We start from the raw sequence: 72,089 nt of genomic DNA on the forward strand, positions 1-72,089 counted from the left end.
AGTACTAGATAACTACTATGGGTTATTGCAACAAATATTTTAAACACAATCTTTCTGTATCCTATCTTCCCACCATAGGTGATTAAAGGAGTAAACTAGGCTGTGCAGTTAGACCTCAGCTCCCTGAAAACTGACTTTCCATCCTGAAGTGATCATTCATATTTCAAAAGAAAATAGAGGATAGCAGTTAATATACCACTAGATCCAAATTCTTGACTGAAAGAAATAAACAAATATCAATTATATGAATAAAGCTGAAGTGATGAGTGCCAACAGAACGATCCTTAATCATTTTAACTGCTCTTTACCCATTCATTTTATTTCCTGTCCATTCCTATGTCTTCTTTTCCTTGATGTAGGGACTATAGTTTTTTTCTGTTTTTTTTTTCCTCATAAATCTCATCTATTCTATCTTTAGAATTTTCTGGAAAAAATAAAAAATAATAAACAGGAATAATGCAAGAGCTACATCAATTTTGCCAGTAATATCAGGCATGCTAGAGCCCGATCCTAAATTTTTGTTTGATGATGACTCATCTGATACCACACCGACTTCCAAGTCTGACAGATTTTTTTAGACAAGTGGTGACAGATGTTGTGGATCTGAGTCAGGAAAACAGCCTTTAGTATTTAATGTGGTAATGAGGAATTAAATTGCCTGAGGCATGAAAAATAATTGTTCATTTACACTGGAAACATATTGATGCAAAATAATAACAATAATAATAATAATGATCATTACAGCAATGGATCGACAAAACAGTAGAACAGACCCAAATCCACTAAACACTGCGCTGAAACTTTAATACCTTCTCAAGTCAGTAATGTAGTTCTTGTAAGCTTGAATTCCTTGCCCACATCCAAAGCTGATAGAAGTAAAAAACACAGCACCTTAAATTCAAACTTCTGTGTGAAACTTCAGACTACAGTACCAAAATAACTGTGAAAATAATGCTGTCACTATTAACTTTCTTTGGATCTTCCAGTTCAGAATGAACTATTCTGATCCAATATATTACCAGACATTTGCATGTAGTTTTTTTTTGCAGTTTTTCATAGCAAATGTCACAGAGAAAGAACTGATGGAATTTGGGGAGTTCAATTGCTTTGAGCTTTTATATTAAGCAGGGTTTATCTGCGATTATATTTGACTTGGAGCTGAACCTATTAATTAGATACAATGAAAGCTGCTTGTTTGATTGTGGAGCAATAAAGCTTTCAGCTTCTTACCAGGGAGTCAACAGCATTATCATTTGTCACTATAATTTTCTTCCTCTTTATAGCAGGCAACAATAGATCTTGCTTGCGAAATGATGGGCAGCAGCTTTACTCCCCATCAGCGTTCCTTGCAGGGAACTGTAGGTGGTGGCACTGTTGACTATTCTCCCCAGTTCTGGATGCCTTCCATAAACAATGAAATGTCACTTCCATGATGCTGCCTGGTACAGTAAACAATAAAATAACTCCTCTACCTAATCTCGCTGGCAGAAAGCCGCTGTGGCTGAGGACACAGAGAGAATGCCTTCAGGCTTGAAATAAGGAGCTGTCAGTCTCTTGGTCAGTAACTGCAAATGGACACACATCAGCAAAAAAAAGAGTATCTAGCAGTTCACAGAGGAATTTGGAATTGTTACTCCTTCCTCTACTTCAGAGAAAATATCTTCCCAAAACAATTTTCCATGTATTTTATTTGCATTTTACTTCTTTTCTTCCTGGAAAGGAAAATAGACACCAAAAGCATAACTTTAGAACAAAAGCAAACAAACAAACAAACACACAAAAAAAAACACAAAACAGATTTTGTGCAGTTGATTTTGGCCAGCTTTGTCCACTTTTTATTTCCCCCTCCTTCTTTTCCAGTCTAATTAAAGGAAAACAGAAAGTTTTAGAAAAACAGTAGATGCTTTCAACACTCATTTTGTGAAACAGTAGTTTTTCAGGAAGTGCTGCAACTGAAATGTAGCTCCCAGATAAAAGCAGAGACACTGATTTGGAGAAAAATATATTGGTCAGGCAACCAAGGCCTGATGTCACTAGATGCTCATGGGGAGCCATCAGATTCTCGTGATTAGCGTGTGTAAGAAACAAAGCAAAGGTATGTTCAGTGAGGGGAGAAGATACGTACTCCATCTGCCTCAGAGCAATCAGATGGCAAAAGCAACTGACAATATTTTTTTCTAAGCTACGTGGTACTATAATTATAGGAAGAAAGACAGGGAACACTACTGGAGGAGAGCTGAACATGAAACATGGAGTAACGTTGAAATTAAAGGAACATACTGTACAACTAAAACATATATTAGTGCTACAAAGAGATGGTCTGAACTAGAACTGTATTTCATTCATTCGTTAAAAATAATGAGTATTTGGGGATTATGTAAAACATTTTTTTTCTCCATTAAGGAAAACACAAAATCAGCTTATACCACATGAAACAAAGCAGTCAAATAACACCTCCCTTCTCTCCTGAAATCTTCTTTCTGTTCAAATAAAATATACTGAGGAAAACATTGCAAAGAAATGTTTCAATTTTTCCACTAGAAAAGGAAATAAAACAAGCAAAATCTAGTATGAAAGTGAGTTAAATTTCTGAAGTTAACATTGGAAGTAGAAATTCTTGTCTTCTTTATTTTGCCCCTAAGATATTCTGAGTTTAAAAAAAAAAACAACAGGAAATCATTTAACTCTATAATAAAAAATTTCAGCATATAATTTCTGGACAATATTCAGACTGCTTATGTTCATAAAATCCCTTCTGGTTTAACCCTTGTATCACTGAGCTAATGCTTTATATATTCTACTTTCAAATGTGTCTGACTGGGGTTCCACTTATTTCCTAAGGAGATTATGTGGCTGTATACTTATCTTTATCAAGGAATTGTCCTATTCAATTATTCTATACCTATGGGGTTTTTTAGATGCATTTGACTGTTTCATAATTTGTTTGCATCTATGAGATACAAAAAAATCCATTTTCATCACTGAATTAAGCTACAACATTCCTCAATTTTTATCACTGTTTCAATCATTTCTCAAATGAAGAACCCAGACAACACAGACTTTCCTCAGTTATGCAATATACAGTAAGTAACAAGATCATCTTTATTTCGCTATTCACTGTCGTTCCACAATACTAATTGAATGCAACCCTTTTCTTACATAGCGTACTGTCAGCACTTCATAGCCTAAAATTTCAATAGAGATGCTCCTGGCACATAGTAGTTTTGGTACATTATCCCCTGTCTCTTCAGTAAAAGGATAAGACAGGATGTGCAACACTATGCCAAGTGACAATATTAAAGTTTTATTAGATGTAACCAACCCTTGTCCTTCCTTGTGGAAGCAAGGAATTTCTTTGCCTGGTAAGGTATTTAATAGATTGTGGCTTGATTTTAGTAGAGAACAATTCCCTCTATAGCAAACCCCAAAAATTTATAAACTCAGTAAGGTCATCAGTTACCCTTGTGCAGAGATTTCTAATGGATTCTTCATTCATGAAATAAAAAGGAGATACATTTAGGCTGCAGACACTTCTACATCTTTAAAGATGGTGCTGGTGGAGAACAGTCTTACATGCTCACATAGGGCTGGCTAGCTTAGATTACAAATAGGCACTGAAATGACTTCATGGCTCCTGTCCATCACATCAGTAGTTCTCCTGTCATGCATATTTTCCTGTCCTCTCCAGCTGCCACTCCATTCAGAGTCAAACAACATAACTTTCTGATGGGAAAAAGGAAATTAAACTACTTTAAAATACAATAAAAACTTTTAGGTGGCTTTGTTCATTTAAAAAATGAGCACCTCTCTTCTGCACTGCTTTCATTTTATACTCAGTTCTGATAAGGACTATAAAATTACTTGCCATTTTGTGATAAGTGCATCATCACTGACATAACACAACGTAACTAGACAGACAAGCACTCTATAGCTCACACATAGCTTCGAGAGCACTTTAGGAGAGCTGTTCCATCCTAAAATCAGTCTGAATGCAGTCACTGAAAAACAAGCCATAAATGGCTCTCTCAGCTAAATTTATTCAGGTTGTACATCAGATAGAGAATGTGTTGCTCTAAACTTCAAAGAAGAGGAAAAGATGAAACACAAGTCTTCAGTAAGCATTCACTGATGTAAAAGAGTATATATTTAAACAGGTACATTTTGAGATGATGCATGCACAGTTTAAAGGTGAGACTTTTCATCTTTGGATTGTCAGTGCTCCTCCATAAGTAACTACCTTTCATTTCATCATCATCTTTTTTAGAGAGATCTCTGAATGATAAATCTTACATCAGTATAATTCCTGCATGGTCGTATTAGAATATTAGCAACAGATAGCAGATGACATTTCCACTTCATGCTGATTTTTGGTGAAGAGTGAGCACTGAAGCACAGTTTCTGTTGTAGAAATTTTGATTCCTACCACATGAACTTGCATCTTTTACCTTCAGAAGGAAAAAAAAGAAGGCAAGTTGTTTCAAAAGTAAGATACACTAGCAGAGAGACTCTTATTTGTCTCAAGCAAGAGTTTGCAGGGACAGTTAAGAATTTATGAAGTTGTTTGCCATTTTAGTAAAAGAAAAACTAACAAACATATGGCCTAAGTACATGTCTCATCTCCCAGTTTTGCTTTGGAGGTTTTGAGTGTGACTTTGCCGTTAGTGTTGAGCCATGAAGAGAGAGAAACATATATACTTTCAGGGATTTCCAATAACTTACATCAAAAGCAGCTGCAATAAAAGTTGCTCTTCATTTCTTATTAATAAATAGTGAATGGTAGCTAACAAGTAAAGTAAGAAAGACAATGAAGAGGCATTCTTCTCCTCTAGCCAACTGCCAGAGATGATGTAATGGAAAAGAGAGACATTCATAATTTTTTCAGGCATTAGCCACTTTTCAATCTCATTTATCACTTGCAGGTGAATTAAACAGAAGAAAACAGTATTTATTTCTTAGAGATAACAGAACACTATTATTAGGATTAAAAAATTTTGATGAAGTCTCTTCTCCAGCAAAAACTTCGTTTACTTTTAATATGTCTAAACAGTACAAAACAAGTTACTGAAAACTCTTATTTTTTTGTGTGTTTCTAAGTGGGAAACTGAGCTTATGAAAAAAACGTGTTATCTAATTTCTCAGCCCTTCTGTTTTATGAAATTATTTTTATTGATTCAAACAATTTTATTTCTATGATGACTTCTGTAGAAAATGCTACAGCACTGAAAGCTGGTAACATGGACATTAATACATGAATAAAGATATACCTGTTTTGGTACTTGTTTTCTCTTTCTAGAAATAATGATAATTCCTGTAGTGAATAGCTGTGTATCAACTGTCCACATATGAAAGGTAGATGATTTATTCACTTTAAGTGAATTAAAAAAAAAAATATCCATGCAATATTTTCAAGAACATGTTTATAAAACCTGTACTGCTGTTGAAACATATCCCAAGGGCTTTTGGGCTGCTATTTTACCTAGGATTTAAGCAAGGTGTGGCCATCCTGCTTGACCCAACAAGTTCCATATCAAATTTGGTGTGCAGCTACAAGCTACGAGACATAGGACACAAACACTGTCACCAAACCAAGGGAAGAGTATTACTACAGAAGGGTACACTTTCTAGCTAAGGTCAAATCTTCAGGAGTCTCACCTACTCAGTGTGGAATAATCCCTCAGCAGCAATAGTGTTAGGTTCAGCTTCCCCCAGCCTTTAATTAGAAAGACAATCTATACAAGATCAAGACTATCAAGACACAGTAAGAACTGTGGATAGGTAAAACAGGTGAGAGAAGCAAGGCTGACTGTTTGTGCCGGATGCCATTCATTGTCAATATGAAATTGCTTCCATAATTCTTCAAAAGACAGGATTTTAATTACAAATAAAAACAAGTTTTTTCATTTTTATTAGTACTGAACTTATTCAGGCCATACAGGTTAGAGATGGAAAATGAGCATACAAACATAAAAAAGAGTAACCAACATGACTGTCTGAGGAAAAAGAAATCAATGGGAAATATCAACTAGGAAAATAAGAATTGCTTGAGGAGGTAGCTTGTAACATAAGTAGAAGGAAATGTACCCAGAGGAAAAAAATATGAAGCTATTGTTTTGTGTTTTTTCTTTTTTCTTTTTTGTTTTAAGCCTGACAATTTGGGTGCTATTACTTCAGCTTTTAGATTTCAAAATTAGCTAATGTATTTGCCATGCAGGTCATGGTGCCCCATGCCATACTGGAGCAGTCTTCAAAAATCTGCATTCTGCTGTGATCCAGCAGTCTTTCTTATCTGTGATAAATGCTGCCCTCCTCATGTGCTTCAAGAACTGTGAATTGCATATCTTCTAATCAGTTGAGCTTCTTTTAATCTTAAGCACAGATGAAAAGTTTTCCAGCAGTACGATTCACTATCTTTAACTCATTTTACCAAAGGCAAAATAGTACTGTCCATGGGTCCAAACATCCCCAATCTCCTTTCATAGGTCAGAGTCATGATAACTCAGTTAGATGAGAAGATTTGGTGAGGACAAGTAAAGGATTTGGAGAGTTAGCAGCTCCAAAGCTTTGGACAGAATTATAAATGAGAGGAAAAAAAAAGTATTTAAAATAAATGCTTAAAATTGGCAAGAGAAAAATCAAAAGCAAAAAGTGGCAGAAGTTTTAATATTCTACAAGGATTACTAGACAGTAAAAGTTGATTTGGGTGAGTATGTTGAATTTAATCAGATTTTCTGCCCAATACACTTCCATGCATCATTTAGGTTAAGTTCTCATATAGCTGATAAATGAATAGTACAGTAGGATCTCTGCTATGTGATAGAAATACCTGAATTGTCAGGCTGGATCAGATTAGTGGCCCATCTCATCCAGTTCCATTTCTCCAAGCAAAGTTTTAAGCATGCTGAAAAGCACGAAGAGAGATACTCTCAAGTTACTCGTGCTACAAATAACACAAGCAGAATAGCTCTATGAATACTGGTTTTTTTGTTTGCTTGTTTGTTTTGTTTTGTTTTTCATAAAAAGAAGAGTAGAGAGAAGAACTGCCCAACTTTAAATGCACTGATAAATATACACAAGCTCATGGCAGAAAATTCATTGCTTTCCACCTCATGCAGAGATATTAATTCCCTTAGCTCTCATTATTCCTGTTGCCAATAAGAATTACTGCAAAGCATCAAGCATGAATTTTTGTTTATTATTGGATGCTACTCTTTCTGACCAGACTTGTGAATGTTCTTTTAAGAAGGAAACAATAAATCAAACATTTTCATTACAGAGAGGACTTCTAGATCTCTGCTTCATTAAAATGAGTAAATGCCCTACTGTCTCTGCCTAGAAATCTACACCAGCAGTATTGGTGCCATTTAGGCTGAAACTCCTTATGCAGAGAAAGAGAACAGCCATTTTCTGCAGTTTGTTTGTATTCCTTTGTATCTAGAAGGGTCGTATGGGAGGTGTTAGAAGGCACATCCATGCCTCAGCCATTTAGAAACATTTATGAGACTTTTATCAAGGAATTTGCTTAATTCCTTTTTAACAGTGCAAATATATTCACTTCTCAGAACACCCACAAGCTCCAGAAGCGCTCTCCCAGAAATGAAATGTTTCCTCAGTTTTAAAGTCATTTCCTATTATTTTTCCATTTTCTAATGGAACAAGCCGGACTTATTGTATTTAAGGACCAGACAGTGAAAGTTACTTCCAAAATGGATTATTAGATTGCACTAGAGTGAAGTTAGACAAAGGCTTGTCTAGTGCTTCCTTTTAGGGTTGTTCTGTGTGCAGCCCAGAGCTTGAGGCTGTCTCACAGAATAAAGAAAACTGACCCATAACATGATATCATGCACAGATTCTCCACATTTCTGATTGATGCCACAAAATGAAAATGGAGACTGGGAATGAGAGATACCTTGGAAAAACATTTACAGATCTTCTTTATTTTGAGGACCTGACTTCATACAAAGTTACTCTTTTTGCAGAGTCCTCCATGTAAAACTTTACTTGATCTAAGCATCATTGCAGAAGGCAATCTGTTTTACCCTCTAAACAATATCATCAAGTTTCTCTTGCAAATGTAGGAGAAAAGGAAAATCTAGTGCTGGCAAGCAACAACCATCCTTGTCTCCCCATGTACCAACTTTCAAAATGTATTTCATGGTCCACAACACGCTACCTGACAAATTGTATTAATATCAAAATCAGGAACAAAGGTGGATAAAAAAAAGTTATGATCAGTTCAATAGACTGATGCTTTGAGGACTGTGTTACAGGCAGATCTCAGTTGTTTCTTCTTTCTGCCATTTGGTGTTTAGGTTGCTGGAGAGATGAGACAGACTAGAGTAAGTGCTGCTGTGGCATCAAAGATGGCAGATGTTTTTGTCTGAGAGAATTGCATCTTTTAATTCTTATTTTTTTTTCCCAATTCAGATCCAAGGAGATGCTGAAAAACTGAAAACTGTTTCAAATATAAGGAAGAAGACTGAATAAATTAAAGAAGTGTGAGTACTTCTCAATTGAGTTCAGAAATAAATGTTTGTGCCTCACCTTCCAACCAGAGCTGTGGAAGAGCTGGCTTCCTCATCTCATGAAACCGAGGTTCACATAAAAGTGTAATTCAGTAACAAGTTGAAACAGAGAACTTCCAGCACTGAAGAATGGAGGGAAGAAAGCCAGGAAAGCAAACAGTTGTAGTTTGGTTACTAACATACTCATACATGTCTCAATCCCCTTCAAAATGTGTAATTTAGACCAGGGATTTCACCAGGGATCCTTAATATCTCATCTGATTACTACAGATATCTAATTCTTTGTTATGACATGAGAGTGATGCTCTCAGTTCGGTTATAAATAGAAATTTTCCTTGATGTTAATCTAAACTATCCAAGTTTTCACACAAAATCTCTGTTCTTGCTTACTAGAAATAAGCTTTCTAATAAAGCTTATTTTTATTAATAAGCTTGCACCTCTTTTTAAGTATTAAATCAGTGCCAAAATTTATAAATTAAAGCTCTTCAGAAAATACAGAAAAATAAGCAGAAAAAATAAGTCTTACATCCATTTGTGTATGTCTACATTTTAAGACTGGCACATGTACAAGAAGAACTGTTCCTCAGACTAGCACAACTGTTCCAATGGAATACTTCAAAAACTGAAAATTGTGCAAGGTCCTTCCTGTAGATGGATATTATTGACATGTACATTTATGCAAAAGTATGCAACAAATCAGGGTTTTTTTGTTGTTGAGCACTGGATTGCCTTTGCTAAATTTTATCCTCGTCCTTTAGACTGGCTATGATAGTAGAGACTTTCTCTTAGGAAAACTTTTTTTAGCTGTATGCATTCTGCACCACACTCATGGTTAGACAAGTACTTAAATACCTTGCCAATTAGGTATGCAATGTTAGAGCACAAACGTTTTGTGAGGAGGCTCCTAACATTCACACATTAAACTCTGCTTTAAACACCCTCTTTGCTCTCTCTTGAAAACTTCGTTACCTGAGTTTGTAAGTGCTGGCTCCATTTTTATTGCTGGTATACCTACTTTCAAGGTAGGTTGTCCAAAGATCATCCTTATTCTTTTCAATAGGAAAAAGAAAAAAAGCAAATCAAGCATAGATAAAACTTTCCAGCCTCAATAGCAAAGCTTTTACCAGCTCAGGATAATCTATGTGCCTGAGCCACAGCCACACTTCGGGAAGAGTCAGAGCCATCTATAAAAGCTTAAGAGCAGCCCTATAGCTGGAGATTATATTCAGGAATAAATGATGCAGAAATATCCACCATTTTTAGAAAGAAAACATGAATCCATAGACAGGCACAGTTCATTTCTAGAGTCCTCATCTTTCAGAGAAGTTAATGTTAGAAACTTACCATTGTTGATCCTAGAACATGAGTGAATATACAGAATCATCAACTCAACTGAATTAAGCCTTTTGAAGGACACAGACAGTTTCAAGAGCTATAGTAGATGAGGCTGTGTCACAGGAAATGAAATTATTTATTTATAAAAATGCAAGTTAAATGATATAAGATTAAGGCAGAATAATATAACTATGTTTTATTATTAGTTCTTCGTACATTCAGGCAAAGGGAAGTTTGCTCGTTGCCAGAACCACTGAGTTGGCTGAGTTTAATATCTGAAACTGAGTACCTAAATATTCTGCAATTCCTTATCTAATCTCCAGAAGAAATGAGTTTTACCTAAAAGGGCTTAGCACTTAAGCACTTGTACAGAGCATTTGTGAACAGGCTGCCGGCCCAAAATCCCATCGTACGGATTTACAATTAGACCCTGTATGATTTTATCTCCTCGCATACTGCACTGGACTGAGCAGCTGGTTTGTCATTTCTATTTCACAATTGAAAATAACAGTCCAAAAGCCTAACATCTCAATGTCTTCAACATGGCTAAGAAATCTTGCCTCTGCTCTCCAAATTACAAAATGTAATATTCAGTCTCCAGTGAAAAAAAATGTAATTTCAAGTTTAGAACGCAAGTCTACTTCTTCACTGACAATTTATTAAGTAAGAAATTCACATAGTGTCTATGAATTATTTAGGCAGACATTCATAACTTTCTGTGCGTGCCTATCCTGAGGATGTACAGCACCTGAACACATTGTTAACATCTGTAAGAAGGAGTTTGCAAAGGAAGAAGAATGTAACTTGATTGTGGCAGCCCTTTTGTGCTTTCCTTCAGTATCAGATGAAGGAAAGTCCATCTTCAGAGCAAAGAACACAGAGAAGCAGAGCTCTTCCCTCTCTCTCTCCTCGTTTGCTGGCAAAAGATGCCTCAGACTGCCATGAAGCCCTGGTTTGGATTTGCCCTCCTGCAGCTTCCCAACCTATTCTGCTGCAGCTCAGCACAGGATCAGACTGTACCCTGAGCTGATGAGCCAGAAGAACAAACATGACAAGAAACCTGGTAGGCGCACAGGTGAACAGCAAAGCAAACAGGCGATGGTCTGGAAAAATGACATGTCAGTAGCAGAAGAAAACAAAGAACATAAGAAGGGAAAAAACATGCAAAGAAAAGAGAGCAAGAAAGAGAATAAATAAAGACTGGAGAAAAAGAGGACAGGGAGTGAGTGCATCTTTAGCACAGAAAGGGGAAAAAGAAAAAATAGGAAAAAATATTATTAAAGTAAAAGGAAAAAACAATGCAGTGCTCCAACCTTTATTAGAGTAACTGCTATCAAAGCCATTCTAATTCACAGTACAGGCTTAAAAATAGATATTGGTATGAGTATTGTAGAGGGTTGGTCAAAGTCTTTCTGTGCCAGGTACACTGGTGCCTTGTCACATCTGTGCCCTGCTCCTGACGGTGGGATATGTCGTTACCCTGCCTGCAGCCTCTGCTCTCAAATGCCAACAACAGCCCACTCGGGATTTTCTTTTTTTTTTTTTCTTTTTTTTAAGTCTGTTTAATGCAGAGGAGAGTGGCAGCTTTGTCAAAAAGGATTAAGATTAGAATTGAAAAAAAGAATTATGAATTTAAACTGACCTTGGTGATTTCAATCTGCATAATGAGGACAATCCTGATAAAGACACTACACAACTTCAGTCAGCAGAATGTGGCATCACATGCTACGTTAATGGCAGTATTATCTTGCATTTAGATCTGCTCCAAACTGCAGCAGTTTGAGGTTCAGACAGTATAAAACTTCATGTTCTTAACCAATTTAAGCCTAGTCTTGGGAATGTACATCTGCAATGTAATTAACTGGAATTAATTAATCTTGGATGGCTCAAATCACTTAAAATTAAAAGAACAGAACAGTTTCTTCTACAAGAAACATAATGTAGCCAACACAACAGGTTTTTATGGTGACAAATCTCGGCATGGAGAACACTTCACAATGCAAAAATAATTAACAGTAGGAGAAGACAGGCTCAGGTCACCTTCTGTATACAGATGAATAGAATTTTCATACTTTTCTTTGTACCTTTCTTCCCTATCCAAAGAAAATTCAAGATACTAAACAACATCCTGGATCATCACCACAGGAGAAAAATCTGAAATGTCTCTACACAGCAGGGAAAAAAATTATGAAACTGGAAAATGTAGGATACGTAGGAAATGTAAATGCAAGGTAAAAGTAAGAAGAAAGCACAAAAACTGGAATGAGTGACTGGCTCATGGCTGGGGGCATTCAGGACTGGGTCGGGACCTCCCTTCTATCTTCCCTCTGATACAGAACAGCTGCTGATGCTAAGGAAAGAATACAAGCAGGGAGGATAGATACTTATCCGTATACACTTTCTATAAAACACATATGACTTGTTTAATAGTCCTGAAAGCAGTTTGCTTAATTTCATTTGTCTGAAGCTTGCTGAACAAAAATATTTCTATGTTCATATGCTTAAAACTTGCAGATCATGTGTAAAATATAGCATGATCCTGCTCAATGTCAAGTTATATACTCTGAGCCTCTTTGCATTGCCTCCATGGGTTGCATCTCTCCCACATGAAGCCACTCAGTGCTGATTCGGCATGTTATGAATCTGCAGGATAATTTCTATCTTCTCATGGTTGATGTCTGTTTCCCGATGGAGGCATTATTTTACCAGCACTTATATTTAATCAGCAGTTTGTTTGCAAATACAAATGTAAGTGTAGTTCTGCTGCCCTGAGGAGGGAGAGCGAAAAGAAATTGTTCATGTTGGAATTGTCCAATCTTGTTTCTTCATCCCCTTACTAGTTCTGGTTTTGTATGACATTGTAACTGATAATAAATTGTGTTTCTATATATGAAACAGTAGAACAGACTGTTCTGTAATTTCTGAATGAGTTGCACACGGTTAGGCAGATGCGTGGCTTGCACTGTGGTGATTCACAAGGACAGAGTGAGCACAGAGTAAATGTGCAGCAGGGAGATTCCCAGGCAAATAATCCCTGTTTACATGCAATCACTGAAGCTAAGAGATAAACAGCTTTATTTTAATCAGGAAGCATGAAAAGTTTATATAGAGTGGATGCATTTATTAGACAGATAAATCCCTCTGATGAATCCCAGTCTAAGAGTCACATTATAAAAGAACAAATGGGTCCTTGATGCTAACAGGGCATTATGGTTTCTACTGGGACAGACTTGATTTTCTTCATATGTTTAGTATGATGCTATGTTTAGGCTTTAGGAGAAAACCAATGCTGATAACACATTTATGCTTTTGTTGTGCTGAGCAGTTCTGCACAGAGCCGAGGACTTAAATGACTTAAATGAATCATGAATCAAGGACGTTTCAGTTTTTCAGCTTCTCACAATGTCCTGCCAGCAAGGGGCTGAGGGGGCACAGAACCTAGGACAGCTAACCTAAACTGGCCAAAAGGGTATTCCACACCATATGACATCAAGTGAAAAAGCTATAAAGCTGAGGGGAGTTGGCCAGGGGGGCAGCCACTAGTCAGGGACTGTCTGGGCATCAGCTAGTGGGTGGTGAGCAATGACGTTATGCATCACTTGCTCTGTAAATGTATCTCTACATTGACATAATTGATTCAGGACACAGGGCAGCATTTACCCAAAATCTATTTCCATGCTTGCAGAGTGTTTACTACACCAGCTTCTGGTACCAAAGAGATTAAGAGAGCATCGCAAACATTTCAGTTGGCTAGAAGGCAGCTTTCTCAGCCTACAGCTGGTCAGAATTGGGCTCCAAGTGATACCAATTAACATAAACTTGCTGAATATGCTGATTATTGGAATAGCAAGTCACAGGAAACATTGAGTTTGATGCATTTTCTGTGTTTTTTTCTTTTTTAAAGATTAAAGATTGCAATATGTTATCATTTTTCAGTGAAGAGGTTCCTACATTTCTATTCCAACTGATGGAAGATTTTTTATTTATTTGAGATAAAACACTAAAAAATCACATTCTTAAGTTTTCTGCACAAGGGGTTTTCACTTCTCAGTACTTCACTTTCATGATACTTCTTTCCCACACCTCCTCCCCTTTTATTTGCTTTCTGACAATGTCAAAGACTGAGGGCAGCTCTTCCACGGCAAGAGAAAAGCATTCCTGTATTAGCTTCAGCAATCCCTCAACAGAATCAAGGATTTCCACGTCCAGTGGTACAGAATGAGCAAAGCCCACAGCTGAGCTCCCTGTCTCTGACATACTTTAAAATATTTTTCCAACAGCCTGAGGACATTCAGATAGGGACAGGTCCCAAGTCTCTTCTCACTAATAAACTGTTAAATATTAAAAATATTTTAGAGCTGTGCTCTGAAACAGGCAGCACAGGGAATCCCTAGGATCTGATGATGCTACGCAGAAGTATTTGCAACAAGGGATGAGTATTGTTAATCCTATGTCATCACTGGGAAACAAGTTCACACTGCAGCCACACAGCTGTGATTTTAACGAAAAAATAACAGCATTTTCCACATTTCTCTAGAACAAATCAGGCAGATTCAGTTGCATAAGACCCTTTATGTTATCCTGCCAAATCATCATAAGATACACATGCAGTAAGAGAATTAAGTAAAGGATTTTTCTGTTAACAATAGGAGCCAAACATTCTGTTTTCTACCATTGTATCTCCCTGCAGCTAAATGCTGACTGCAACTATGAGATCCAAAGCAGAAACAAACAAGCAAAAGGCAATCTCAAAATGAAGTTTCTATTCAGAAGAATTCTGTATGATAGAATACAGGGCATATAACTGCATACAGAAGAGAGAAAGGAAGAGTATCTTGTTTACCAAACCAAATGTCTTTTTGCCACATATGTGGCTGGCTGCCATCTATGGGATCCACTAGTGGCAGTCAGATTAATAGAGAGCCTCTTCCTGTGCTGCCAGTGTCAACTGAAGCTGGACAGGAATGTCATGATCCAGTGCATAGAGCCCAGCATGGGCCTCATCACTGCACTGCTCATCGATAGGCTCATTGACAATATCACCAGCTGGTGTGGATAAGAGGCCTGGAGGGTGCTGGGACATGAAGATAAGGGCACTGCCCAGGGGCAGGAGGACAGCCCCACAACCGCCTCCTCACAGAAGATACTCACCTCCACTGTCTCACCCTCTGGCATATCCACAAGTCCAGATGTGGAGGAGCTCCCTGCAAAATCCACTGTGGTCCTTCATGGGTGGTTCTGGTAAGCTCCCCACTGCACCCAGTCATAGCAAAGAGGGGCAGCCCTGGGACAAGCCAGGGGAGGAAGCAGCAGATCCCAGTGCCCATAGCTGCAGTTGCAGTTGCAAGTGTTCCACTCCCAGCTGGAGCAGGAAGTGATCCTCTGGAGCAGCCCACACTCTAACAAGTGGCTTTGTGGCAGTGCCCACGGTGCTCCCCTGTCCTCTGAGAGGTCACCCTCTTGGCCTCTCTAGCAAAGCTGACGCTTCTTTCTAATTAAATGAAATAAATAAAATTTTAAAATGACTGTTCTGCTGACTGTCTTCTTCTTACCCGAAACAGAGCTGGTGCTGCCATGAGCATGCTGGTTCTATGTGGAAGTAGTAAAAAATTGTGCTCATGTGGCACTTAGGGGCATGGCTTAGTTAGTCACTAACCTTTGGTGCACAGATGTCCAAACTTTCGGGTTGCTTGGGCTGCACTGAGTGTGGAAGAACTGTCTGGGCCTGTATATAAAGTATATAATATAGTTAATGCACGTAAGTAACAAAACTTCTTTTTTTATTGTATGTTTTTTTATTAAAACGAAAATGGAAGAGAATGCCAGAACATAATACAAGTGGGCTAATTGACCTTGTTTTTGTTAAATCAATGCATCAATCTGGTTCAATGGCAGTGGTTACATTTCTTAGTGAGCTCTCAAGGAGTTTGTCAGAGATACTCGATAAAATCTTACTCTTTCTTTCTTTATCCTTGAAATGAGTTGTTCACATATGTGCATAGTGCCAAAAAGTGATGACATGAATGAGGAGAGATTATGAAGCGAGGGATATTTCTATTTGGTAACACAGGTCTTCTAAAAGTCTGGTAGAGACATTATCATTTTTCTGAGCTGAATACATGATTGTTACTTCATACATTCCATTTGAAAATGTCCAGGTAATGTGTTTAGATTGGCTGAAAATGAAGTCTCAAACACAAACTGACGATCTTTTCAGCAGTCTTGAAACTTATTCTCAAACTCCTTTATCTATGTAGAAAGCACAGCTGCCTATTTTTTGCTATTTACAGGGTTTTGTTCAGCCACTGTACCAAAATGCATACAGTTATTTGCCATAACTTGAGTTAGCACTGCACTGCCCTCCCTGTGTCCTGGTTTCAGCCCAGAGAGTGCTAATCACACATCAATATTCAGTTAGTGCTGAGTGATGGGTTCATTGCTGCCATGCAGCAGCCCGCCTGGGCTGCTTGGTGAGGCAGAGCTGCTGCCATGGTGGCACGGGGTGGGAGGTGGCTGCAGGATGATCTGGGCTGGGCCACATATGGGCTGTGGGCCACAGGTTGGGCATGCTTGCCTTCAGTGGTCCCTGTCAGATCTAAGGAAACTCATTTTAACAGTTGTCTTTATTCTTAGTAGAATTTCAGGAGTGTGTTAAGCATAAAATGAAAGGAAGGCACTAATCTATTTTAATTTTTTTACAACTGATCTTCGGCATTTTCTTGTCCTGTACTTCCACACATAGTTTCAGTCTTCCATCAAATTAGTCCTAGTGAAACAAGTGTGGGGAGAAATCTTTCATTCTGTTCTATAACTATAGTCTTTTTCATTTCCTACACAAAAACTGTAATAGCTTTTTTTTAAAATGACCTATTGTCTTAGAGATCTACAATCAGTCTCTGAGGTGTTTTGTTGTTTTTTTCAGACGTGGCAGAATCACCAACATGTGATATCACAGATTACATGCTGCACACACTGTGCTTTGAATGATAAATTGTCTCTGCTCTGTAGGGATGAGTAAAATAACTGTATTATCACTCCTTGCATTAGCAGTAAGATATTGTCGTAAATGCAAACTGCTGATTATTCTTTGGAAATCTAGGTCTCTTTTGAGTCTGGCAACTATAATTGGGATTTCCTTCCCTGAAATGTTTTAACATCTTTATGTCACAATGAGATAAAAATATTTATGTCCAAAATATCAGTTCTTAAACATCTGTTAAAAAGTACCAGTCTTCTGGATTTCTCAGTTTAGAGGCAAATTCTTGGAAGATGTCTTATGTACATAAAAAGAGAAATACTCATTCCTCATACAGTCTTGGGGATTTAGGAGTTCTATCTTCGGATATTGGATAAATAAGCCCTATTTATGATGCAGATGATAGAAAATGAGAGTCTTCAGACTATATTCTGCTGCTACTGTACCTTATAGAGAAACTTAATTGTGAGATGACTTCAACAAAACAGAATTGAGAGTAAGTCTTATTACTGCTACACAGGAAATATGATCCTGGGTAATATGCTTAATCTATAGTTAATATTAATTTTGCAAATGACAGGAGAAGATATAATTTGATACTAACCAATTAAGATTTTAAATGAGACAAATGATTATAATTATCTGAAAACCTACTAAAACCTTCCCTAAACACATGGAAGTTTGTATTATATAAAAACAGAAAAATCCTTGAGTCACTGAGAAGAGTGGTAATACATTTCAACCGTGATAAAATATTTCCAGAAGTATGTATTTTGAACAAGGATTACATTTGCTGAAGTTAAGATTTCTCTTTACTGGAGCTGACTTTGGGTCAGCCTTTTGTCTGTTTTCAGAGATATGCTTACATGTCAGAAGCATTTGGCCAAGACTGATTGTCTTTTATTGCCACTTTGCATAGTACCACAGGCTATGTTGTGGTGCTGTTGCAAATAACACATTTTTCCATCATCAAAACAATTTTTTACAATGTACTGTTTAATGGTTCCACAAAACTTTTTTTCTAGCAATTGCTGCTACTTTTTGATAGCAAAATAAACTGTAACAGAGCTTAAATGTAAATTTGCAAAGGGATATCGAATTTACAACACAATTTTTTAAGCAGCACTTAATGAAATTACAACATGAAGAAAAAAAAAATCCATATTAGCTCTAATATGCTAATCAATAGCAGTAATAGGAGTTAGTTATTACCTGTGTGTGATTCTACAATATATTCAAGTTAGAGGGCCAAATTAGGTGCGTGGATTATGTCCAGGTGCTGCTACAGAGGGCTGGAGGATGAGGCTCTGCAAAGCTGCTCTTAAGAAAAGATCTCCTAATCCATTCACCCTAAGCCTTGGGACATCAATCTCTGATCTTGAGATCACCAGAGAGCTGAATTTCTTATACATTATTAGCTTTTCCTTCTTGAGGCTAGGATAGGTCTCTGAGCATAGTAGAAGTTATTTTACCTTTGTTAGGTGGAGGATAATACCCTGCTATTACTAAGGAAGAGAATGCATGAGAGGATGCTCTGCCATGCTGAAGATGTAATGTACTGCAGTTACTGAGAGTAGTACAAAGAAGAGCTTCGGAGAACGCCTTTTCCTCTTCTCAGATCAACAGTGAAAATGCTAACTTTTTGTATTTTGCAAGGGTTGCTCCAAAAGTAATGCCTCCTCTTTTATTCTGTTGGTCCACAACATCAGAGGCAGATGTTTTTAAAAAAATGCAATAGGTAGGACCAACTTCCAAGGGTTTAATTTTTTAGGAAAAAAAAAGAAAATCAAATCAACACCACTCTGTAGGTATCCCTTTTAAAGTTCTGCTCTTTTCAACTGTTGCAACTTGAGCACTCAAAATTTATGGCACCAGAGACAGTGGGATTCTGCTGTCAGGGATCTCTCCAACTTTACTAACAGATTACTAAGGCAGCTGGGGGGGCAGGGTCCTTTGGGTTTCTATTTTGACATTTTTCCAAGAGCAATAAACAAACAAAAAAGATATTCATGTTTTCATTTCATGCCTTTCAAGTTACAAAAAGCAGAAGCTACATAGATGTTTATCTGCCATTACAAGGAACAGCTTCTCTTATAGCAATGCCATCCATAGTTGTCTGCAGATTGCTCCATATTGCATATTACATGCACCAGCGTTACCTCAAGCAACAAACACATAACCTCGCAATTACCAAGAGACTGGTGAGGTGCTGGAATAGGCTGCCTGAAGAGGTTATGGATGTCCTGTCCCTGGAGATGTTCAAGGCCAGGTTGGATGGGGCCCTGGGCAGCCTGATTTAGTATTAGATATGGAGGTTGGCAGCCCTGTCCACGGCAGTGGGGTTGAAGCTCGGTGAACCTTGAGGTTCCTTCCAATCTAAGCCATTCTATGATTCTGTGAATTGTAGGAGAGAGATTAAGCCCATTTGGAAGGCCCTTAGGTGTCTGTTCCCAGCAATCTCATCTGAGCTTATAAATCTTCAACCCGTGAACACAGCAATCATCTTTACCTATTGATAAAGCGACTTAAAGTGAAATTTTCTTAGCAAGAAAGAAATATTCATTCAAATGTAATTGTTATTCCTTTGATATTTGCACCATGACTGTTTTAACAGACAGCTGTTCACCAGCTACATCCATGAAAACATCTTTCCCTAGAGGAGCAAGTACTTGTTCTCTAAGTTTCCATGTTAGGTTGCATGAATGTTTTTGGGGTTTCCTAAAATGCAGTTTTGAGACCAGATTTTCAAAATTACTTAGAAGGTCATTAGAGTTTTAACTCACAGAAGTAGGTGAAGTACCTAACTGACATAAAAAATAACTAGGCACCACCAAAAAAAATCTTCATTTCTTTCCTGACAGGAACTCAAATGACAGAAACCAATTGATTCTTCCAAGGCACACCTTGAATCAATACTGCAGCTGGGTGTGATCCTGGCCCTCAAGTGCACTTTATGCCAGAGGCAGCCAGAGTTTCCTACAACATAGTTTTATTATAAAGAGTAAATCCAATATAAAAATTTAGTTAAAATCCCAAATCATTGATGTGCAATATCCTACTTCATTACCAAGGTGGTGCAATTACAAGCAGCATTGAATGTATGTGCTGGTGGAGCATTAATTACAGTTTTACCATACTACAGTTGAGAAAAATGCATCAAGCTTAATTACAGAGAAAATGGATATCAAGAGGTTTGATTGCAGCTCATTTTTATTTATTACCCTTCCAGCTGCTTTTAAAAGGAGATTGTTTTCCTCCAAAAGGGAAGTTTCTCTGCTTTCACACTTGGTGGAGGGGTGTGTGATACTTCATATATTCTTTCTTTAAAGTTTAAAGCCACTTTTCACTGAATGCAAGTTTCCAAAAATAAAAATGATCTCGTTCCCATCATCTGTATGAAACATGACAACAAAATTCTTAATCACACCACTGGCAGAACACGAACTTTGCACTTTTTTCCTCTTGAGCAAGCTGGGCTGTATATCTGCACAGCACTGCTAATTGCTGCAGTTACATTATCTCAATAAAGTATTGTGGTAGCTGAAGATTTCTTAGAGATTAAAGTACATTACGTTTTTTCAAGGCATAAACTGATCATGCCTAAGGAAGTTGCAGCCATCCTTGTCTAGAGTTTGTTTTATTCTAGCTAAAATTCTCTAACCATCACACAGCTTTGATTCCTTTTCTGAGAAGTTCCTTGGGACTTCCAGATATTGAAAAAGAGTGTTTATTTAATAATGAAATTAAGACTATGTCATCCGTCATACAGATCCAAAATGAAGACAACTCACAAAGACCACAGTGACTTCACAGAAATGAGTTTCATTTTGAATGTTTCATTTTGGATCAGGGTTTTACATCAGAAAGGTATGTTAAAATAAAACAATTTGTATTATAAGAATTTTTTCTGTGAAATAAGCATTGAAAATTCAAGACCAAGGAAATATCAATGCCTTGTTCTATTAGTACTTTGGCACTAGGAAGTCAGCTAAAAGGTTTGTGCTGTAAACAATATTTTCATTCATTTTTAGTATGGAGATGTAAAATGTTTTCTGAATCAAACTTCAGCACAGCAGCAAACATTTAAATCAGGGTGTACTACTAGAAAAACCAGTAAGATGGGCTGTACTCTAAAACTCTATTTCTAATGTTGTACCTTTCTGATAGAAGGGATGACATTGAAGACATTACTCCTTTACAGTTAAGCAGCAAGGAAACAAAATCAGAGTTTCTGGATGTCTTCCATACATTTAAGGCATTAATTTTATGCATTGACATGTAATAGCCTCATTTGGAAATGATTTGTCATCATAAAGGATGATGCTGCAGCCTTGTTATAATACTTCTCAACTGACCTGAGTTGCATTCTCTTTGTACATCGAGAAAGATACTGAAACTTAAAGTACTTTCCTGTGCATAGGCAAGTGTACATAGAACAAGACAAAAACAAAACAAAAAAAAATGAAAAAGGTTGCTTGCAGTAAGTGCAGTGCTATTGGATTATATTGTTTGCAGCTTATTAGAGTTCTACGTGTCACCATCTATCTTACTTTCCCATCTCTCAAGGCAATTTTTTGTTTGTTTGTTTGTTTGCAGTAACATACAGAGCGACACAAAGTGAAAAGTCTAATGACTAGTTATATTTATCTACTTCAACAGAACTACAATTCTCAGAAGTTATGTAGGTCACTGAAGGTAATGCCTATGTTTATTTTGTGGAAACTAAAACATGTACAAAAAGGAAATACTCAAAAATTCCATTTTTCAGTACAGTCACTACCAGTAGTTATGCATCTTCACCAGGCATGAACAAAAGCCTGCTTGCCATGCTTGTAAAAATCTGCACACATTGTTGCTGTCACTTCTGCTGAAAACACACCACCCACCCCTCACTGTGCTCACATCCACTGCTTGGTCTCCATAGATATTCAGCAAGTGTTGAGGAACTTCAGCAGATGCCATTTTTTTCCACGTGAAGGAACTCAGTGATACCTCTTTTCTTCATACAGACTTGTCGGACATCATTATATCAGACTGCCCCTCTGCTGCCATCTGACTCACAGACACAAAATGTAATGGAATATTGTCAGAAAGGTTCAATTTCTGCTGCCATACTACCAACAACCATCTCTGACATTTTGAACCAACGTAATAAAAGAGAAGGTTTTTGGAGCCATCCCTTTTATTTCTGGGCCCTACCAGGTAGCAATTTTCTTACCCTCAGACATTCTGAAAGTTTACTTTACACTTGGTTGAAGCAGCAGCAATAGAAATTCTCACGTGGTGGAGCTTCCTCAGTGCTGATGGTTCCATTCATACTGATTTTAGAGAAGATGTACCTTAACCATATGTCCTTGCCAAAAAAAGGTGAGGACTGACAGCAGCACCAGCCTCTTTTAATGCTGTAGGAGCAACTATACAGAATGAAACATGAAAAGTAGTAGGCAGAGAGGGCACTTCTTTGCGAGATAGAACATAAAAAGATGGAAAGATTTACAGAAAAAAAAGATGCTTATAGGAAGTTAGGCTTTATGATCCAGATGTGGGATGAGCTGAAGCTGAAAGGATTGCAACAATAAAAATATTGCAGAGCATCAAAAAAAACTGACACGAAAAAAATTATTCCAGTTTTACCTGGAAGCTACTTACACTAAATTACTGAGTATTGATCAAGGTGAACATAATGGAAGATCATTCTCTGCAGCAGAGTGATCTGTTTTCTACCTTACATTACAGGAAAACTGTGATATGAAAGAAAAAAAATAAGGGGAAAGGGACAAGTAATTTTCAGCTTATGAGTCCCTGGCCAGGAAGAAGTAAATGGCATAACCACAAGGACTACAGGAAGACAGTTCAAAGTATTTTCCCCAATAGGGAAAGAGGAGACTTCAGCTAGTTGCTAAGCTATCTCTGTTTGTGGGTTTTTTTGTTTTGTTTTGTTTAAGAGGTGCACATTTCACATTTAAAAATCTTTCTTTACTACACAGAGGATTAACATTTCATTTTTAGAGAGGCATTCTGCAGGTTTGGTCTAATTAAAATACTTTTTCTCTTCAAAGGTCAAGTTAAACAAAGCTACACTAAAGCAAAACCTAAAGATCCAGATTCATTAAACACCATACTTCAAGTCCCATTACCAATAGTACATTTTTTAACAAGTAGATTCCTTTATTTCATACCTGGTCTCATCTAAATCTAAGGATTCCTGCAAGAAATATTGTTTATAAATAAGTCATCTTAATCTTTCTAATGTTTCCATATGTTTTATTTCTCAAACTGCAGTTTTGTTTGTTACCTGCAGGCAGAATATATTTTGTAACTTGGAGGATAATAAATTTAAATAAAGGTGTGTATGTAATAGATTTGTAACAGAAACTCTACCGTCATTTTTACCCTATATAGCTTATTGATAAAAACAAAATTAATTAAGAAGTTGCTGAAAGAGCTGCTATGATAAGTTTCTAATCTTATTCACAGAGAGTTAAGAAAGTAATCTTCCAGCTGTGGAGAAAGCTTTGTCCAAGGAGTGAGATTCTCAGAGAGCTCTAAACCATATGTGATCAACCCATGGCCCACAGGCTGCATGTGGCTCAGGATAACTAGTAGTATGGCCCCACAAGTTTGTAAACTTTTAAAAGTATTATGTGATGTTTCGCAATATTTTTATAAGTCAGTTGCACATAGCTGAGCAGGCAACAGTGGACGCATTACTGTAGCGAGGGCACAGTGCAGAGTTGGCTTGGCCTCTTGCACCCACAACATACATGGTCAAATCAAACTCCCTGTATATTGCAAATTCTCAGCTACAAAACTCTATTTTTCAACATAGTCAACACCATTAGCTATGTACTTTCACCAGCCATTCTCATTAAATGTGTACCTGTGAAGGTGATCCATTGCTGTTGCCATTGTTTGTTATTAGCTGAAAGGTTCAACCTCTACTGCCATGCCACCAACAGCTGCCTCTGATGTTGTGGGCCAACATAATAAAACAGGAGACTTTACTTTGGGAGTAGCTCTTGTACATTAATTATACTATTTATTCCATATGTGGCCCGAGACAATTCCTCTTCATTCAGTGTGGTCTGGGCAAGCAGAAAGGCTGGACATCCATGCTCTAAGATGAAATAGATCCCACTTGTCTGAGATGCAGTGACTTAGGCCAAATCCATCCTGCAACTCTGGGGTCCAAATCACAGAATCACAGAATGCCATGGGTTGGAAGGGACCTCAAGGATCATGAATCTCCAACACCCCTGCCACATGCAGGGCCACAAACCTCCCCATTTAATACTAAACCAGGCTGCCCAGGGCCCCATCCAGTCTGGCCTTGAACACCTCCAGGGACGGGGCATCCACAAGCTCTCTGGGCAGCCTGTTCCAGCACCTCATCACTCTCTCTGTAAAGAACTTCCCCCTGACATCCAACCTAAATCTTCCCTCCCTCAACTTAAAACCATTTCCCCTTGTCCTGCTGTTATCTACCCTTTCAAAAAGTTGATTCCCCTCCTGTTTGTATGCTCTTTAGGTACTGAAAGGCTGTAATGAGGTCACCCCGCAGCCTTCTTTTCTCCAGGCTGAACAAGCCCAGCTCCCTCAGCCTGTCTTCGTAGTGGAGGTGCTCCAGCCCTCTGATCATCTTTGTGGCCCTCCTCTGGACCCTCTCCAATAGCTCCCTGTCTTTCTTGTACTGGGGGCTCCAGACCTGGACACAGTACTCCAGCTGGGGCCTCACAAGAGCAGAGTAGAAGGGGACAATCACCTCCCTGTCCCTGCTGGCCACCCCTCTTCTGATGGAGCCCAGGATACCATTTGCTTTCCGAGCTGCAAGAGCACACTGCTGGCTCATGTTAAGTTTTTCATCTATCAAGACCCCCAGGTCCTTCCCTGAAGGGCTGCTCTCAAGGATTGCTCCTTTCAGTCTGTATGGATGCCTGGGATTCCTCTGACCCAAGTGCAAAACCTTGCACTTTGCTGTGTTGAACATCATTAGATTCACCTGGGCCCACCTTTCAAGCCGGTTGAGGTCCCTCTGAAGGTCCCTTCCTTCCACCGTGTCAACCACACCACTCAGCTTGGTGAAAGTCAGTTAGAGCCTTTGAGCCAGAAGAGATTTTTCTCACATCACAGTCAGGCAATCTTTGCTTCCTCATTTCTATAGCCTAATATAACAAATAGCTCTTAAAAGGAGTTTATCATTCTCCAGTTCTAAACTCAGAAGGGATTTGTGTTCTGCGGATCACATGTGCATTTCTTTCAATCCTATACGCAACTCTGCTGCCAGGCATAGTAGTTCAATGAAAAACTTCCCTCTCTGTTTTGCTTAGTGTCTGAGCAGCTAGAAACAACAGCATTTTCTCTTTCAGAAACTACGAGCAATATGCACAAGCTCCTAAGCACACTTCAATGTTATGAAACCTCAGGGACTGAAGAGAAATACTTTCATGGCAAAGTAGCTAGTGCACACTGTCAAGTTGGAAGGAACCCTGTCACTTGGCAGATCAACAGAAATCTTCCAGTTCTTCTCTACTTCTTCTGTCCTTCGTCAAAAGAGCAGTGGCTACTGTGGGGGTGCTCAGCTAAATACCACCTTTTGTACCAAATAACATCCACGTGGAATTTTACACTAAATCTGTAAGGCTTTTTTTCTCCTTGCAAATGTTGATAATGCAAACGCATTAAACTAATTGTGAACAACTTGTTGATGTCTTCCGTCATGTGTGTACATTAATCTGTTTGCTTCCAGGAAGTTGTCTATACTAAGGTAATAACTAGGAGTTTACATACCTTGATCATAGAGGGTTGGAATGGCATTTTACCAAAGTGTAAATAATTGAGCAACAGTACCCAATACTCTTTTTAGTGGTAGGTATATAAATCTTGGAGCTAATTCCAAGGCAATTCATACTTTATATCTCTGCAGACTAAAACCAAGACTGGAGTTTATTATACCACAGCATTCACACTATGGGTTAGTGCAATCCAGTTTGGATTCCAGCCTTGCTTAATTTTATCTGAGTTCATTTTAATCTTCTCTCCTCCTGAACAAAGACAGCACAGATCATTATGAACATTAAACTCCACGAATAATATGACTGAACCAGTCAGCCCTTGAGAGAACCAAGAGATAAATCTTGTGCAACCAGCTCAGCGACAGGGAAGACTTGTCAAGCTTTTCTTCATTGCAAATAGATGCCATTTGGTTTGTGTTCAACATCACCTGCTACTGTGTGCACATCAGCAAACAGCATAACACTCAAACCCCACTAACTGACAGCTATTTGTGACAGGCAGCACTGACGTGTCTATCTTTGGATGCCTCCGTTTGCCTGAGCACTGATATGATGTGATAAAACGATCGCAGGATGGGAAAAACTTCAATTAAAAGAAAAAGAGTATGGTAGATATCTATATCAATATGCTGGCTGCATACTTTGCCTGCAGCATTTACTTTCTTCATACTGAACTGAGAAAACTGGGTAGGAATATCACCTTCTTCTTAGATGGTCTTTGATGCATACATAAAATAAATGACAATCTTATGCTGACATCAATGAAGGACTTCTAAATAAATACACTGCAGCTGATCTAAATAGCCATGGCAAGCTGAGCACTATCCAATTCCTACTGCCAAAGTGTTATGAAGCAAATAACCAAGGGATGTAGCTGTCAACAGGTGGCTAAAATAGCAAAGCATAAATGTGTTCTGTAGAATTGGAATAATTATATTTTTGTTCTGCATACACATATGGGGTTACATGAAAAGCCAACCAGGAGCAGGCTCTTATTTCTTGATGCTCTTTTCAATAAATTCTTACAACGTCACCTAATGGGGGATAACAGCAATAGTTGCACTCTTCCACCAGAAAACTATTTTTTTCCAGTGGAGCAGATTGCAATTGACAGGTGAGAAAAGTGATCCTTGTAACCATTATACATCTGAGTAAATCAATTTTCTAGTGATTCTTATTTTAGTACTTCAGTGGTTACCAGGCCAACATAACACCTGCTAATTATATAGCTGAAATTCCGTTTACATTAAAGAAGTAAGCTTTGCCCCTTGGGTTTACAAAGGCAGCTGACACAAAGGCATCAAGTCAAGTGATTTAGAAAAATGTTAAAGCGACATCTGATTCCATAACAACTGGAACATTATACCTGCCATTAAGTACCACATCTACCCTCCCTGTTCTGAGCATCACACACACACAAAAAAAAAGAAAGAAAGAAAAGAATAGGCACAATGTACAGCTCCAGAGGCATAAGAACCACAGTTATTAAGCTGTGAAAGACAGAAATAGAAATAAACCAGTAGAGTCATTATTTATGCACTGCAAAGTCGGGGGAGGATTGTTGTTCTGTTTGGTCTTTGTCAGGTCTCTTTTCAAGTTCCATTTGAAATGTCTCTGTTGTGAGGTTTTCTTTTGAGAATGCATTCCAGAGGCTCAAAGATTCTGTTCTTAAAAACAGTCAAGTTGCCAATTCAAACTGCAACTAAGATGGATATAAACTTCGGAAATTGTTTGCTATTTGGCCTGGTATCTGATGAAAACATTTAAAATAGATACCAGTTTGGTCTCCTGGATATTAACAACTGCATGAAGGATTTAACGGGTGATTAAGACGAGCAATGTCTGATCTCATGTAAACTCCCTGAAGCTGTTCTGGTAAATATTTAATAGACATATTGCTCACTGTCTACAACTATTTTCTAATTCACTTCTGATATATCTATTGCAAAATCTCTGTGTTTATCTTCTCAGCATTCCTGGAGGGTCACTCAAACAGCAGCCCATTAGAGCAAAATAGGATTGAGCATGGGAGAGCTAAATCCAAGGTCTGAATTAGCAGACAAGATTTTTAGGGGATAAGTGTGAAATATCGGCTTTTCTTGGTTCTTTAACACCTAAGTATTTTGAAAGGGGAGCTCTGGAGACGATTCACATTCAAATTAAATAGTATCAGCCTGATATTTATTAGTAAATTATCTTCTATCCCAGTTTGGGAAAAATCATGAATATAAAAATCTGCTTTCCTTCTCCCTTTAGGTGCCACTTTCTGGAACTCAGTTTTTCTGCTCCCTTTTGCATGTGATACAGAAGGCAATGATGTATTTGTGATGAAGCCTAAAAATTGCTTCCAAGGCTAGTGAATATCTCATTCCTCTGAACCCTAATCAAATGATTTTTGAATCTTCATCAACTCTGTGTTCAACATCTGAGTTATTAGTGTTGTCTAAGACTCTGTGCATTACAGTGGAAATTATTTAGAATATTTAGAAGTATATTTTAACAATGTGGTCATCTTTTCACATTGTGAAACCTCAAGTCCATTTGAGTTGTGTGCACTACTGTCAAAAATAGATGGGCACTGACTTTAACTCAGTCATTTTAACATTTGTGCTGTCTCAGAATGGCTTATTAGCTATTATTCAGCACTGATAACGCTATTTCAGAAAGACTACATATTCCTCTTATATTGTCCCATTCCAATAATTCCTTGAAAAGCTTGTTTCAAAATAGAACAGAGTGCTACTGCATTTTTTTCATTAGAATATCTGCACTTGTGAAAATATAAGTGCTTTAGAGTATAAAATAATCAGATCATCATAGTATTCAAAAAATAAACATTACACATGTAAGTGCTGCCAGCAAAAATCAACTCCTTTCAACTGACATGGCTCTCTTTACTGATGTATTTAAAAAATAACAATAAAAGCTCATATACATGATATAGAAACAACTAACATGGCAACAGTCAAACATCTAGAAGTACAACCTGTGCTTATGGTTAATTTGAGAAACATGAGGTTTAATGCAACCTTGTTACCTACATGCATTTTCAAAGTAATTATTCTTCAAGCAAATTTGCATTGCTATTTAATCACAGGTGACAGGCATCCCATGGTAATAAGCTTCAGGCAATTTATGAAAGAAACTCAGCCTTTCTGCTTCAAAATGTACGGAAGATAAGGAGGATTAGGAGCCAGAGGAGAACATTTGCCTCTATGGTGTTATACTGGTCAGATAATTAAACCTGACAGATTTCATTGTCATTACCCACTGTCATTAAGGCTCACAGCCAAACTTTCAGGCAGCCATGCACAACACAAGGCTGCTACATGCACATTTTGAGTAGAAGTGACCTGACTGACAAAGCCTTGAGTATTTCCACCTTTTTTTTTTTTTTTTTTTTTTTTTTTGGAAGGGTGTTTCTAGCTCAAATGTTGCAGTTGTGATTTTTAAGCTTCAAGAAAGACTTTCTGGGAGAAGGCTTTACAAAGTCCTCAACAGAAAAGAAAGATGTGAATGTATGTTGTGTATTATTCTAGCTCTCCTTATACAAAAGATATAAAAGATATGAGATAAACTGTTATCTTCAACTGGAGGAAAGGCCTAGTGCATTGCAAATAATAGAAAAAAAAGTAGCAAAAATATAATTTATATAATTTATGAGGATGGATAGTGATAGGACAAGGGTGAATGATTTTAAACTGAGACAGGGGAGGTTTAGGTTAGGTATTAGAAGGAAGTTTTTCACACAGAGGGTGGTGACGCACTGGAACAGGTTGCCCAAGGAGGTTGTGGATGCCCCATCCCTGGAGGCATTCAAGGCCAGGCTGGATGTGGCTCTGGGCAGCCTGGTCTGGTGGTTGGTGACCCTGCACATAGCAGGGGGTGGAAACTAGATGATCATTGTGGTCCTTTTCAACCCAGGCCATTCTATGATTCTGTGATTCTATAAGAATAGCTGGATGTCTGTTGTCAGGCAGATGGACACACATCTGTGCCTTTCCAGTGAGCATAAAATAATCCAGAAAATAAGACAAAATATATATTTTACAGACCATACAAAAAGCTTTCAACCCAATCAGCAAGCCTTGAGAGGAAGTTATCTTTGAAATATTATTAACAGTCATAGAGAGAGGAAAAGAAGAGCTTAACATGAGTGGTCAGCTAAATTAACTGGTAGCTGTGGGACGTGCAAAACTAGGAAATAAGTTTCTATTTCAGGGCTGCAAATCAAAAGGTTGCATGATCCAACCTTGTACAAAATCAAGAAAAAAACATTCAGTAGCAAATCATCTTTGGCTGAAATTATTTACCTGAAGTAATAAGTATTACAAGAAGTTTGTTGCTCCCAGTGTTGAGACAGTATACTCAGATTCCCACTTACAAGTATTTTATATCTAAATGCAAGAATTTGCATAAAAATATGGAAGCAGCCAAATTACGTAAGCCAAATTAATTTTAAAATTGTATGCGGAGAGTACAAAAATGTAGTTAATTTCTAAATTATGACAATGTTTAGGTAACTGCATTACAGACAAGAACCATCTGCCAGAGAAAAGACAGAGACGTTTGGAATTGCCCACTTCATTTCTTAATAACTTTCACAAAACTCAATGATGTACTCACCTAATTCTCTTTAGCAAATGTTAATAATGGATATGAGAAAAACTAAGAGATGATACCACAGAACTGTGCAGCTGCAACCACCTGAAAAATCATCAGTTTTCTTCCAGGCACGGTGACATCATCAGTTCTTCTGCATCACTGGACAGATACTATTTTTTAAAACTAAAAAAAATAAAAAATAAGGCTATGATTTATTTGTACGACTTAATAGGGAAGACTACTGGCTAGTGTTGCATGTGAATGCAATGACAATCTCCATTAAATCTGTCCTGGTTCTGATGCATTGCCTTTTGCATGACGTTTGTTATTTTCTTGGTACATAGGTTTTGAACACCATCACACAGAAAGCTATGTGTCTTCAATATATGTTTGAGGTCTGAAGAGTCTTTGCTTTAATGAAAGCCATTACATTCAGATCACAGTATGACAGGATTTTGCTTTAAACTGGATCTTACATTCCACCAGAAACATGCAGCTGCACCAGTTCAATACAATCTAGTGTAATTGTTTCACTTCTCCTAGGAGCTCTGAATTCATTGATATCTTGACATAACAGATGCTGCCTAAAAGTAAACAGGAGATTAGAGAAGTGATGCAAATCTAGAGAAAGAGAGATGTCACTCTTTTGAGAGGCAAAACCTCAGCAGCTCAGAATATCCACAAGCATTGTATCTGTAAGGCAAATAACTCTGAGCTTAAATGTCTATATAAACAATGTCAGCTGGAATGGTTTTATCCAAATGATAATGTCATGTATCGCTTTGTGTAAAGACAATTAATGATTGTGAGTTGCCGCCTTTCTTTCTTGTCCCTGAACCATTTCCACTATTTGTCTGTTTTTCGCTCCCTTGCTTTTTCCCCTCAAAAAACATATTCAAGTAGACAGTGTATTGCAGAAATGAATGATTTTATAAGCAAAACATCATTTCTTTAACAACTTTAAACAGCCCACAAAGCATTACTATACAGCTAACCAAATGAATGGGATGACTAGCTTACTGAAAACAGCTAGGTATTTAATTTGTCCAAAACAGCCCCAAATTTGTCACAACCTATTAATTAATTTAAAATAAAAAATTGTCAGGTTCCACAGTAGTAGAGATGAAGCTGGCATCAGGATATCTTATGGACCATACTATTGAGCATGTTTATACGACATTAGGAAGAGAGAATGAACACTGTGGTAACAGCAACGGCCATTACTGGATTTGTTCAGGATTCTTCAAACCAAAACAGACTAGATGAAGCTACACAAAGGTATCATGACAGGAAGTGACATAGTGAAAAAATAGCAGATGGAATTAAATCAGGAATTAGTGGTGGGAAATATCACCTTAGCTATGTACCCATGGTAACAGTCTGGGGCCAAGATCTTATCCACCATGGATAGTTTTCTCCAAAGTTAACCTCAGCAGCCAGCAACTGAAAAAGCTGTTGTCAGTGATAAAATAGGAAGCTTCCTCATATCACTGTATTTGTCCACCATGCTGCCATATCTTCTTTATGTGATGAGCCCATCTCAGACACATCTGGAAATGCTGCAAAAGTGGTAAAAAATGACCAGAGAAATACTGTAGAATCTTTAGAGAAAGAAAGAGTAAATACATCTGAACCCAGAAAAGAAATGACTAAGATACTAGGCAAGGCTAATCCATAAATTATGAATAGTGAGGGCAATAGTGAACAGTTATTACTCCTTGTTTCTGACAGTGTAGGAACTTGGGGATGTCAGGTTAAATCTTCAGATTACAGTTATGCAGTTAGCGATAGCAGATACCCCAGAACATTGAAATTCCTCACAGCTGATGTTGCAGAGAGCAGGTAGTATTATGCAGATGTATTGAGAATGTTTATCAGCCTGTTAAACAGAAAGGAAAAAATTTCACAAAGTCCCTAAATTATTGACTGTTGGAAGCTGGAGAGTTGGCCTAGAGAAGAACTACTTTATTATCAAGGAAATCTCCTATTGACTGTTGTGAGAAGGTGTGTGGGCCTTTTGAACTATTCCAGTGGAACAGCCCTTAAGTCTGTGTTCAGAAACAAAATATTCTGGAGTCCTACTTTGTCTTTGGTGATTAAACAAGATTTATTGTTGAATCTATAATTATGAAATCATAATATTTAAAGTACCTTAACTATTGCCATTTTTCAATCAATGATTTTCTACCGCATGCTTTTTAAGCAACCCTTGTTAATTAAACTTGCCTGGAATGTCCATTAAGCTTCCTGGAGAGATGACAGCTTGTGTTCACCCATCTTTTTTCACCAATAGAATTAACTTACTGGATTCTTATTCAATGGGACTCTGGTAAACAGAAGACTCGCTTGGTTTAATAGCAAGAGGAGTGTATACACAGAAGGCCTTACTATATACTCAGCACAGGAATTAATATATACATTACTAATATGTTTTATTGTAAGGTATAGTATCAGTAATTTTTGAAGGACGTCTATAATACATTGTATAAACTTTCAGAAATGTAGTATAGTTGAAATCTTCAAAAGAGTGAACAGACAAAAAAGCTATTCATAGCTATTTATTGGCACTCTTAAGGAGAAACAGAAATCAGAATATGTAGCTAGGTACAGAAATATGGATAGCACTATTTTTGAAAACATCACTAAAGAGAGCACAACAGCCCTTCCATTCAAATTGAGACAATCATTCTTCAGACAACTCTGTGTATAGATAAAAGCACTAATATCAGTGTAGATAATTGTAGTTATTTTGAAAGCTCATTGTGAAAGTGGGGGGCAGGGGAATTATGAGGTTAGGTATTTGATATCTGCCTTCCCATAGCTGAGTCTAGAGAAGTATTGTTGTAATAGACAGCAGCTGACTACTGCAGATGAAGTGTTTCAGAATAAGTCTTTGTGACTGCCATTGCTCATATGACAAACGAAGACATGAGCCTCACCTGATACTTCTGAGTGCTGCTCAAGCAACAGAATTTGCAGTTAAATTACTCAGTGCCTGCAGCTAAAAAACTTGGGTGATGGCAAACAGACTTCATGGGTAAATATGATGTAATTTATGTCACCTACTATGCTAGTAGCTGAGCTACTTTTAAACCCAGGGCCTGTGGTGGGCAAGGTATTTCCATTTCTGTAAAGATATCTGGGGATCATTTGTCACTTCTTCTCTATGAATCCGCTTGCTATTCCTGCTTTAACTTTATCTAAAGCCCTTCACTGAAGGCACTTTTCACTACTGCTATCCTTTTCCAGAAACTAAAGACACCAGAAAAAAGGCCCTATCTGCAAATAAAAATCTCAGGAAAACACAACACGATACATCGTTTTCTCTTTCCAAAGGTAGCTATCTGCTTAAGAGTTGCTTTTATCCAGGCAGAAATATTCCCTATGCACATATCAGACTGCTGCCCCAAGTGATACACTCCTACATCTCCTTTGCACCAGCTTAAAGGATCTTGGTCCACCTCAGCTGCAGCAAAGGTGCTAGGCAATGGGGTCAAGGGCAAAACCAACATCATCAGAAGCTGCTGGAGCTTCCGCAGGTGCACAGCCTTGTGTCTCTCTATTCTTGTCCATACCTGACAGTAACAGGCATCCTAAAGTTTCTTTTTGGAGTTCCCAGGAACACCCTAATGATCTCAGATCTTGTTCTCAGAAGATCCAGTAGTTCTCTAAGCATGAACCAAGCACACCTGGATATTATATTCAGTCTTAGGCTTCCAGTACAACAGAGACACGGACACACTCGAGAGAATCCATCAAAGGGCAATGATGATGATCAAGGGACTGGGGCGTCACTTGTATGAGGAGAGGCTTAGATCTGGGACTGTTTAGCCTGGAGAAGGTTCAGGGTGGGAACTCATCAATGTGTATAAACACTTGAAAGGAGACAGCAAAGAAGATGAAGCCAGGCTCTTTTCAGCAGTCATCAGTGCCAGGGCCAGGGGAAATGGGCACAAACTGGAACATAGGAGCAGCACTTCTGTGCTGTGCGAGTGATGCTCTTTGGAGATCTTCAGAAGCTGCCTCGATACTGGCCTGGGCACTCTGCTCTGTGAGTCCCTGCTTAAGCAAGTGTTGGACCAGGTGGCTTCTCTGCAAACCTCAGCCAGTCTGTGATTCTATGAAAGTCAGTGGTGCAGTCCTGAGAATCTTTATTACACGTACCAGTTTGTGACATGAAACTGAATAGACTGTTTTTTTGGCAGAAACATCATTTAATTACTGCTGCTAATCACTACTGAATACAGAATTTTGTGATATGGCCAAGTCTTGAACCTCACCTAATTCAAAATTTAAGATGTGAACTACACACAGACAACTATCAGTGTGAACACCATTCACAGGCACAGTCCCTTAGGAATCCCACTTAATACCTGGGTACAGACATAAAACAACTATATTCCTTTCTAGTACTTTTGTCATCCTTTATGTGGTTTGGGAGATCTGGAATTAGTTCTAAAGCAATCAGTTGTTAAGGAATAATGTAAACTGCATTAAAAACACAGGTTACAGTGCAGGTTGGTTGTTTAACAGAAAGCTTATTGATGAACCAGTGAGAATGCAGCATATAACGTTGAAACATGTTATACTGCATCAGCAATAATGTTAGGCATACATTGAACATCTAGTTAATAAAATTCACTCATGAGGATTCTTTCACTGATGCATGTGAATATGCCATTTATGAGGATGACTCCAGAAGTAATGCCTCCTATTTTATCATATTATCCTACGACATCAGATGTGGATATTGGTGGTATGGCAGCAAAGGCTGGACCTTCCCACCAATATTCTGTTACATTTTGTTGCTGTGTGACAGATGGCAGCAGGGAGGCAGTTTGAGAAAATGCTATCTGTGTGCATATAAAGCAAAAAGGTGTCGTCAAATTCCTCCATGTGGAAAAAAATGGTACCCACTGACATTCATCATGCTTGCTGAATAAATATGGAGACCAAAGAGAGGATGTGAGCACAGTGAGATGCTGGGTGATGCATTTCAGAAGTGTCAACAGTGACATAAAAGACAAGCCACATTCTGGATGGCCATGCACAGCTGTCACACCATGCAATGAAGAGCAATTTGATCAGCTTGTCTGCATGAATCAGCTAATGGTGGTGGCTATGTTGAAAAACAGTGTTTTGTAGCCGAGAATTTGCTCTATCAAATAGTGTTATTGTGCTCTTTGTATCTGTTCTAATTTCTTCCATTATTTATTTATTTGTTAAGGTTTTTATATTTTTGACCTTGATCAGGAAAAAAAAGTTGCATTTATAGCAAGAAGCAATGGAGTACCTCTTTGAATGAGGGTTACTGTAAGTCTAGGTCAACTCTGGCAGTATAAATGCAGCTGTACTATTTTAAAAATAAAGTGGAAAACATGCTATTTCATTACAATTACAATGCATAACTACTGTTTTCCTTATTGCTGCATAACAGACCAGGCTCTCAACGTAAGACACTTGACTTTAGGTGAATCAGAAACTGTTTGCAGTAGCCTACAGTGATTTTATGAAAAAGACCTTTTAACAAAGCACTGCCTCAGACCCTGCCTCATAGCGCATCTTATATTCTTTACATTATGTCAGCGTATTTTAGGATTCCTGCAAGCCTTTGAGCAAGTCTATGTAAACACAATAAAAGGTGAGAAAGAAAAATCACTTTGTATAAAGGAAGGGTAGCAAAGAAAAATAAATCAACAGTTGAAAAAATAGAAAAAAAAATGAAACAAAGATCAAAGTTAAATTACGCTTTGATAAGTGTGACTGTTCTGACAGGAAGGCAGAATAGCCTCAGTGCAATGTCTGTTCACTTGTGATTACAGTTCTGAAGCTTCTCCCCAACCTCGGTGTGACAGCAACATTTCAAAAAAGCTCAGCAATGAAACAGGTTTTATCACCAGGACTACACACAATGCTCAGGGAGTTATCTCTCCTTGGGCAGTAAAAGAAATTTTTATCTATTTCATTTGGTTTTGGACCTAGGCTGCAATGATTGGTTTCTAGAGGAATGCTGCCAAATGCTATTCTTCTCTTGGAAACAATAGGAAAAGGCTTAAAAGTAACCGGGGAGACTCTTTTCAAGCACATATTTAGCTACAGATAACCCCTCCACACAGTGGTAATCACCTCCTGGCTTGTTGTGCCTACTCTTTTCCTTACCATTTCTTGGATCTGTGGATTAGCAAAGACATCTATCAAAGAGTCCGGTCTCATTCAATACCTGATTAGTTCATAAAACTCCATTACTAGAATGAAAACCCTCTACTCCTACTCACATACCAGCTGCCAGTAACAAAAAAGTGACTACCACTGTTTCTTGTATTTTATACTTCTAATTAATATAAAAAAAATAAAAAAGACAAAGTAGCATGATGTGGATGCAAATGAGTCCTCTTATTTCAACAGTAATTGAGTACTGTAGCTAAAAATGAACAAATTGGATTAGCCCACCTCATATACCTGAGAGATAATGTATTTTGAGGGTGCTGGATATGCGACTGATTATGGTGAAAAGCTCAAAGAGAAATGCTAGGATGAAGAGATAGGAATTAAATCAAGAGGGTAAGCTATCCAAATGTAAACACTTGAGTTTCCAAAATATCTGTATCATGGAAAAAATGATTTGTAGTGCTAAAGAAAGAGAAAAATATTCTGAGAAGAAGCAGATGAATGCATTCCAACTATCTTATTAAAGTTTCTGATTTCATTGCTTTAACAAATATTTTGACTATCCTCAGAATTTAATTTTCTGTTCTCAAATTGTAGTTTGGATTATCCATCAGTCAGTTCAGACTTTATGCATTAAATGGAAAAAATGAGATACTAGGTCTGCCTGTGGGGGCCAACTAATAAATAACATTAAATAGCCAAAACTGAATAAGACTTATTGCTAGAACCAATTCAGATAAGAGAGAACAGAGAAAGTTGGTACACTACTACATGTGTTAGTAGCCACTAGTATGTATATTATCAGATCCAAAGTATGAAATGCAACAGGAAAGGATCTTGCTGCAGAAACTACGCTTAGCAAGATGCACTGCTCAGTTCATTGTTACCATTCCAAAAGTTCATGGTACTAAGGCAGCAGGTTGTAGTCTGATGCTAATATAACGGCGTAGATATGATCCACAGTCACCTCCTTCCTTCTGCTTGCTTCTTGGGCAATCAGCAAATCCTTCTGCAAGAGGTTCCCAAAAGGAGCCAGGCAGAAAAAAGATTCACAGATATCTGTGCAAGTCTGACCCAACTACTGGCCGTTGTGGACACATTACAAAATTACAAATTACAACTCTGCTTCCCACTGGCTCTGCTTTTCAGAATAAAAGGCTACAGAAGAATATTTAAGTTTCTTGTCTTGTTACTTAATAGGACAAGTCAAAGAACTGCAAAGTTATTCAAGCAAGTAGACCTACACAGGAACCCAGCTACCAGCTCTTTTGTACTGAAAGGAGAACTTACTGCTGCTTCCTCCAGCTCCTTCCTTGCAGGAGTGGGCTCAAGCCCCATAGTTATCTGATCCAGCTTGCCATGCAGCAGAATCACATCCATTTTGTTTTTTCTGTGTTAGTTTTAGGTCTGGATAACAATTTGAATCAGCTAAAAGAGGACATGGTCTGAGCAAGATAAGGAATGGGAGCATTCAGCCAAGAGTAAGGCAAGGGGCACCAAAGGTAGGCAAAGAAGTAGGCCAGAACCAGGAGGACATCTTTCTTCAGAAGCTGTTACCTGCTGCAGGCAACACAAGAGGAATGAAACTGATCCAATAAAAGCTAGTGCTCCACTCTCCAAATGAGAATGGAAATAAGAGAGATAAGAATCAAATAAAAATTCAAGCTAATCATAATTTTTAATAGGAAAAAGCTGGCATAAGCTCACTTTTTCCTGCATCTGGAAGTACTGAATGCAAGTCCTTTAAATGAATAAACAGTAGGGAGTGTTCACCCATCAGTCAACAAGCTCTTTACCAAAACAACGCTTTTAAAATACAAGGCAAACACATAAAATGCTAGCTTGGCCAATACCTGAGAATAAAATACTATAGAGAAGATGTTGAGTGAAACTTCAATGCTTATAACTTTTAAAAATCTAATTTTAAACCACACCTTATATTTAATCTTATTTGCATACAAGGGCTGCTCTGTAAGTAATGCCTTGTATTTTGTTATGTTGGCCCACAATGTCAGAGGTGGATGACGGTGGTATGGCAGTAGAAGTTGATCCTTCCCACCAATATTCTGTTACATTTTGTTGCTGTGTGACAGATGGCAGCAGAGGGGCAGTCTGACAAAATGGCATGTGACATGGAAGTGTATATGAAGCAAAGGAATGTTGTTGAATTCCTCCGTGTGAAAAAAAATGACACCCACTGGTATTCAGTGATGCTTGCTGAATGTTTCTGGAGACTAAACAGTGGATGTGAGCACAGTGAGGCAATGGGTGATGTGTTTCAGCAACAGTGACAGAGATGTGAATGACAAGCCATGTTCTGAATGGCCATGCAGGCTTTTATGAGTGTGGCATGCAGACTCTTGTTCATTGATGGCAAAAATGCATAGCTAATGATGGCGACTATGTTTAAGAACAGTGTTTTGTAGCTGAGAACTTGGTCTACAAACTAGTGTTATTGTGCTCTATGTATATGTTGTAGTTTCCATGGAAATAAATAGGAGGCATTACTTTCAAAGCCACCTACGTAACTTCACTTTGAACAGCCAATTTTCCTGCTTTTTATCATGAGGTATACAGCACGACCTGAGGGACAAGACTTTCTAGGCTTAGTTTCTGAACTCCCTCCTTACTGGGTCATGTCCCAGGAATTCTGTTTAATTAGACTATAAATGTCTCAGAGCTAAGATTGTCAGTCACTGAATTTCCAGCCCATATGTGTCATGAGATGGGAGTTTAGATTACAGTTGAGTACAAAAAAACATTTAGTTCCCTGTTGCAAAATACAGTGTAGTTTTGTTATGAGGCACACAATACATACATCAGTGTTGTATAAAGATGACTGTAAGGTATTTCTTTATGTCTATTATACATTGCTTGCTCCTCTTGTGTATCAATTCATAAGCAAATTCTCAATTAAAAATCAAAATGCTGCAGGGTCTAATTACCAAGGCCCAGATTAATATTTATTATGCAGTTATTCATCTTTATAATTGCTAGTCCCAAGCTTCCAGGTTTTTATCCCAGAAAGAAAAGAAAAATTAAAAAATCAGACTATAATTAAACTATTTTGAATATTACTGAATTTGAACATCATGATTTGCTGCAAATTGCTCTTTTATTCAACAACACCTTTTAAATAAACTGTAATTTTTCTTCCTGCAACCAGGATCACCATACTGACATCCCTCCTCCTGCAGCAGCACCAATTACAGTCTCAAGACCACAAGAGCAGTGACTGAAACACAGGATTTTGATCTTGATTTCTGCATGATCAGCTGAAAGTATTTTGCAGCTATGGTTAATTTTACATTTGTTATTCATGATACCTTTTCAAAACACCTCAAAAGTGATCCAAATAACACTCCTATGAGGTGAGTTTCACATGGAAATCTAAGTCATAGAAAAAATAAATCATTTTCATTTAGATGGCAAAACACAGTCCTTACATCCTAGTCCACAAAATTCCTGCTGATCTTAGTTTAAAAGATTTTAAAAGTGCCAGTTCTGTGCAGCAAGTTTTATAGCTGTTCCCTTTAACACACAACATGTTGAGCATCCAAACAGTTCTGCCAGGCCAACACTACCACTGATTCTCTTTAAAAAAAAATGGACTTACCATGACAACTTTAAAAGATATGTGAAAGCAGACATGTCTGTTAGCACTGGACTTGCAATAAGTAAAGAGAAAAAATATAAAGAAAGAAGAGCCTTCAGCTGAAATTGTTTGATGATTCTGAACAGAGAGATCGAGCTGCTGTCTCTTTGCATAAGCTTGTCAACTTCTTTTTAGCATAAAGCTGAGCCCACAGACAGCATTTGAACAGCAGTATTTTGGCATCCTCATTTGTGCCCCACACAAGGTGATGTGAATTTCTATAAAATGTTATGGTGATGGCCCTTCTGTGAACTGTTCAAAACATGAAAGCTTCTCTTTGGATTAGTCTCGGTTTGCAACTGAGGAAATCTACCCACCTCTGTGTGAGCCACCTTTTCAGCAGTGCTGTAAGACACCTGACAGTGAGACATAGAGGGATTTTGCATCAAAGGGAGATGTGGTGCAGCTCCACCATCAAGTGTACTCCCTGCCCTGATGTTTTGCACTTTCAGTTTAGCTGAATCAGTGCAGTGAGCTCAGGAGAATACACAGACACAAGTCAGCACCATGAAGTGCCAGAACAGATAAAGCCTAGATTGTGGTGTTGTCAAAGAACTTGTCACAACTAACAGAAAACAAACAAACAAACAAACAAACAAAAAAACAAGCAAGTCTCATTTTCAGAAGCTGTCCCTGTGATAGCTCACACCCTGCAGCTCCTAGCTATGGTTATTTAGCGACTCTGATGTAAACAGCAAAAAGCAGATCAGAAGACAACTGGAGCAGGATACTTCACGTAAGTTTCACAGAATTGCTGGAAAGGATCTCCAGACATCACAGAGTCCAGCCCCCCTGCCAAAACAGGCTCCCTGACCAGGTTGCACAGTCCAGGCAGGTACCTGTACTTAAGAACTGACCTTTTTTTTTTTAAATGTACCACTTTAACACCTGCTTCTGTGCTAGAACAGAACACTGCTGTGAGCACAGGTATGGCATTTCTGCAGTGCTTTTTTACTGAAGAAGCAAAGGGAGAAGTCCATCTTTCCACAGCCACCAGGGGCACAGTAGCAGTGCAATTGCCAGGGCGGGACATCCTCCCAAACAACTGCTTGTTTTCACAACAAAATACTTTTAAATAAATAACTTTACCTCATGCCATGGCTTTCCCACAGCTGACTGCCTACAGCAGCTTCTCCCATGAGGTTTGTCTCCTCCTCCTTCTTCCTCTTAGGCCTGATTGTGCCCAATGCCTGACAGGGCAGCAGCCCACGAGCAGTCCTGGCTCTCAGTGCCCATGGCCACGCAGGATAGGTCTGTGGGAGCTGGTGGCCAGTAGCTCAGAATTCCCTTCTCCCCATCCGTCTCCTTATTCCCAAGATGGTGCCTACAAGCTGTCCCTTTCCTGTTTTTTTGGTTTTTTTTTTTTCTCTCTGCAGCCACAAGATTGAGCTCTCGAAGTCTCTCCCTCCATACCCCACAGGCAGCAGCACAGCAAGTGCCAGAGGCCCTCAGAGTGGTCTCCTGAGGTGCTCCCTGCTCTGTAAGAAAACAGATCAAAATTATGTTGGGAAGTAAAATGTGTGTTTATGACATGGAGGAGAGAAAATGTACTTACTAATTCTATAAGGCAAATAAAAGCAGCATAGGCTCTATAGTCCCCCATATGCGATTATCTTAAAACTTACCGCTAAATCCCTCATGATCAAGAACAAATTTGCCAGTATAAACACAGGAAATTATTGGAATAACGAAATGCTGGGACCATTCTTCGTGCTATCTCAGTTACATAATATGTCAAAATATTTTCTTTTCTCTTTCCCCTCCTTTAACGTTTAGATCTGTTATTTAACACTACAGGAATGTTAGGTAATATTTATTATTATTATTATTCAATGCAGAGTAAAACTGAGGAAAAATAAAGATTAAGTGAAAATGAAATTGACTGGCATCCTTGTCATTTCAGTCTTTTAACGGAAAACTTTATGTGAAGTGCTTCAGTTGATGACAACATAGCCAAGTATGCACAAAATTTCATCAGTTTTCCTTAAACAATTACTAATCTTCCTCTCACAATTCTGCTTCAGAACGTACAGTGTTTTCCCTTCCTGTGAAGCACTATGTGCATTGGACTAGCAATATCTGGCTCTCTGGAATATATGTCCACACAGCAAGGATGACCTTGTTTCAAGAGGATGTCATTTTCTATTATCACACTCTCAGAATTAGAAATCCATAACCTTCTATTTCGCTGACAGTTATAAAAAGTGTCATTAAAAATGAATATATTCATGTAGCATGTGCATATTCGTTCTAATACACTGCGATTTTTTATTCATACTTCATTTCCTTTTTATAGACCTAGTTCCCAATGGTGTCTTGCACTCCTCAGAAATATTATTGTATGCCATTCCAATCTTCCAGAAAAACAGTAAATGGAGATGAAAAATAACCTCAGCCAAAGTTCCTGCTTATTCTGTGCGGCTAAGGCAGTCTGCTTGTTCTAATGAACTAATTTTGACTATACTGATTTGATAGATTGGTTTCATCCTGTAAAATGAATCTTGTCTATTTTGCTTTAGAAGATATGAAACACCAGAAATCTGGAGTGTGGGCAGCAGAAGAGGGCTTCTTTTGCCTGAGGACTAGAGAGTTAATTACAATGAAGCTAGCACAATATACAGTTGATTCCCTTTACAATATGTTTTTGCTTCTGCTGCAGGATCTGTTTTTGCAGAAGAAGCTATTTATGAACCAAGTTGTCATGTTCTGTCAGGCAATCTATGACACTACTCCTTCCTCTGACGGCTGCCGTTTCTGATCGCACCAATGACATTTTGCCTCAGGATGCTCTTATCAATCTTTTTCACTGGGAAAAATTCTTGACTTTGATCTCTTTTTCATCTTTTTGCAAAAAAATCTTCCTTTCCATCTTCAGGGAAGTTCTAATTGTTACCTCTGCTATTCACCTGATTAAAAAATTACCTCTGGTTCACGCTTAGTTCTTATTTTCATAGAACTTGAACAGGACAGTGGGAACAGTTCAGTGGCAGTTATGGACTTTTTAAAAAGACAAATAATTGTTCCAGTCACCAGATAAAGCTCTTGTGCACCTTGTGAGGATTAGAAACAGGGGTGAGGAATTCCTGCTTCTGGTACTCCTTTTCAAATTTGGTGCACACAATTGTTGTTTATAATGAAGGCTTATGTTCCACTATTCCTTGAAATTTTGAACCCAGACTGCATGAGATATACAGAGCTTTATATAAACAGGTAAAACACCCTGACAGGCAACCCCTGTGGAAAAAGCATTGCATGAATGATGTACTGTGAATACCTTCTCCAAGCTTTGTGATTATTCTCACAACACTTTTCTCCCCATGAATAACTGATAACTCTTCCTGGTTACATCTCGGCATTTAACATCAATGAAGCAATTGTTTGACATGCCTTACTCTTAAAACAAACCTTTCCATATCCAACTCAGCATATAACTTCTTAACTCAAGCATGCACTTATGTTTTATTACTTTTGGATCTTTTTTCACTTTACAAATCCACAGGTGCTCTTTTGCAGCTTGTCTATCAACAGAATTGTTAATTACATGGTAGTAAGGCTGGCTGCTACCCTCAGTACATCTTTCAGAGTAAGGAAATAATAGAGTTGTGAGTTAAAAGAATTTGCATTGTCACATAGCCACCCTGGTAAGACAAGAAAAGTTACTGGCAGAGGGGAAATCCAGCTGGTTTTCACATCCCTGCCTTATTTCATAGGAGATGCAGTTAGAGAAAAAATTATGAAGGGTAAATATCTTTAGGCTTTTAAATGGTCAGCAGAATTATGAAGTTAATGAGGATCTTCAAATATCTCAGTAATGCATTAATTTTTCAGTCCCATGTCATTCAGCTAATGTTTCCAATTATAAGCTTCACAGTTTGAAATTCTGGCTCCAGCTCAACTAAAATGAGTTCTCTTATTGATTGTGATGGAATGTGTATTTCACTTTTTTTTAATGTATACATTATTTCTGTAAATATGTGTGTGCATACTGAAGTATTTTAAATGAAACTGAGATTCTGATATAATCAAGTGATTCTCACATTCTCCTCTCTGAAAGACATGTATCCCATTGTGGCCAAGACTCAATCAAACAATATATGTGATGCTTCCTCTGCTTTTCTAAATGAGTCTGCTAGTGAGGTAAACACCCAGATGTCATTTTAGAGCTAGCACAGGACAGGAACAAGCAATCAAGCTGTATTGTCAGTGGTTAAGAGAGATGCAGACCAGCAGGCTCAAAAAGTAATTTTGGTGATATTTTTCCCTGCATCGTTGAGCCTGAACCAAAAAAAACCCAGAAGTTCCCTGATGAGTGAAGAATGAGAAAGCAATGAGGCCCTCACTCATGCTGGTTATTTAATGCATACTGATAAGTTCAGTTTGATAGGATCCCTAGCTCTCCTTCTCCTCTTGCCTATTTAACATAGTTGGAAAATGGGTGCAAGGAAGTGGGTGTTGTAGGTCAGCTACCCCTGCCCTATCTTACATACAGGTTCTATAAATGTGCTACAAGTTGCCAAGGGTCTCAATTTTCTCAATTTCCTGTTATTTGTAGACATTGCTATTTTAGAGTTCTAAAGGCAATCTTGAGCCTGGAATTATGGTCTTCATATAGCCATGAAATCAACTTGTATGGGAACTGTAAATGCTGTCTATCATGTCACTCAAGCAGGTCCTCACAGAGATCAACTCCAAGAGGAGATGGTTCTTGTCAGACTGCATTTGTCTTTCTGAATGTTGTTTTTCTTTTCATAAAGTTTATGAAACTCAAATCCATTTAGCACATAGATAGAAATTGGAAAAGGAAGTGTGTTCTACAAAATCCTCAGGTTTACAGATTTGTTAGGTCACCTATATGTTTCTTTCACTTTTTTGTGGGGTGGTCACATAGAAAATTATATTTGTCTTCGTGGCAGGCCAGCACACACCCCATGTAGCAGCCATCGTGTCTTGCCTATTCAGTAGCTTGGAAAGATAAAGGCAGCCCTGGACAAGGAGCCTTATGGAGACCTACAAGTGCAGACAATCCTTCTGCTACAGACCTGCCACTATGTAAATTACAAGCTGCTCTGAAGAGCAATAGGAATATTTTTTAACAAGATCAAGGTGCTTGTATTTTTAATGAGGTTTGTGATGTTAATACGAATTCTATCAGCAGATGGGATAAGTTAACAGATTTTCCTCACTGTCTTTTTTGAAAATAACATTTAGAAAACCTGATATCAAAATTATTTTGTTTTGGAACAATTATCAGTAAAAGCATTTTGATTCACTCAAGACAGTAAAATAGCAGCAGAAAAACATCATACAGTTCTCTTCAGTAAGTATTTCCTTTTCATACTTAGTTCAGTTTAGTGCTGAAATTTATTTCTCAGGAAAGAAGCTTCACCAAAAAAAAAAAAAAAAAAAAAGGAAATGTATGATTATGCTTGGCATATCTGTTTTGTAAGTGAGTGTGGTATTCCAATAGATTAGCAGGCTACCTTCTCAAAATATTTTCTGAAGTCCACAAGAATAGAAAGGATACAGCTGATAGCTGCCAACATTTTTTTCCTTGTATGTTGCTTCTATAGTGACTATTGTGAGTACATAAAGTAATTTCACATTTTACCTGGCTTTATTATTCTTTATAGCAATAACAATTCACTTTACAGAAGATCACATGGGAGAATATTTGACTACTCAAAATATAAGTTATTACTCAGATGAAAGGATATACACATCAGCCCAACAATTTCTGTAAGTACGATTTAAACTTATTAGAGAGAGCTTTAGATGACAGGTATCAGCATCACAGTTGCAGCATATTGGAGCTGTAAGACAAAGGTCTCACTGACTAAAAGGGTAGCACAGGTCTGTGATGTGTTGTATGCCATAAAAGGTACTTACAAGGCAAAGGCAGAAATATGCACAAGTAGGTATTTTTCTTAGGTATATCTAGATATGCTCTGTATACATAAGTTTATCTTTGTAAGTAGTATTATATGTACACACATGTAAGGATGTGTAAATTAAATATACATAGCCATAAAAGTGTAGCTTTTTGTTGTTGTTCAGAAATATTATTTCTGACTAATAAGTCAGCAGTAGCCTTACTGTCCCTATTTGATGCATGTGTTCAGGAAAACCAAATGTACTAGGAGCTCCTTAAGAGTATTTATAGGCAACAGGAATGCAGGAGATAAGCAAGTGAGACTAGGATGCATATCAATAACTTGGTAAGTACACTATAGGGAGAAACATAGCGCTGGATTTATACTGAGAACAAAGATTACATAGCGTAATTTAAATATTAAATGAGGAAAGGTTATTCTTTGTAATGTTAAATTGAAGGTAAGGGTGAGTAGATGTCAACGATGCATTTCTTCTATCTGCTCTACTGGGAGTATTCAGAACTCATGAGGAATATTTAAAGTCCCAATAAATATTTGACTCGTCATCTCTGCATTCTGGTTTGGTGAATGTTTTCAAGGAGAAGGTAAAAAATCTAAAAACTTTCCCAAGCTCTGTAACAAATTTGTGTATAAAACACATTGCCAGGCATCCACACCTTCCTTCTTGAAATAAGATATTTGGGTTTTTCCTGTGGAGTAGTGCTTGACAGCAGAGGAATGCTCTCACCTGACCCCTTGTGCTGCTCTTGTAGTCAAAGGGGCGCACAAAGGGTTTAGCACAAAATATGAATAATCAACCAGTCTATTCTCTGGTGGATTAACCAAAACACAGCTTAAGGATTGGAATTGGAGAGTAAAACATCTCTTACTGTAAAAGCAAAATGTCTATTTGCTTTTCTTTCTGTTAACTTATTTTTTTAATGTCAGCCATCATAACTCTCCTTATACTGTATTGACACATTGTAGATATGAATACAGTGCCATGGCATAATCTGATGAGTTCCTGTAGTACACCAGCTCCTCAGACCGTGGGTATGTACAATCACTCCCCTTCTTAACAGTTGGCAGAACCTTTATGCTGAGATTCATGGCGTGTAAGAGGAGGACTGATGACCAGAGGGCTGGAGCACCTTTCCTATGAAGAAAGGTTGAGGGAACTGGGCTTCTTTAACCTGAAAAGAGAAGGCTCTGGGAAGTCCTCATTGTGGCCTTCCAGTACTTGAAGGGAGCATATAAACAGAAGCTGTTTATATGCTCCCTTGGCTGTTTACGAGCGTAGATAGTGATAGGACAAGGGGGAATGATCTTAAACTGAGACAGGGCAGGTTTAGGTTAGATATTAGGAAGAAGTTTTTCACAATGAGGATGGTGACACACTGGAACAGGTTGCCCAGAGGAGGTTGTAGATGCCCCATCTCTGGAGGCATTCAAGGCCAGGCTGGATGTGGCTCTGGGCAGCCTGGTCTGGCGGCTGGCAACCCTGCACATAGCAGGGGGTTGAAACTAGGTGATCATTGTGATCCTTTTCAACCCAGGCCATTCTATGATTCTATGACTGTTTTGGCTCACTGCATATAGCAGGTCACTTTAAAGCTAAAGATTAACAAAACATTCATTCTATTACATTTTTGAAAAATAAATGAGAATCGACAAAAACATGTTTTCTTTCTTTAAAAAGAAAAATGCCATCATTTTAGAGGAGTAAAGAGATGTGAGACAACAAAGAATGAGTGATGCAAAGGAAATGTTTGGACTTTCTTCAAAAAGAAAGACACTTTTATTCTGTTGTGTTTTAATTCCTGCTATTTTAGAGCTGAAAAAGAGCATCCCCCACTGAGCATCATCTGTGGAACTAATGATGCACCTTGTTGACTGCTATACTACATTGCTTTTTAAATAGAATTCATGATGGGATTCAGTTTTAAAATCCTAGAGCTGACGTGCCAAACTCTCCAGCTCCAAATGGAGCATCAAGGACTAGAGTTTCCTGCATTAAATCAGTGTGAATTCAGTCATGGATCAGATCATTCCATGAAGTGAACATCTCATCCTGCAGATAACACTCATGGTATTGTTTATGCTAACCTGAGCTTTCAACACAATGTTTGTTCCACAAGTGGAGACACACTTTGCACAGCCCTGAAAGCCAGACAGTGCTGCATTTCATGCTTGACAGAGTAGAGGGATGCTGACAGAAGACTTGCAAGGTATGTTTTCTCTAGCTACTTTCCCTGTGGTACAATATCCCCAGTGTGCATGTGTAGTTTAGGTACATTTTTGCTATCATGGTCCTAAGTTTTCAGCAGTCTGAATTGGAAAGCAAACTTAAAAGAATAGAAACAACACCATTTCCGTGAAATGTCTTTCAATCAGATGGTGAAACATGTAAGTAAAATACAGTGACAATAAAATCATTTGAAGGTCAGGAATACATCAAATTCTATCCAGTTTGCTTTTATTTTAACAGATCCTCTGCCACACTGGAAATGAGTTCGTTTTGGACAGTAATAACAATGCAAAGTAAACTATGCTTCAAACACTTTCCCATTCCTGAAATTCAATTTCAGTGATACGCAGAAAAGGGAGTGCAACTACGTGCAGGATTTCTCCAGCCCTTCCTTCCAAGTCTAGTGTTACCTAATGGTCTTCTGGGGGTACTCCCTTGAAGTTTTATAGGGTATCACTTTCAGGAAAAGCAGTCAGTTTTGGAGATCAGCTGCTGATCTGACTCTGAACATTCAGCTGCTTTCTCCTGTAGCCTCACATAGTGCAGGGCATGACTCCCAACTCTAGCTAAATGAAATCCTCCCTTCTATTTTTTTTCAATATTGTATTTGCTTACTAAATTTTCACCCTGTTGTACTTGTTCGTATATATATTTTCCAGAAACATGATGTAAACAGATGTATCTAATATTACTGTCCTCCTTCCAAACAGTATATATTGAAAGAGCAATAGATACTGACCTCTGCCTTGAAAGGGATCACGCATCAGCATAATCTATGGAGCTAAAATATTCCAAGACTGAAGCAAGCATGTCAGACTCTGACCTTGATCTAAGTTCCTGCTACTTCACATAACCAGTGTTACTGCAGCCTTGTACTAACATGTAACCTAGCTCCTATAGTGAGCTATTCAAAGCAGAACATTTTTTCCACCTTTAAATAATTTTATGGACAACTTGAATCAAATTTTTCATTTAGCACTTTGTGGAAGTTTAAATTTCAGGAAACAGTATCTATATAACCAGTCTCTGAAGAGGAATTAAGGCTAATTTGTTATACATAATTAAGTTAGCCAATTTCTTCTCCCCAGGAGGCAGGGTCAGGTGCAGGCAGAGCAAGTAGTCAGATGAAGCATTTTAAATTGCTCTATACTTCTGAATATTATCCACTGTCCCTCTCTCACCACAATTAACTAACCCCAGCACACCTGGGCAGGTGGTTATGACCCTACCATATTTGATGATTCCTATGTGTCTCTTCCAACTCAGTACATTCTATGATTCTATGTTTTTCCCATCAATCAGCTACACCACAAGGCACTGAAGTGAAGGCAATGAGCTTGAAGGACTGCTTGAGGTGTTAGTGAGAAACCTCTGCTGTTTCCTGCACAAAGCCTACGCATGTTTTACATGAGGTCAGGTGGATCGACAGCTTAATGGGAACATTAATGGGAACATCTCTTCACAAAATAAACAGAGGAGAAAATAATGAGGTTACACTGTCATTAAGCTGTGAATTTTCCACTCTGTAAACTGGCCTCTTCAGCCTTACTTCTGCTTGCTCAGAGAGCTTGTTTCCTGAAAATTGAAACCTCCTAAAATCAGTATGAAAAGTACCTCTTGGTTTCTGTGCATATTCAAGCAGTTTGCAAATGGTATACACACTACATGGAAGTGATAGAGCACCCAATTGCCAATATAAAACAATGTTGGTATCTCATTTGTTTTAACTTTACAAGCATGATTGAAGCTAGATAATTTTTGAATAAAACTTTTTAAAAGCAACATTTCTAGAAGATTTATGTTTCCACTGGACATCTAAGAGTGTTGATTGTTTTTTTGTTTGGTTGGTTTTTTTTAAAAGGGAAGAGCAGTTCAGCCCCATTTTGCTTCAGTTTCCTTTTCAAAAATAGCTCATTATTGTCTGTTCTCTATTTGGAATGTTCTACTTTTAGGAACTTTGCTGGAGTGAGTGTCTTTATTATAAGCAGTAGTCACATACTTAGAAATATAGGCTGCATTGTGAATGAAGAAGTTTCACAAGAACAACAACATCAACAACAACAAAAAAAAACAATAAAAAATAGTAGCACAAAATCGATTGGCTTCTCATCTATTGCAGCAGAATAGTTGGGTTTTACACAAATATTTTCCTCTTAGAAGTTTACTATCTTGCTGCTTTCTAGGTCCACAAGCAATGTACTCATCACCTTATTTGAAGAGCCGGTGATTCAAAGACTGCTAGACTGAGAGCAGTTTTCTGAGCCATCATCTCTCCTACTGGAAGCAGCCATATTTTATGTTCTTATTCGTAGGGGATCCATTTTTCCCATCTACTGTTTGCCTCTGACCAGTGTTTCAGAAAATCACTCCTTGTATAGATTGGAACCTTTTTTGATGAGCTTATGAGTGAATTAGATATATAAAAATAGTCTTATTTATTAATGTTTTAAGTTCCACAAAATGTAGTGAGTGCTGCTTCAGAGGAGGTAGGATTAATATCTGTCTCAGTGAAGGGCTGAAGTTCATGTACTTAGAAAGGAGTTTAGGTACAGATGCTATTCAAATATATAAATGTAGATTTTGCAATGTTTTTTTAAGGACAGCATTTTGACATATCTCTGTGAGTGGACAATGGAAGTCAGCTTTTATGGTAACTTTATGCAGATAGCCAAAGGTTTAAGCAAACAGTTAATCTTTTGAATATATGAAGTCTGGTAGAAAAGCTGCTTTACTGATTTTCACAGTCATTCTTTTTAAATGTACCTCTATCAGATTTCTTTATCTGTCAATTAATGAAAAATGCCCAGCGAGAAAACTGAAGAACATCAGACACACGTTGATGCTTGAAAAAGTCTACTCCTGCAGTGCGCATGCAACACTGCTGCTTTTGAAGCTTTTGGCCACCTAGTGGTCATTTTACATCTTACTAGTGCAATACTACTTTCTAACCTAATTGGTTATTACAGGACAATTTGGACTTGATCTTCAAAGACATTTATCCTCCTGCTTTTAGTCCCTGAGACTATTTTATTTAACCCTACCTAGAAATGAAATACAAGTAGAACTTGCTGAGAGGAACACTAGTCACTCCATGAGCCTCCTGTGTGAATGCCAGTACTAGTAGAACCTATTTGTACAATAATTTCGATGGCAATTGTCAATTCAGTATAAAGCATAATTTTTGAGTCATTTACATCATCCATGTGTTGTGCTTGCTGCACAACCTTCTCATAGGTCTCTTTCAAGAGAAACAGAAATGCACATCCTGTACACATATGTGGTAAGTGCATAGAAACTCATGAAGCTGATGTGTGTACATGTAGGTAAATGGAAGAAGCAGCATTTTTAGTAGCAAGGATCAAAAAAAAAAAAACAAAAAAAAAAACAAAAAAAAAAAACCACTGGGCCTCTGAAATTCAGGGCATTTCTAGGTTGTCAAAAGTTGCAAAAAGAACAAATTCAGGTATCTTTGCACTAGCTCTGAGCTGGATTGAAATGCCATATACCCATGCTGGCTCAATGTTGTGCTCAAGTGGATTTATATTTTCAGTGTTCAACCTACACATTGTCCTGGATGTTATTACAGCTCAATGGTTCTCAGATTGGACCTGCTTCTTGACTAACCAGCTCATACCTAGTTTATCTGCACCTGAATTATAGAAGTTTCTGTGAGCCATCTTCAATGTGGGTCAGTCTAGCTATCCAGCTTCATTAATCATATTTTAAATCTTGCTCCTGTGGCCAAAATCTGTCAAACCACAAAGGGACTATTTGTCAGTGACTGTATAAATTCATACTGCTCAATGTTTAATGCATTCTACAGGATAAGTGAATTAGCACTTAGTTAGAAAAAAGCCCCAAGTCCTGAAGTTGAGTTCCTGGGAATTCTGGTCATTGTTAACACTATGAGAGAGGTTGGGTAGCTAAATCACAGAGCAACTTAAAAGATCATGCTAAAAAGTATGGCCAGCCACACAGACAAAATGAGCTGCTTCAAAAATGCCAGAATTGCCTCTTATTTTCCAGCAGATAACAGCAAGCCTGTGCAAGAAATGAAGGACACACAATCCAGAATACAATGTCAAATGGAGGCTGCACAACAGTTTGGCTATTTTGGTTGATAACACACACACACAAAGAAAGAAAACAAACCAAGAAAGATATAAAAGACACAAGAAAATAAACCAATAGGGAATTTGAAAGATGAACTTCTCAGATGCAGTTTAGTTTTGTTTCTTGTGTTTTCCCAAGGATAGTAAGTTTTTGTGGTTTTGGCCTTAGAATTACCATTTGAGCTGACTCTTTCTTTCTTTCTCATTCCATTTTCATCTTCTACGTTGCTAAGAGGTTTCTATGGCAATTCTAATACTGGATTAAGGAAGATGTATTACTGAGGCTAGCACATCATCTCTGGTGTTGCCTAAACAGCCTATGTGGCTCTGATATGTGTGAATGGCCCAGACATGTTAAAGACTGTTATCAGCTGATGTTGGTAATGAAAGATAGCAGACTAAAGAGATATAATATCAGCAGACTGTAGAGGAATAAACAAAATGCTATTGCTCAGGTCCTCTAACACAAATTCATTGGTTTTGATGGAACAACACTAATTTCTTCCACATGAGAACTCAGCCCCAACAAATTGTACTTGCCACATTAATTCCATGAGAAGCAATATAATTAGAATTGCCCGCACTCAAAACTGTTCACTAATGTCAGAACATGTTAATTCAGTTTATCTTTACCATGGAACTGGAGGCATTCTGAATGGCATTCGTTATGTTTATAATACCTCACTACACATTTCCCTGCACTGCCTCTGACTTTGTCTTTTAAGCAATTTCAAACAGCCCAATAATTGCAGTTCCGCTGCAGAATTATTATACCCTCGGTAGGACTGATATTTTTCAAAAGGAATAAACAAATTACAATCAAGCTATCAATTAAATCTCAAGAGGGAGGGAGAAGGGTAGAAAAATGCAAATAGTTGTCTATTTGTGTTTAGAAGTCAATTTATTACCCAGCGATATTTTGTTGATTCAGCCTCCAGAGTTGTCACTCAGGCAGTATGTACGTGCATACAGGTCTCTTTAAATGGCACCCAGACCCTCATTTGCCTGGCACTACATCTGAGCTGCAGAGATGATATTTTGCAAGTCAGTCTTAACCTTAAATACATGCTCTCTTGAGGGATATCTCTTGCTGGTGCAGGTAGCTGTTCTCCAGAAACTGAAATAAGATCAGAGATCTAATTTTCTCCAGCCAGTAAGCATCTGTAAATGTCAGTGCAGACCTGGTTCACATTGAGAAAAGCTTCTGTCTTTTACTAATCCAAAAACTTTTAACGTTTGTGGCTTATGAACTATCCGTGCTAATCTATAAATGGAAAGAATACTTTAGTGTGGTGAGGCTTTATCTGATCCAGTTCTGGCTGACTTTAGAAGCTGATGGACAATCTGGGGGGGGGGAAGGGGATGGAGGGGAGAAGGTTTAAATACTCCTTAAACAATCATTTCCAAAATTGCAAGTTTAGCAGATTATATTTCCTTTATTCCATAAAGTCTTTTTTTTTAAAAAAAAATGCTTTTAAAAGCATTAAGTGCGGAGGTTGAAGAGTTTTGAAGAGTTGCCATATTGAAGAGTTGCCTTTCTGTTCCTCTGCGGGGAAGACCGAACCAAAACAGGCTTTTTTTGTTTGTTTGTTCAACTGATGCTTAGTTTTTTGTTTGGTTGATGTTGGTGGTGATGCTTTGAGAGATCAAAGCAGAGGATGTTTCAGCTGTTTCTGACAATCATCTGTATCACCTCACAATGCCTCACAGTGTACCTTTCATCCCATGTAACTATTTGTGGGCAGCCTTATGGTTGTCACACTGAGATTAAGGCTTGTCTAGCTGATGGAAATCCAGTTTTAGCTTCCTTCCAATTATGGCAATGCAAACAGAATGCTTGTGCTGTGCCTTGGATTTGTTTTTCAGAGTTCTAATGTAATATACAAAGTCACGCAGCTGGGGAGAGTGCTCAACCAGCAGCTTTTCTGGAAAATATTTGAAGTCATAGCTCTACCTGCTGGATCAAAGCGAGATTGCACCACACCAGGGGACAGAAACATTGAGAAAACTGTGATTCCACATACACTTAAACAGCAAAATTTCTTCTTTAGCATAATGCCCATGCCTGCAGGATTCACAATTTAGTTTCTGTTTGCAAAGGCAAGGATTTTCACAAGTTTTGGAAAGCTACGTGGCATAGCACCAAAGATCTTCAGAGACCTTCCTCACAAGACCTGCCAGAAATAAGCATGAGGAGGAAGAACAAAGCAGCCTTCCTCTGTCAGGAGAACTGAGTAGGGGCACAGGTGGGCTATAGCCCTACTCTTTGTTAGTCCCCTTTCAAGTTTCTGGTTCTGTTTGTTACAAGGTATGGATGGGGTTAGACACTGCCCTATATTCTAGCAAACAGTAAACAAGCATGGCAACGTAGGTTCTTGGACAACATTTTCAGAAGTACCAAATTGAATCAGGCGTTTCTAAGTATTTCAGACACTAGTGCTGTTTCTGTGAAGACAGCAACAGGTATGAGTCAAACTGACCCCTGTTCAGGTCATACAGTAAAGTATTTTATGGTAGTTATTAAGTATTTTCTTGCTTTGATTCTATTTGCTCCTTTTTTTCTTTTCTTTTCTTTTAAAGCTTCATATTTCATATCAGCACAGTTAAACTTTCACACTCTTGCAGAAAAATATCTCTGTAGGATTTATGTTTGTTTTGCAGAATTACAGAACTGTGGTTCACAGAATCAGAGTATTGTAGGAGTTGGAACCTGCTAAGAGAGGAGGTTACACAGGAAAGTATCCTAGTGGGTTTTGATTATCTCCAGAGAAAGAAGCTCCACAACTTCTTAAGGTAGTCTGTTCCAGAGCTCTGTCACTCTCAAAGTAAAGTTGTTCCTCGTGTTCAGATGGAACTTCCTATGTTCCAGTTTGTGCTCATTGTCTGTTGTTCATTACTGGCATTGCTGAAAAGAGCCAAGCCTCATCCACTTGATACTCGCTCTTTAGATATTTATAAGCATTGACAAGATCCCCTCTCAATCTTCTCCAAGCTGAACAGTCCTAGGTCTCTCATCCTTTACCCATAAGAGAGGTGCTCCAAGCCCATCATCATCTTTGTGGCTCTCTGCTGCAGTTTCTGCAGAAGTTATCTCTTTCTTGAACTGAGGAGCATAGAATTCGAAACAGTACTCTAGATAAGGACTTACCAGTGCAGAGCAGAGGGGCAGTACACTTTCCTCTCTCTGGTGGCCATGCTTCTTATGATGCAACCCAGGATATGGTTGGCATATTGCTGGCTCATGTCCAGTTTGCCATCCACCAGTACACCCAAATCTTTTTTGGCAGGGCTGTGCTCAATCCTTCCATCCCTCAGCTTGTATTGGTAGTGAGGGTTGCCATGACCCAGATGCAAGACCTTGCACTTATTTGTTGAACCTAATGAGGTTCTCCTGAGTCAACTGCTTAAACCTGTCTGGGTCCCTCTGGATGGCATCCCATCCCTCAGGAATGTCCACTATACTACACAGCTAGGTGTCATCTGCAAACTTGCTGAAGGTGTACTCAGTCTCACTTTCGATGTCATCAATGAAGATATTAATGAGTATTGGTGACAGCACTGAACCCTGGGGGGCACCATTGATCCCTGATTCCCATGCAAACATTGAGCTGTTGACAACCCCTCTCTGGGTTTGATCCTGAAGCCAGTTCCTTGTTCATTGAAAAGTCCACCCATCAAATCCATATATTTCCAATTTGAAAAGAAGGATATTGTAGGGTACCATGTCAAAGGCCTTACTGAAGATGACATGCAGATAGATGACATCAGTGGCTCTTCCCTTGCCCATTGGTGAAGTTGCACCATCATAGAAGACCACTAGGCAGGTTAAGAAGGACTTGTGCTTGGTGAAGCCATGCTGGTTCTTCCATATCACCTCCCTGTCTTCCATATGCTTTAGCATAGCTTCCAGGAGGATCTGCTCCATGACCTTTTCTGGCACAGAGGTGAGACTGACAGGTCAGTAGTTCCCTGGTACAGGTTGGTAGAGTCTGGGTTTCACCATAATTTCTCTTATCTCTAAGGGGCTAGGATTCCCAAGAGGCAGTCTTAGCAGTAAAGACTGAAGCAAAGAAGGTATTCAGTAACACCTTCTCAGTGTCCTTCCTTCCTCAGTTCTGCTTTGCAAACATTCATGGATATAAGCCTTAATATCTAGGTGATTGTCTATATTATTCTTGTTCTAATGCACAAATCATGATGACATCTTCCAAAGCTAGACAAAGAATTTTCAGTTAGTTAACAGAGAAATGATAAAAAAAAATTTGAAAATATACTCATTAAAATATTTTTTAATCTGCTAAGTTGATTTTCTATTTCAAATTTTGATATCTGTTTGATAACTGTTGGAATGAAAAGAATCTCAGTTAAGAAGGGATTTTTTTTTTTTTTATGTTTTCTGCAAGGAAGGGGAACAGGCTTGTTGCTTTTCTTCCTATGATTTTAGTTTTGACCTTTATAAAAAATTCTGGAGTGTTAAAACTAGAATGCTAGGATTTGAAAAGAAAATGGAGGTGAGTAGCTGTGAAAAAACATTTCAAAATCCTCATTTTTCCGTGAAATCTATTTTTCTACTGGGGAAAAAAAAGAAAAAAAAAAAACAAAAAAACAAGGACAACAAAAAACAGGAGCAGAAGGGATAGAGTCTGGTCAATGCAGCCGTGGGCTGCTGTGAACAAGGAGCTGTGCATGTGTTGGGATGCCTGCACAGCTCAGCATATTGAGAAATGGCAGCTCTGTGCTTTTGGATCTCCAGCTGTGTTAATGCAGTGTTTTTCATGATGGATTTTTAGTAGGAATGCAGTGAGGACATGGGTGTGCTGGTCCAAGAATTCACCTGACAGGCCCTGGCTGAGCCTCTCCAGGTGTCATACATCCACTGCCAGCAGACACTGATTGCAAAAGCCACCTCCACAAAACAGCTAGTTCAAAAAGTCAGCTAGAGTTGTTTTTCCCTCCAACATGACATGTGCATGTATGCATACTTCTATACCCATACATAGAAAACATAGCAATTAAATGCTACATTCTTCAAGGCTGAATATGGAACAAGTACCCTCCCAGTCTACAGTGATATTCAGTCTGAAAAAGCCCCAACACACATTAACACAGTCTCTATATATAAACAGCTGCTCTGCCTTATGAGAAGCAAACCAAGAATCTTTCAGAGTTGCTGCTCCCTTATGTTTTGCAAAATATACGTCTTTCATGAAAGAAACGAACAAACAAACAAACAAACCTGATGTAAAACAGAAGTAGGGTTAAGTAAGAGTCAGAAACAATTCACAATTGTTACAATCTATGAAATAGCAGTTTGGATTACCTCAGTAGAAGCTCTTTGAATAATGCACAACAATCAGAATCCGACCTTATAAGTCTTAAATCTGTACTGTATGCCATGTGCATGTATGCAAAGGGATAGCATATTTTTTTCCAATAGCATAGTTCACAAACTTGTACCATAAAGCAAACTGGATTCTCATATTGAGAAGAGGCAAGAAGAAATCCAGTCTCATCAGATGCTGAAGTAAATTCACAATCCATTTCTTCCTGTAACTTGGAGTTATTCTTAAACTGGGATGGGCATCCATCAAAGGAAAGCAATGCACAGACATCTGGAGTGAAAGTGTGCTATTTTATATGATATCTCTGCTGGAGGGAATCATCTTCTGGACCAGAAAAGAGGCTTTTAGCTTTCATTTTACATCAACCCACCCCTTTGATGCAGAGGCCAAAGTAAGACTTTTCCAGGTTTTTCAGCTGGAGCGAAATCCCCTTGATGTCTGTAACAGAATTCACACAGATAGCTCTCTCAAGACCTGAAAGATTGGCTTCTCTTGCAGAGAGAAAGCCTCCAGCATTACACTTTAAGGAAAATTTCTAAGGCTTTTTGCTTGCGCCATGTTTGCTTCTCCTTGGGTGCATCCAAAAACACAATTGGACCTGTACTGAACACAGGACATGACTGGCCCATGTCAATTTCAGTGGTAGCATGCTGGGCAGGGGATAAAAAGTCACATATATAAGTAAAACTGATCTCCCTCCATATGCCAGCAACTATATTAAGTAGTCAAAACAGTCTTAAAAGTATTCAGAAAACGATTAGTAAATATAATTTTTTTTAATAACTCAGAAATTTAGAAAGACCCCCCCAAAAAATAAAATAAAAAAAACACACAACACCAAAGCCAACTATTAAATTTTCATAATTTTATGCACAAATATCAAAATACTTGCTTCTCATTGTAAGTTTGTCACTGGAAGACACTTCTTGTCTTGAAGTTAGGAGCTTCATTATAAAAATCATGTCAAAGCAAAAAGAAGCAAAGGAGCAAAGTATTGTCTTCCTCCTCCAAATTCAGTGGCAGCAATTTAGAAGGCCACTGAAATTTTTTTTGGAAACAATCTTTCAGACCTGAAATGAATTCTCTGATTGCCATGGAAGCTAATATTGAGAAGGGTCATTTGTTTTTGGTTTGTGCAACTGTTTGGTTGCCCGAAGCTTCAGATGTCCTTAGTTTTAAAGTAATAAAGATAATTTGAGGGTGAATGGACAATGTCAAATGATGACTGCAGACTTGCAAATCTCACTGGTTAAGGACACATAAATATTTAAGTTGAAATGTATGGGAAGCTAAGATTTTAGTATATAAGGTCAGAAAGTTGGGGAAAACACTTATCTACCCATCTGAGCTATTGATATGACATACCACCACATATTTTGACAATTATGTGCATCTGGTATGAAAACCAGACCTTTGTGTTACCAAAAACATGCAATATTGCAAGTTTAAAAAAAATCATGAGATGAAATTCTTGAAACCACTGTAAACAATGCAATCAGCTTTTTCTTCTTAAAAATTATTCAACAGAAGTTAGGCACACAATCATGTTTGGCAGTGTGCTGCTGCTTCTCTAACTCTAAACTGGGAACATCTGAAGTGGAGAAGGAACCATAAGTGAAATCAGTTCTGTCTGGTGGGCATTTTTGACTAAAATGAGAAGGGAAGTACATCTGGATTTTTGTAATGCCACTCCTGCCTGATAAGAAGGCCTGGACAAATGCAAACAGAAGTGAATTTGGGAAACACTTTCTGAGATGGGAACCACATTCTCAGAAAGTTTTATTTTAACCTTAAACCAGTTCAAGTTTGTGATGAAATTCTTCCAAAACTCCTTTGTATCAGCTGAAATTACTGTAATTAAGGTGCAGGTGGATATGTCTGATCAGCCAGGAAGGTCTTTCATAAGCATGGGAGCTGAACTGTGTTCTGTATCTTTGTTTGCACATAATAGCACAAATTCTCCAAAAGAAAAGGAAAAAAAAAAGAGAGAGAGAGGCTTTCATTTCTTTTCAATGAATTTTGAGCAAGTTATTTTGAAGCAGTTGTGAGATTGCCTGGAGAGCCTCTTTGTTTCAACATTGCTGAAATGCAAGCATCTCACATTAGAAAGGAAAGTGACCTTCTGCTAGCAGTGTCAAGGGTTGGAATAGGAAATCAGAGTTCCCCTCTCCAATAGCAGGGAAGCATGATCTTTTGTTAAGAGGAAACAGAAGGAGGGAATCAGGTTTCCATAGTGATCAATGAGGAAAGTATGTGGTTACCTGGAAACAGGATGGCTCCCATCCACCAAGATTGCCTTTCTTATGTTTATTTCTTGATGGAAGATCACAGCCAGCTCTTCAGCAGGCAGCAGGTTGGAGGTTCCACTCCCAGCAGCTGCTTTGCATTCAATTTGAGCGCAAGTGTGTGGAGGAGACACCTAAAACTTTCTGTGGGGCCTCCACCACATCTATTTATAAAAAATACTATTTCTGCTTGTAAATAAAGTCCTTATTGACAAAGGCTAAGCAAAACAGCTACTAATTTGGAATAATTCCTGCAGTTGCTGTTTTATGAGACTTACCTGCCTACCTGGGAGCCACTGACAGTGCTTCAAACAGTGGGTCAATGACACCCATGTCCACCTCCAGCACTTGCAATTGTATTTTACATACATTTACAAAGCTGACAATGTTAGCTACTCCTCTCCATGGGCCTGGACACATACAACCTCCTTCCTTGAAGCAGTGGAGACTGCATTTCTTGGAACTGAAGTATCAAGGAGTTGAGATCTTGGAGAAGACTACTGTGGGGTTCTGGGATATAACTGGTCTCTGCATGTTGTAGATGGCACCCATACATGATGAAGGTTGTAAAGAATCTACAAACAAAGCATTGAGTTATTTCCAGAGATCTCAGTGAGTCTTCTAATCATGAAAGAAAACTAGCCTTAAAGCTAAGTCAGTAGCCTTAAATCTTTCCTTAAAACACTTGTCTGTTTCTAGATGGTCCAATTAGTCTCTAAAGGTCTTGTAGGTTCTCCTTGTTTTTGGGGAATTTCCTTCCTCTGTAAGACCAAGAGACAATAAGCTATGCTACTTCTTAGAATAAAGCACAGACGCACATAAATTACTCCAACATTTTTTGTAGCATGGCTGTGAAAGTATGGGAAAATACTAGTTTCAAGCTTTCTGATCTCAGAAGGACCAAGAATTTGGTTGCATGTTCCCTACACTGTGCTTCTCCTGCATTCAAATTGTATATTCTTCCAAGGAAATGCCAAACCATTCATCAGCGTTCACAGGAACAGTATCAGATGCTGGAGAAAGTGTTATGTTGTGAATCTTACACTTACCCTGGCCCTCAACTGCAGATACTGGTGTATGTTTATATCTATAAGGAGATGAAAAGTTTTACAAACGTTCCCCTTTGAGTTGTTGGCCATTAGTTTTCTGAGAGACTTCTCACAAAATATGTTGTCTATTCTGAATCCTAGGCACTCACTTACCTGCTTAATTCTCCTGATTTCCACACAGAGATCTCCAGATCGTAGCACTGGCTTGTTAATTCTTAATTCTCCTGCAGGCAGACACTAAAGTCCCTATTTAGATACAGCCTTAATCCAAAAGTCTAAGCAACCACGGTCTGTAAAACAAGGTGGATGTCTGACTGCTACCTCTCAAAACAGCCAATGTACTACATTCTTCCTGACAACGTTTCTGTCCTCCAGCATACATTCAGCCTTGATTCCAGCACCTGTCTCTTATGCATTCCCGGAAGATCCTGATCTGGCTGTCGGTGTCCCAGTTCATTGGAGGAGAGTTGGACTAGATGACCATTAAAGATTCCTTCCAACTGAAACAATTTTATGACTCTATGAGTCTAAGAACTCAATATAATCAAAACCTGGTGCAAAGAAGTAGCCTGGATGAGCTCTGAGAAATAATAAAAGAAATCAAACCCATGTATTGCAGTTTAATTGGTAAGACATAGATGAAAGCCAAGATCTTCTGTGGTAATTAGGCACTTTGCCTTCCACATGCCTAATTTCATCTTTTGGATCCCGTTGTTAACACTGAAACTCCTGACTAAATATTTATATTACTTATATACTTACATAAATATCACAAAAGGACAAACAGATTACACTGAAGTAAGCAAGTGAAGGACCTTTTCTTTTATACTTTCTTGATAGGAAGATCTTCAAAGTAACTTTTTTTTTTCTCAAGTAATTGTTGATCTTTTTGTTGCATATATCTAAGAATCTTTGCATCCAAACTGTACATGTTTTCAAAGAAAAGCCAATGAGTAGAGCAAACACTCAAGTTAGACTGATAAAATCAGTATCAGAAAATATTTCAAGTAAGTGAATGGGAGAAATGATCCTTACATCTGCACAAACCTGCTAGTTTCACCAGAGGGAATCAGATCTCTGAATGGAATCATGCTGGGCAATGATTTCAGCTCACAACAGTCATACCGCAGGTATGTCATAGTATGTGCAGGCTGCTATCTCTCTGTCTCTGACTATAAGGAGTAAAAATCCACATTTACACACTGGGATCCTTCTTCATTTCAGTCCTGACTTTTTGTTTGGCTGCTGTTGAAGGACCTGTATAGCAAGTTGACTTGACATCTCCTACAGCAGGAATGTCCAGCCCATGGCCTGTGAGACACATGTGGCCCAGCACAGCTTGCAGTGTGGGTGCCCCTTTCCCCCCCTCAGCAGCTCTTCCCCACCAAGTGGCCCAGCCCACTTTTTCAAAGTCTTCTGGAAGCAAACACACAATGCCAGAAGAATGCATCTGTCTGTGTAATGAAAAAAACAGCCTGAGCTTTAGAGTACTATTTTAATTGTTATAGTATAGCTTTGTCATAGTCTTAAGATTATTTAGCTCATTTTCTGTTTGTATTTAGAGAAAAACTGAGCAATACAGTATGTCTTACATATTCTGACGGCAAGCGCTTTCCTAGAATGAGAGTTAGGGTAGTATGGTTAGGTTACAGTTGGACTTGAAGGTCTTTTCCAGCCTGAGCAATTCTATTATTCTATGATTCTAATGACTTGATTTCTAAAATGGAAATATTTCTTTTTATCTGCTTTAAGATATGCTCCAGTACAGCCTTTCTGCGATTCTATTTCTTTTGGTAGAGATAAGAAAGATTTTAGATTGAGCACCAACTATGTATTAATTTATACTTATATATGTTTTAAACATTTGTACTTATTTATAGATTTATGTATATTTGAGAAAATTACTTTCCGAAACAGTTTGCACAGGGGGCTAATATGCTTAAAAGCTTTGTTCAGCTAACACCACTATAAATAAAGGCCTTTATTTTCCTTAAATCCTTTTGCTTCCCACATTACCCTCAAAAGAGAGCACTATAATATGAAAACTATGTGCTACTCCTGGCAAGTTTCTGCTGTCTTTCAGAACCACTGCAATTCAGTGATAAGGATGCTATTTATTTTTAATTTATTCAGTCTACTGTTGAGTCATAGCCAGGCTTTGATTTTTCTTTCAATGAGGCAAATTGACAGGGATAAGAAAAATGCAGTTTCTTAGGAAAATAAGTAACCTCAAGAACCTTGACAATTTCTACAACACCCCTGCTCACTATTAGTGTTCAATGTGTAACTCTCCAATTACTCTGTTTGCAAAGCAACAGGCTTTGGGAAGATATAGCAACGTAACTCATTACTGTCACTCAAATCCTTTGGAGCTCACACATGGCAAATTTCATGTACATCAGTTACTGAAGGCAGCTGCTGTTATCTGCTAATCGATTAATTCAGCACAATGTCAGGTTTTGAGTTTAATCCCTAGCCACTTGCTGTTTTCAGAAGATCAGACAGTTGAATAGCATTAAGAGTGTGCAAAAAAAAAAAAAGTGTGTGGAGCAAAGTACGTGAAGAAGAAAAGGGTATTCTAGGTGTCAGAGCACAGGAACACTGCATTTATTTTTTGAGCTGATAGCAAATGGAAAAATGAAAAGAGCACAGAATCATAGAATCACCAACACTGGAAAAGACTTCCAAGATCATCCAGTCCAACCATCCACCTACCACCATTATTTCCTTACTAAACCATATACCTTAGTACAACATGTAAATGTTTCTTGAATACCTAGGAAGGGTGACTCCACCTTCCCATGCAGCCAGTTCCAGCAGCTGACAACTCTTTCAAAGAACAAATTTTTCTTCACGTCCAACCTGAATCTCCCCTGGTGCAACTTGAGGACATTCTCTGAGATATTTCTGTCTAACAGCATTACAACACACAGAAACTCTAGGTAAAATGTCCAAAGCTCCATTTTAGTAGATACTATACAAAAATAATAATAATAATAATAATTTTTTAAAAGTTAGCCATATTGCGAGAGGTCTTACTGTCTAGGTAGTCTGAAATCTAGATTGGAAAGCTGCTTTCCAGATGAGTGAGAATTTTCTCTACTATATCTTCTTGAGACACAATCATTGGTTTTGCTCAGTGTTAACTCCTTTTTCTTCAACAGTGTTTCCACTTTTTGCATCAACTCTGGAGTCTGTTCTGATGCATCAAACTGGCATTTGTTGCAGCGAACAGTATAACTAGGACATCAACAATAACCTCCTCCTTGTCCAATGCATATTTATGGCACAGTGAGTTTTCAGACCACCCAAAAGGGTATTTCTAAGCAGGAGCTAGGGATTGTAACGCTACACTGCCCACTGGAGGAACATAGACTCTCTAACCATCCACTATGTATACTCAGCCCCGTCCTGAAAAAGTTCTTTACAAGTTTAATCCCAAATTGACTTTTAACTGCTCTTTGCTCTGAACAACTTCTGCCTCAGACTGATTTGTTTAACCATTAGTAAGGCACACCTCCAAGTATGTGGGAGGAAAAGATGTGGAGATGTGCTGTACAGCTGACAGAGCATCTGGAGCAAAGCCAGTATCTGTGTTTGTAGTGAGGTCACCTGGGTAGCACTGGGGATTCACAGGCAACCACATGCATTTCTGGTGTATGTATGCCACTGTCTGTCCCAAACCTGACTTCTATGCTTCTCTGAAACAGAAGTTCTTGCCGTACCCCCAAACTGCAATCCTACTTTATAGACAGGAACTGGAGATGCAGACAATCTGAAATTGTCTTTTCACATCTGAAATCACACATGCTGTTTGAGAAACACATCCTGGATTTTCTAAATGCTGGGCTAATGCCCCAACCCCAGGACTTTGCTTTGTTCTAAACTCCTGCACCAAACTGGAGTAACTTTCTCACCTGAGGAAGCTAAAGTGATCTCCACCTAAACCCTAGGAAGCTGCTACTACTACTGCCAGAAGTACCTGCCACTACACAGCTTCCAGTGGTGACACCCATCACCACTGTCAATAAAGATTACCAGGACAATACTGATAGAAAAAGACTTACGAGCACTTTGCAGGCTGCTGCTAGGTTTTCCATTAAATTGACTGAAGATTAGTAAGACAAAAAGTTTAATGCTCACCAACCTACCACAAACGCCACACTGCTAAAACCTTCTGGGGCTTTTCCTTTAACAGAGGTAGCTGAAGCTTCTTCCTCATACCCAGTTTTTCTTCTCATCACAATGCAAAGCTCCACAGTACCATAGTATTGTCAAAAGGTGCACATGATTTATTCAGTCATCACAGATCCCTTTTAAAACAGCATCTTTGGTGTGCTTTCTGTCTTAAAATGCCACACAAATATTAACTAAGCAAAGCTTCCTTTTTACAGTGCAATAAGCTAGAAGATGGCATCTGAAACAAGTCATAAGAGTTGATGATAAATTCTCCTCATGAGTGCAATTCTCTGCTTTTCTTATTTACATAACTTCACAGGTCCCAGATGAGCAGACTATCATGAGCAGTGAAAGAGGATATGATCCAGTGTGCTCTGTAAGCGCTGTCCCTGAGAACAGAAATAAAACAGGGCAACCTGAAAAAACACACAAATGTAATCAGAACAGATCAGTGGTTTTGACATGGTGTCAGTTCTTTTACTGTAAGAAGATAATCAAATATAATTAGGCTCCTTGTCACAAAGAAATCAGAACAAAAAACTTTGTTGCAAATGTTTGAAACTGAGGATATGGCATTCTCTCAGTCTCTGGAGGAGGTGTTTTTCCTTTCATCTGTTATATAGCAGGACAGACTTAGAGAATTGGAAATACTTTGAATGGTCAGAGTTGATGCATTTTATTAATTTTAATTACACAGATAATCATGGAATCATAGAATCACAGAATCACAAGTTTGGAAAGGACCTGAAAGATCATTTAGTCCAACCATAATACTTCCTTGCAGTTCACCATTTTTTTTTCTGATTAGTAGTTATAAGAGTTTACCTTCCATGCAATCCTTTTAGCTCCTTCTGGTTTTTGTATAGAGATTGCAAGCATTAAATATCAACAGAGAATATGCATGATAGGCTCATGTTTATGTTGGGTTGGTTTTAAGGACTACATTGTCATTTGCATTCTAATTCTGTCCTATTGAAAACTCTGTTGACTTCAATGCTGCCAGTGAATGCTTTCAGATATTTTGATTTGATGTTTTTACATCCATATTATGCAGGTGTGATTATCTACAATACAAATTGCCACAGAGAAGCAAACTTCATGCTTTGAGATTCTGTATATTGTATTACTTGAGACCTTACGGCTTTAGTTCTTCTCCATATGATCACTATAGAAGTTGTTCCTCAGAAACATTCAAAATCTCACCAAATACAGCCACATCAGTTCAGTAACATACCAATACACTGACAGATCAACTAACAATCATAGATACAACATATCCCATGTTCTATTGCTTATCTTTTCACATGTTCTCCTGATCATTCATACTACTACTGTTACATCAACTTCATTCCTTCATAGTGATCTCACACAATGTGAATGAGATTGTAGTGGAAATGCTAAGTCACGGCCTGAACAAGTGCTTGAACACTTGGTGGGAAGACAGGGCCAACCCAGGGGAGCTCATGTGCATGCAATGCTCTTGAGTGATCAGAAAGGGTGGAGCCAGGATGCACCCCTTCCCAGACCTCATTTAAGGGGTGGCAGTGAAGTTGAGGGCATCTCTTGCTAGAGATCTGTGCCTACCTGAGGCAAGCACCTCTTTTTCTTCATTTCTGCATCTGTGGCTGCTACATTACATACTTGTTCTCATTAGCTGTAGCTAGGGACTTTGCCACCCTGCTATTTCATTCCATTATAGCATTGCAGAGATGAACAAGAATGAAAGTGTGTGAAAGGCAGAAAGAAAGAAACTAATTAATGGCAGACAAACAGCAGTAAATGAGGTTGCTTAGTTGAGCTGCAAGTGACATTCAAATTCAAAAAGCAGCTTGGGGAGGAGGAATGACACTACTATATCTCTGTAAATACAATTACATAATATGTATTGGCCTCTTCTCAAGAAAAGAAACAACAGCAGTACTTGAAAATTAAGGGACAGGTTGTGACTCTGGTCTTTACACAATAGGGTCCCGTGTGTTAAGGCAACAGAAGGCACTACTGAAAACTTTCTTGTCTATTTTTGCTTGCTGGGAGACATTGGACAAGTAATTTACAATTTCTTCAACTGTTTTTTTTCTGGTAAAATTAAGCTTACATGATCATATTCAGTTTGTCTGACACTTCAAAAATTTCCTTGGTCAATTTTCAAGTCATCTGAGAATAGACTCCAGAGACTCTCCAATATTTCATGGAAGTGTCAGTGGCTTCAAGAAAGAGACCGTATTACTGCTGCCTCTGTCAGAATAGCCAATTATGTTTTAGATGTCAGGCAAAACAGGAGATATAACAAAGGCATATTAAGGACAAACTTGCTTGTTCCATGACTTATCCATGGTGTTGAGGATTGCACTTCTTTAAAAATTTATAAAAATCAAAAGAATTATACACTTCCTTAAAATGAAAAGAACTGTCCCTGAAGGAACGAGAAGGACTGTATGTGTGCACTATGATATTTCTCCACAGATACAAATATTGGCTTACTTTAAAAACAGTGCTATAAGAACAAACTTGAAAAGCAAGTCGAATTGAAAGGTGAGGAAATGCTGTCTTCAGAAGAAAGTTTCATCACTAACATCCTTCTATAATTTTCATGGTTTTTTAAGTGCAATTTTGAATACTGCCTGACAGTTCATACAGCAGTTAAGTCAGATTATTTCAGTACGTACACAGATTATTTAATTAAGAAGATGTGTTTAATTCAATTTAACTGGAATTTATCTTAGATTGAAGTCTTCTTGCTGAATTCTCCTCACAGCACTACAGTGAGAAAGAATTTGATGAAGTCTAGTTTGTTTTAAAGAAGAAACTCTTGAGAAATATTTACTATATAGCCCATTCTTTCTAAGTCTAGATGAAGGAAAAATTTTCAGTTAAGAAATCTGAGAAAAAAATAACTCACGGTCCTAAAAATGTCCTACAATGTGGACATTATCTAAGCCATTTCTGAGTTTTAACTATGCAAAAGCTTTGGTTACTTCAAGAGGATAATTCTTGAAAAGATATTCTGATAAACACCACAGTCTTCATCCGTAAAGAACTTAGCAGTTCAATTTTTAAATCTCATAAAATGAACTCTTTCCTGTAAGAACAGAATCTGTAATTTTTCAGAAGAATTTGCTGTTACTCCTCCATAATAAAGAGGTAGTGTGTCTGAACTCCAATGATTATCTGCAGATTAACTACAGAGTTACAAACTATCCCTCCTTGAATACCCACACAAATTAAGGACTTCAAGATAATAAAGCATCTACATTCACTGTCCAGGGGAGAACTGTCACAGAAGATGAAGGGTTTTAATACACTGTCACAAAGCACTTTGGAATATCTATAAAAAACAGACGAAAAATTATAATGTTTGAGACACAAATATCCTACTACATGCTTTTTTGACTAGTAAAAATTTCCACTGATAATAGAGAAATCACAGTCATTTGTAATTTCAAGGGAAGTAAGCAAACAACAGGAGAATGTGGTTGCCTTTTATACTTATTTGATTTATAATGTCTAGGTTACTAATCACCTATTATAACATGATTGCTGAAAACCCCTTCCATTTCTCTTTCCCTTGAGCTGTTAAGCAAACATCTTTGTGACCAAAGTATTTGCAGAATGAATTGTCAGCCAGCAGATGACAGCATTAAACATAGTCATTATAGATCACTTAAAGTTTCTTACTGCACACTTAATCTTTCAGTAAAATAATTTGTACAGATAGACTGAAGGCAAAAAACTACCCATGTTTGTGCTGTAAGGTAGTGGGTTACCTTAGCTGAAGAATGTACAGTTGAATGTAAATGTTCTTTTTTTAAATGGAACCAATAAGAAATGTCATGGGTTTTAAATTGTTTGCAAAAAATTGGAAGATTAGGAGCAAGATCAAGGTTTTTCTGCTGGCTGTCACCTCTGTTCCTAATCATGAAACAAATGAAACAATTTGTTTCTAGCTAAAATTCATCGGGCTGGAAGAAAAAAGGCCTCCTGAATTTATATATAAAATACTTGTGCCCAGTAAATTATAGCTATGTTGTATGCTATCAGGGTTTATCTGGCTTTAGTTGATATCACAGTAAATAGTGAATGCATATGCCATCCGCTTGTTTTAAAGGGTTTTAATAGAAGAAAATAAAATATTGAAGGAGATATTAAAAAGCTGCTCTGTAATTTAGAGAAATGTTAATAGTTCTAAGGAAAAATATGAAATTAAAGAATCTGATAAAACAAGTGTAGCAGAAATGCTGAGTCATGTCTTGAACCAGTGATTGAGCACCTGGTGGGAAAGCAGGGCCAATCCAAGGGAGCTCAAGTACATTCAAAAAAAAAAAAAAAAAAAAAAAAAAGAGCAAAAATAGCTCTGCAAACTGAGAAAATAACCTATGGGTAACAGGACAAGAAGGCAAGGAGCAAAGTGTACTCATGAGGGGCAAGTCATGTGCCTGTATTCCCATCTGCAGAGTGGTAGTAGTAAAACCTCAAATAAAAAGGGGGTTGGGGAAAGCAGTACATGGTAAAGGGATGTGTGCTGTACCATAACTCAAGGCTTTCAGCAGGAGAGACAGCACACTTGCTGTACCCCAGCCCATTATCTCTGAAGTGGTTTCCCTGCTTGCAGGGTTCCAGGACTACGAGAAAGTAGCTCAGACCCAAGAGCACTCAGAAGCCATGTGGAAAGGAGACTGGTTAGTGGGCAGGCTGCCATAATGAGGGTTCTTGCTGCTGTGGAGGCCTAGGGCAGCATGGGGCAGCCACACTGCACACGGCTGTGGGCTGCAAACGTCCTGTGTGGGAGCCACAGGCCCAGCAGGCCCTTGGGCCAGGCAGGGGCACAGTGTGGCTGGGCAGCCCTCTTGAGCCCAGGCCAGGCTCTCACACTGCCTGATGAGCAGGGCAGTGATGGGGGCAGCGGGCTGGGCTGGGAGACCTGCACCAGGTTTGGCCACATGGATGCAACCACTGAAAGACCAAGCCAGGCATTTCAATTCCATAAATCAAATGACATTTGAAATGCTGTAGGTCATGGATGTCTAACCTTCTGACATGCCTGGGCTGCACTGAACGAAAAGGAATTGTCTTGGGCTACATATACATAGGCCACTCTGAAAGTAATGCCTCCTATTTATTTCCATGGAAACCACAAATGAGGGAAAAAGTACAACACTATTTAATAAAGCAAGTTCTTATCTACAAAAATTAATTTTCAGTGTGGTCACCACCATTAGCCATGCATGTTTACCAGTAACAGGAGCCACTCTTGTAAAAATATACATGCCTGTTTGGAAGAGGTCTTCCATATCACTGTCATCACTGCTGAAACCCATAACCCCCAACCTACTGTGCTCACATCGACTGACTGTTCCACATTAACATCCTGTAACGGTTGATGAATGTCAGTGGGTGCAATTTAGTTCTATCACTGAGACTGGACATGTCCCATTGATGTAGCCTACCCATACCTCTCTGCAAAGTCTTCCTACTCTCATTCAGATTAGCAGCACTACCCAAGATGGTGGTATTTCAGATGCTGGGTGTCCTGGCCCCACCTCATCTCTGAGGCCCTGGTCTGGGCCTTCACCCATGTGGCAATATCTTTCCTGTACTGGGAAGACCAGGAAAGGATGCAGGAATCCACACATAGACTCTCAAGTTCCAAAAAAAAAGCAGAGAAAATTTTATTCTTTTGGTTATTTTTGTGGTTTTAGGGACTTTTGCTTGATTGCTTGTTCGTTTGTTTTATTTGTTCATATTTATTTTGCTTGTTCTATTTTTTTAAATCTTCTGTTGTCCAGTCTTAAAAAAAAAGTCCATCATGCTGAACATCAGCCTTCCTCCTGTCACAGCCAAAGTCTTCTGCTTCTCCACAGGAACAGCCACCCTCTGTGACACCTTTGACACCTCCTCACGTCCCCAGGCAGCTCAGGTCCCTCTGCTGGACTCCTGCTGCCCCGGTGCAGAGGCTCAGAGGCCCTTCTTCCTTCTTCCTCTTGGTGAAGAAGAGATGAGAGGACTTGGGAAGGGACAGGAGGTGGGGATGTGAAGGATAGGTTCAGAGGAACATTGCCTGTCAAAAGAAGAATTCACAGGAAATGAATGTCTCATGTGAGCCTGCAGAGAGGTCTGAAAGCTGGGGCTGTATCAGATAATGATAAACTTACAGGACGGGAGGATCAGGGTTGGCATCGAGGCGGCTATCTGCAGGGAGGTGGACCGGACCTCAGGCCACTCCAGTAGTAGGGATGGGCTCTGGGTCTGGCTCTCCTCTGCCACTTCCTGAGAGCGATGGGCTGATGGTGGCTCTGCCCTGATGGAGGTGGATCCACCTCCATGGGCTCCTCATCGCTCTCAGGAGGGTCCACCTCCATGGGCTCGATGGTGTTGAGCCTCTCCATTAGCCGCCTCTTCTTTGGAGAAGGACAATCCATTCTGCCTCCTCGGCAAACAAAAACAACCACTCAGCTTGCGAGCTCAAAGTTGCCACTGGCGTCTTGGGCTCAGTGACTGGGGTTCTGTGAGGGGGGTCCCCCTATTTATAGGGCTTGGAACACTGGGCTGTGAGGCGACCTGTGCCATCAGGAGCCCATGGTGATGCCGTTCTAAGAATGTCCCATGGTGACCAAAACATGGTGGTGCTGGGATTTGGGGCATACAGCCTAAGACTTGCCCCAGTTTTGAAGGAGGAGGAAGGATGGGGGTGCTGAGGTTCCCTTTCCTGGGGATGGCTCTCCTGTGCCATGTGCTTACTCGAGAGAATGTCTTCCCCCTGGACATAGGCACCAGCCACTTCTTCATCCATGAGTGGGATCTCTTTGATGACAGTGGCAATTGTGTCCCAATAGTTTTGAGAGATCTCACAGAATCACAGAATCACAGAATGGCTCAGCTGTTTGCAAGCAAAGCCATGTGAGTGTGGATTTGCTGCTTTTAGTGAGGCAATGTGAAGGACTGAGCAGTAATTA

The sequence above is a fragment of the Meleagris gallopavo genome, chromosome 1 (genome assembly GCF_905368555.1).
Source record: "Meleagris gallopavo chromosome 1, MGAL_WU_HG_1.1, whole genome shotgun sequence".
In the NCBI taxonomy this organism is placed as follows: domain Eukaryota; kingdom Metazoa; phylum Chordata; class Aves; order Galliformes; family Phasianidae; genus Meleagris; species Meleagris gallopavo.